At 33.7% G+C, this 72,089-nt stretch overlaps 2 protein-coding genes across 2 annotated transcripts; both read right to left on the reverse strand.

Annotated features, from left to right (window-relative positions):
• Window positions 1-3,270: 3,270 nt before the first annotated feature.
• On the reverse strand, window positions 3,271-13,033 carry LOC141552951 (trichosurin-like). Its single transcript, XM_074284850.1, has 6 exons — window positions 12,902-13,033; window positions 11,289-11,422; window positions 9,332-9,405; window positions 8,647-8,757; window positions 5,807-5,908; window positions 3,271-3,311 (listed from the first exon to the last, which is right to left on the reverse strand). Exons 1-6 carry the CDS (start codon window positions 13,004-13,006, stop codon window positions 3,271-3,273), a joined length of 567 nt encoding a protein of 188 aa, XP_074140951.1. The 5' UTR covers window positions 13,007-13,033.
• An 18,864-nt stretch (window positions 13,034-31,897) lies between these two features.
• On the reverse strand, window positions 31,898-37,168 carry LOC141553658 (major urinary protein 18-like). Its single transcript, XM_074285196.1, has 6 exons — window positions 36,915-37,168; window positions 34,801-34,928; window positions 34,395-34,465; window positions 32,978-33,085; window positions 32,560-32,667; window positions 31,898-32,372 (listed from the first exon to the last, which is right to left on the reverse strand). The coding sequence occupies exons 1-6, from the start codon at window positions 37,005-37,007 to the stop codon at window positions 32,347-32,349; spliced, it is 534 nt and encodes a 177-aa protein (XP_074141297.1). The 5' UTR covers window positions 37,008-37,168; the 3' UTR covers window positions 31,898-32,346.
• Window positions 37,169-72,089: the final 34,921 nt, after the last annotated feature.

The raw sequence follows: 72,089 nt of genomic DNA on the forward strand, positions 1-72,089 counted from the left end.
TATGTATGCCACATATTGGATTTCACATATATTTCTACCATGTTTAACATATATTGAACTACTTGCCATTTAGGGGAAGGCATGGGGAAAGGTGGTGAGGGGGGTTTGAACACAAGGTTTTGCAAGGGCTAATGTTGAATAAATGTCCACACATATGTTTTGAAAAATAAAAATCTTTAATAAAAAAAAAAAAAAGAAATGGGGACCAGCTCATATCTCCCTTTGGGGCTGGAGTTGATTTGCCTTTAGGAACCTCAGGGTTCTCTATGGTGAGAGTTCTTTTTGCTTTTTTGTTCATTTTTTTAAGGGTTGAAGTCTGCTCTTAATTCAAAGGTATGGCAGCTGCTTTAGTTTGCCATGAGGCAGTTCTGCTAACTGACTTCCAGGGCATGATAATTGTGGCCAGGTCCTATTTTTTTTAAACAAATAAACAGTGTATATACAAAAATTTCAGACTGTGGGTTATAGCCACATATGGGATCATGTAATTGAATGTGGGGGTTGCAAAATTATGATTTATTATCAGTAAATTTTGATTTATATACTTATTTTATCTACTTATATTCCTAGGGTTGTGTAAAAATTTTTCAGGTGACTAGGGTCACAAGTGGAAAAAGTTTAAGAAGCCCAGCTATATATTCTTTGGTGACTGTCTGAACAAACTGTGGTATACTATTCTAATGAAATTTTATTGAGGTATAAAAAAATGATAGTATGAGGAGCTCAGAGAACATGAGAAGATGTGTATGAATGATTCTGAAAAATTTAAGCAAAGCCAAGAGAATAATATACACAATGATTATAATGAAAAAAACAAAAAACAAAGAATGCCAAACACTAAACTAAGCTATGTAAAGTAATTAGGAGCAGACATGACCCTTGAGAAGAAATGAGTAAGTGTCCCTACCTTTTTTTCTTTGAAAAATAGGGGTTTGGATATGTGCAAAAATATTTTTGGCAGCCCTTTTTTGTAGTGGTAAGAAACTGGAAACTGAGTGGATGCCCATCAATTGAAGAATGGCTAAATAAATTATGGTATATGAATGTTATGGAATATTATTGTTCGGTAAGAAACAATCAGGAGTATGATTTTTAGAGAGGCCTGAAGAGGCTTACATGAACTGATGCTAAGTGAAATGAGCAGAACCAGGAGATCATTGTACAAAGCAACAACAGGATTATATGATGATCAATTTTCATAAGCATGGCTCTTTCCAACAGTGAGATGATCCAGGCCAATTCCAATGATCTTGGGAATAAGAAAGCCATCTATACTATGGAGATTAAGTATGGACCACAACATAGCATTTTCACTCTTTTTGTTGTTTTTTTTTGTTTGCATTTTGTTTTCTTTCTCGTTTTTTATCTGATTTTTCTTGTGCAGCAAGATAATTGTATAAATATGTATCCATATATTGGATTTAGCATATATTTTAACATTTAATATATATTGGATTACTTGCCATATAGAGAAGAGGGTGAAGGGAAGGAAAGGACGATTTGGAACACAAAGTTTTGCAAGGGTCAATGTTGAAAAATTATCCATGAATATATTTTGAAAATAAAAAGATTTAGTTAAAAAAAAAAAATAGAGGTTTGTATGATGGCTGCAGTGTAGCCTGTGTTAATTTTAATTGTTTTTCTTCATTGTAATGGAAAGTTCGAAGCATAGGAAGAGTAGAATTATATTAGATGTGATATAAATATGATATAAAAATACATTAACATCCATGTATTGTTGGAATCTTCTGACAGATTTTATTTTTAGCATGTCAAATCAATATTCTTTAATTATAATGTTCCATAACAATCTTTATTGGCTTTATGCTTGCCAACTTTAGAGATTTGGACTGTATTTGTTTCATAAAATAGGTTAAATTTTGGGTAAAGTTTTTTTTCCCTCAGCATTTTAGAGTAATTTGTGTAGCATAGATTAATTTCTTCAAAGATTTTATAGGATTTTCCTGTAAATCAACCTTGAACAAGTTTATTGTTCTTGCTTTCCCCTCTATAATTAGTTCAATTTCACTTTCTAAACTGAATCATTTAAGATCTCTAATTGGTGTTCTATTATTTTTGGAATTTTGATATTTTTGTAGACAATACTTTATTTCTTTCAAGTTTTCATTTTTTCTAGCATATAAATATGTATAAAAAGTCCTTTTATTTTTAAATTGTTATCTTCATTGTTACTTCTTCAAGTTCACTTTAAATTTTGTTGACTTGATATTTTCCTCCTTCCTTTTAATTAAATTGGCTAAAGATCTATCAATTTTGTTAGTGTTTTTTTTAAGTAGCAGTTTTAATTTTATTGTATATACTTGTTTTCCAATTTATCTGTTCTTAAGCTTTCTAGATTTTCTGTTTAGTGATATTTGGAGTTTATTTGTAGATTTCTAAATCTTTCATTGTGCACAACATCCCTTATGACAAGACTACCTCTGAAGTCTCTGAGGAGACCTCCTAAATCACTACTATTTCTAAGAATGGTATTTCTTCCAAGCATAAGTAAAGGAAACTCATAAAAGGATCAGAAATGGAGGATAACATTTCACTACCATGGTAGTTTTTGTTTTTTTTTTCTTTTGCTGAGGCAATTGGGGTTAAGTGACTTGCCTAACGTCACACAGTTAGGAAGTATTAAATGTCTGAGGTCAAATTTGAACTCAGGACCTAATGACTTCAGGGCTGGACGTCTATCCACTGTGCCACCTAAATGCCCTTATCATGGTAATTTCAAAAAATCTCTCTGAAGAGAGACACAGAGAGAGTTAGAGAAATCATAGTAACTACAGTCAGTAGTCCTGGAAAAGGCAAAAGCAGATAGATAACTCTCTAAGATAACTTTGTAAGATAACAACCTTTTCCTTCCTCTTGTTTGAAACCTAACATTAAAATAATCCATCAGAATGACTGAATTCTGGATTCTATATATGTCTTTATTTTTTAGATAAATTTATCAGCTTAATAGCAAAAAGTCATTTGAAGTATTTGGATAACTTTCTACACCCTTGAAGATTCCCTCTACTATTTCTCACCTGCTCCCCTACTCCCCAAAACTTCTCAAATAGACTAAGGACATCTGGTGCATAGGATAAATCATTTATTGGACTTTGAAGGAATGATCTCACCCAAGAGTCCAGTCTGTATGGAGACAGAATATTAAGAAAGATGGAAGCCCTTTAAAGGAGAAGAAAATCCCCTTGAGAAAAGCGGCAAAGGGACCTCTAGAACTTGTGGTAACCATGACAATAATTTAGAGAAAGCAGATTAGGAGCCAGCAAGAACAGGAAGCAGTCTCCTGGAAATCCCTAAAGGACAAAGATAAGAATCTGATTAAAAAATATAGTCACAGATTGAATTGAGAATGGAAAAATTCAATTCAGTAAACATCTGTTAAGTTCCTACTATGTGACATGCAGACACTCTTTTAAGTACTAGGAATACAAAAACAAGGCAAAAGGCAATCCCTACATTCAAGAAGCTTACAATTTAAGGAGGGCGGAAAAAAATATATATATATATGCATATGCATATATATATAACAAGTTATATACAAGAAAAATAGAAAATAATTAACATAAATAAAGCACTAGAATTGAGAGGAGTTGTAGAAGTTAGGGTAATTAGCAGTTGTAGTGGAAAAAAGAGAGTATTCCAGCTATACAAGACAGGCAGAAAAAAAAATATCCAGAGCCAAGAGTGTTCTTTCTTGTTTGTGGAACAGCCAGAGTAAAGTATAGGAAAATTGGAAAGATAAAAGGCAGCTATATGATGAAGGGATTTGAATGCCAAATAGAAAATTTTGTATTTGATTCTAGAGGCAATAGTTACTGTATTTCATTGAGTGAGGAGTTGGTGGATAACATGGTCAAATCTGCACTTCATGAAAATCACTTTAGTGGCTGAATGCAGAGTGTAGAGATTTGAGGAAATCAGACTCACCATTAGGCCACTGCAATAATCCAGGTATAAGGTGATGAGGGCCTGAACTAAAGTGGACAGTGTCAGAGGAGAAAAGCGGGATTATTCAAGAGATGTTGCAAAGATAAAATTGACAGGCTTTGACAATAGATTGGATATGAGGGACTAGAGATCATGAGGAATTCAGACAACTCCTAGGTTATAATCCTCAGGATCTGAAGGAATAATATTGCCTTCTACAGTAATAAGGAAGATAGAAAGGGAATAATTTAGGTGAAAAGATAATGAATTCAATTTGAGATATACTGCTTTTAAGATGTCTACTGGGCATCAAGTTCAATATTTCTGTAAAATAATTGGAGATGTGAGATTGGAGACTGGAGAAAGTTTGGAAGGGGCAGATAAGCAGATTTGAAAATCATTAACATAGGAACAGTAACTAGATATATAGGAACTGATGAGATCAGAAAGTGAAGTAGTATAGAAGGAGAAGAGAAGATCTAGGACAGAATCCTGAAGTATACTTATAGTTACAGGACATCATCTAGCGATAGATCCAGCAGAATAGACAGGGAGGGAGCATTCAGATAAATAAGAGGTAAACCAGGAGAGTGTCCTAAAACCCTCTGGGAGAAGAGAATATCAAAGAAGAGAGAGTGATCAACACTACCAAAGGTTGCAGAGTGGTCAAGGAAAATGAGGATTGAGAAAAGGTTATTGGATTTGGTGACCAAGACATCATTAATAATTTTGGAGAAAGCAGTTTCAGTGGAATGAAAAGTGCAGAAGTTATATTGTAAGGGATTAAGAGGAGCATGAAAGGAGAGAATGTGGAATCACCTATTGTAAAGTAAGTGGTTAGCTTGAAAGAGCAGAAGATATATAGGATGATAGTTATCAGGAATGGAAGGAGAGGAGCTTGGAAAGAGAGAAATATATATAGTAAAGATAATTTTGGTTCATAAGAAGGCAAGAGATACACTGTGGTCAATTCAGCAAGTACTATCATGGATTAATAGAAGATCCATCAAAGATGAATTGTGAAAATGAGGTCAGAGGAAAAAACCCACAGGAAAATAAAATTTGTTGTATAACCCTCTCAGGGAAACAGAGATAAATAGCTTTTAAGAGAGTCAAAGTGCAGAATATTTCCCAATCTTGGGGTGTTAATACCACTTCTATACTCACCCCAGTTCCTAGTCCTGATCTCTCTCCAAACTTGCATTTCCCAATCCCCAGCCTTGAGTTCACCCCATACCTTCCAGCACCTATCCCCTTCTATACTCTCTCTTTTCACATCAATTTTGAGAGAAGAAAAAAAGACAACAGAGATAGGACAAAAAAAGGGGGAGGAAAAGTAAAGGAATATTGAACAATGCTTTATGTAAATATAAGATAATTAAAATAATGTAATCAGAAAGGAAAGGTTAATTACTCTCATCTCCCATTTTAAGCACTAGCTTTAAAGGAATATCAGGATGACCAAGGAGAAATTAATATTCAGGAAAAAAAGCAGGGTCCCATCAACCTGATCTATATGGATCCTCCTTTTTGTCACTATCCCCTGAGATACCCTATTCTGATTTTCTAAAGAAACATGATTACCAGAGAATAATATCTAAATTAAATATCACAGACCTGAAGGACAGAGTCAGCTTCCTTATTCATTAAGCTCCTAACAATGATCTGTGGAAAGAAAACAAGATACCAATGATGCTGTTATTCAAAACTACTTAACTTTTGTTTGTCACCACGCCAAAGGGAAGGACTTTGTTGGGTAAGGATAGGGAAGAAAATCTGAGAGAGCTTCCATCCTGTAGAATTTTCTTTAATGTCATCCAGAGAAATGGAGAATAAGAAGACAGCAGTAAGCAGGACTTACCAAGTTCAGAAACATCTAAAATGTTTTCCTTCCTATATCCTCTGCTTAAAAAATCTTCCTCAAATTTCTTCTTGATTTCATTGCTCAGATTTGGAGTCCGGCCTGCAGTCAGGGTGAGAGTGAGAGTGGTCAGTGAGTCTTTGCTCCCTGATAATTTACAATTATCAAGGGGGAAAATAGCCACATGAGAGAGGAGTGAAGAGACTTGGGGAAGGACTTCATATAGTTGACACAACTTTGAATATTAGAACTGCCATGTTGCCTGGTATGAGGTATTCCATTTCATACCTTGAAGAAGGATAGAGAGAGGATCCCCTAAGCACACAGTAAATCAATAAGTATTTAGAAAGCAACTGTTATACTTTATATATAGATTTTGTGCTAGGATTAGGGATAGAAAGAGGAAAGATACAGTCCACAGGTTTTAGAGCCTAAAGAATATGGATGAGTCTAAAGAATAAAGAATGGATATTATATCTTTACAGATAAGTAAATACAAGATAGTTATTTATAAAGACATGACAAATAGAAAAGTAATTTTACTGGGCAGAGCACCAATAACTGGGTATATCAGGGAAGGCTTTTTGAAGGATATGGTACTTGATCCAAACCTTGAGGGAAACTAGGGGATCCCCAAGGGATAGAGATAAAAAGGAGAGCATCTCAGACAAGTGTAACAGGCTGTGTAGTAGCATAAAAGCAAAAAATATCTTCTAAGAGCAACAGCAAGTACTAATCTGGTAGAACATAAAATATTCGTGAAATCAGCCTAGAGAAATAAAATAAGCTAGTTAATTGGCCACCTTAAATGTTCCAAAAAGGAGTTTCTATTTTATGATGATGGCAACAGAGAATCTCTGATGCTTTTTGAGTAGGAAAATACCTTGGTTGGCACTGTGTTTTAGGAGTTATCATTTGGTAGCTCTGCAGAAAACTGGTTGGAAATGAGAAGTGCAAACAGGGAGACCAATTAGGGTGGTAGGCTATTGAAATACTTAGTGCATAAGTAAACAGGACAAAAATTAGGGTAGCTGTATTTTGAAGCAGAAAATGGATGAAAGAGTGACTTGGAAGATTGATTGTATCTATGGGTGAGAGAAAATGAAGAAATAACTTTTTGTTTGTTGACAGTAGATGAATGAAAGAATAATTTCCTAGGGAAAAGAAGGAGTTGGAAAGAAGAGTACTTTTAGAGGAAAAACATAGTGAATAAACTTACAAAGTTTGAAATACTAACGGGAGATCTATAGAGATCCCTGGGACTCAAGGGCAAAATATAATAATTGAGTATATTGATTTGAGAGTAATTTGCAGAGAAACTTGTGACTGCTGAGTGTGCGTGTGTGTGTTTGTGTGTATATTTAACAGAGACAGACAGACAGATACATAGACAGTCCACCACAGAATATATTTGTGCATGAATGGAACAGATAAATTATTTTGCAAAGATGGTGAGAAATGAGCGGGAAGTGAGAAGAAAGTGGAGACAGTAGATGTTTGTCCCCCTCCCCCAGCAGTTTGGTTATGAAAAGAAAGAGATATGTAGAATAATAGTTATAGGAATGCTTGCTGCAGGATGGTTTCTGGATTTCAACCCAAACCTTACATGAGTAGAGCAGTGATTAGAGGGACTATGAAAATCCCTTTTAGACAAATTTTTGTATCTATGTGGGACCTCCTTTACTCTCCTTGGCTCTCAGGGACTCTGTCATTACTTAGAAGATAATTATTACATTTCACTCATTACAACATAGAGCCATAAGGCACAAGAGGGACCATCTAGTCCAATCCCTAATTTCATAGAGGAAGGAAATATGATTCTTTCAGATGATGTAAGGTGTGAAGAAGGAGAACATAAGAAATTACTTGACCAATCCTGTTTAATGGAACCTCAAGCTGTTTTGAAATTTTGGACTAAAGTTAAGGATAGTAAGCTTGTGAGTATGAACTTATAAGTGTGATTTTTCCCAGTATTTTCCACCCTAACCTGATCACTATCATTTGCTTACCTGCTGCTTTTCTCTTGGAATGACCTTCCATCTAGCTCTATCCATTCAATTCCCTGTTCAAGGATCAGCTCAAACATCATCTCTATGAAGTCCTATCTCATCTCCTCGCTATGAAGTATCACCTTGATACTTCATATTTTCCCATTTTACTTTATCACTTTTGTATTCATTTCATTCACTAATGAGTGAATGAACAGATTTTTTTTTCTGATATAAAGCAAGGTATTTAGTAAGTGGCCTCTCTGCTCTATATTCTTTTCTAAGCACTGTAAGTATTTGCTAAAGAAGGCTGGTCATTTATTCATTCATTTATTAAGCATTTATTAGTAACTTTCTATATACCAAATTCTGTGCTAAGTGCCTAGATAAAATTATCTTACTCAAAAAACATCAGAGATTCTCTGTTGCCTCCATCATAAGATAGAAACTCCTTTTTGGAACATTTAAGGTGGCCGATTAACTAGCTTTAGTTTACTTCTCTAGGCTGATTACACTTGGAATATTTTATGTTCCACCAGATTAGTACTTGCTGTTGCTCTTAGAAGATATCTTTTGCTTCTGTGTTACTCTCCAGCCTGTTACACTTGTCTGAAGGCCTCCTGCCCTCAAGAAGGTTACATTTTTAAAAATTCTCACAATGGCTGCTTCCAGGGGTCTCACTGATAATCAATTTGCTGTCCTGGGACATATTTTTCTTGTCTGAGATACTACTGTACATTGTTTTTTGCAGACAATTTTGGTCACTTGCTTCTTTCCTGTCACTGTTCATCAATGAACTGTTCAGGAATGAAGAAGGAAATGAGTGTTGGGAAAGGGTCATAGAATACATACCAAAGAGAATTGCCACAACATTCACTTTCCCATTGTGATGGTTATACAAGATGATTCTAGCATATTCATTTGGCTTAGAGCTTTCATAATAGACATCATTAGTTCCATGATCTGTGAAATCAGGAAAAAATAGGAATTAAAATTTCTGTTGCTACAAGAACTTGATGTCTGTAGTTGCATAGTATGTAAAGGGCACTTCTTGGTAGTCTCTGAAATCCCAGAAAAAATATGGTTTTGTTCACAAATATTTTTCAAGGTATTCTTCCCCTCCATAAGAGTCTCAAAAGTCATACATAGTAGACATAAATGGAATATGATGAGACCGTGTAGTACAGATATATCACTTTACAGATGGGGAAGCTGAGGCTCAGAGAAGGGAAGGAACTGGCAAGTTTATACAATCATTTAGTTCCTATTTTAGTCCAACGAAATATCTGACCTCTATAGTTATGGGAAACAGGGTTGGAGACTGATGTGGGAAAGAAGGGGTGGTTGAAGTATGTCAGAGATAATCAGAGGTCCTGATCTAAGTCATTGCTTACTACAGTCAAATAAGAGCTGTGGCTGATCTAAGGGAAGCTGTAGTTGTCTCTCCCTTGCCATGAAAGGCATTAATTTCTATAATCTGGTTAATCAATGGGTCTATTAATCTTTTCAGCAAATGAGTGAATGAACTTATACTTACAGTTCAACTTAAAATGTCGTGCTTCCTTAGTCTTGAGAGCAATAAGAGATAATTGAATGCATCGGCCATTTTTCCTGAAAAATAAAGATTAGGATTATAACAATACTCTATCTTTTTCTCTCAAAATCTATTCTAGAAACTCCAATTTTGACCACAAAACTTATTAAAAACTATTTTCAGATTTTTTTTGTTGTTATTGTATAATCATTTCAATCATATTTAACTCTTTGTGACCCATTTTGGGGTTTTCTTGGCAAAGATAATGGAGTGGTTTGTTATTTCCTTTACCACCCCATTTTACAGGTAAGAAAACTGAGATAAATGTGGTCACAGAGTCACACAGCTAATGTGTGAGGTCAGATTTGAACTCAGATCCTCCTAACTCCAGGCCTGGAACTGTACCACTGTGCCATTTACCTGCCTTAGAGCATTGTTTTAAGATTATAAGCAATGAAGTCTCCCAAGTGACTTCTGACTCCTCAAATATATGTTTACTATTTTAAAGATTGCTAAGAACAATTTTTCTAAGTTCTTGAGTTTTGTTTTGTTTTGTTTTGTTTTGATTAGTATATGGAATAGATGTGCCAGGTAAATAGAATATTTATGCAGAAAATCTACATAAGCAGACTTTTGAATATTGACTTTATTTGTGAAAGAATAGTGCCTCAGGGGAACACTAACTATCAAAAGTCTGAAGTTCTCAGTTTGAACCTCTCAGTCAGTCAATTAATAAGTATTTATTAAGCACATAATATTCCAAGCACTTCACTAAGCACTTGGAATAAAAAGAAGATTGCCTCTCCCTTCCCTCAAAAATGCCCCTAAGCAAGTAACTTTATTCCTCTGAGATTCAGTGTTTTCACTTATAAAATAGTTGCCTGTGTAGTTATAAAAAGAATTTTCTGTAAACTTGAAAGCACTATATAAATATGAAATGGTATGTTGTTATTATTATTATTATTATCTCATTTTGTTTCCACAAAATTCAGAATATATATATATATATATAGATACATGTATCTATATATATATATATATAAGTAGAGTTATTATATCATTGTTGCCATATATAGATATATATAGATATAGATATAGATATAATTGATATATTATATAATTGAAAACACAGACAGGAAAAGAGTCACTTAAGTGAATGAATAAAGATTAGAATTCAGCCCAGGATTTTCTTTTCCATGATTTTCTTCCTGGCAAGAAGTTTGAAATTAAGAGTCTGGGGACGCAGGGGGGGCAAAGGACAGAGCACCAGCCCTGAATTCAGGAGGACCCGAGTTCAAATCTGGTCTCAGACACTTCCTAGCTGTGTGACCCTGGGCAAGTCACTTAACCCCAGCCTCAGGGGGAAAAAAAAAAAAAAGAAATTAAGAGTCTGAGAGGATTTATGTAATCACACATTCCTTTTTGATTTTAGGCCCTATGGATTGGTGATTCTGTTGATCCTGTCTGGTACAGCATCTAATGACCTTAGCTTCTTTCTCTTTCTCTTCTCTCTATTTTCTTAGCAGATCTATGTCTAACCTATCTGACTTTCAATTGATGACAAATGGTTGAGCAGTGATTTAGGAAGGATTGGGGGAGAAAAGAAAGAATTGACTCCCCCAGCTTGCAGTTAAAGTCTTGAGCCTCAATTGTGATCAATATTGCCCTTTCTTTGCAAACACATGTCGTCTGTATGTGGCCTTGTATCAAACAATTATTCAATATTTACAAGCACTGAGCTAAGAATACAATAAGAATAAAACAATTCCCTCTTGCAAAAAGTTTACTAGTGTTTCTTTTCCCAAGCTGCTCTTGATATTTATAAGACTGACTTTATCGTGGAAGCTTCATCACAGATTGATACCTAGGCCAAATAAGCTCAGTCTGTGTTGGGAGAAAGAATACAGAGCTGTGACCCAGATGTCTGTCACTTCCCCCAGGTAAAATGAGCAGCACTTACCTAGTCAAAAAGAGTCCATTCAGGTTGCCATTCTCTACAGTGATATTTTGGATAAAATTCCTAAAGGGACCTTCCACCTCAATCAGAGATGTGTCACTTGAAGCCAATTCAACAAGGTGCCAGTGACCAGAAAGCTGCAGGGGGAAAAGTTTGGATAAGAATAAGGAAAATACCTTAATCACAGGATCATGGGATTTTAGAACTGGAAGAAACCTTAAACCAAACCCTTCATTTTATAGTTGAATAAATTGAGATTCCCAAGCCCTGTTCTGCCTTAGTATATATATTTTCATCATAGAAAAGTAGAAAGAGTGCTATTCTATTTTCTTTTTTCACTGCCAGTTACTATCTTATCTTCAGATACAATAAATACAACAAAAAGTTTTCTTTTTAAAAAAAATTGGGGGTGTATGGAGAGACATACGAAATTTCTATAAAGAATAGGGAGCATCTTTATTGAGATCTTAACAGATAGTCACTTATGAAAGACTTGCCCAATCTTAGATCCCGTCTCAGATTCTGTTCAGTAGAACTTCCTGAAGGAATCCTCTTCCCTTCTCTGACAAGGTGTGAAATTACTCCCCAAATCTTGACAGAGTCCACATGGCATTCCAAAGCAGATCAAATGCAGAAACAAAGCGCCCAACTACCATTAACATCCTATTGACAAAATCACTTTAAATCTCAACTCACAAAAAGTAAACCTCCAGGCTCCATGCCATGGAAAGTCTTGTTCTGCTATGAGATTATCTGGAATCTATTACCTCCTTTTCAATTACAATAAGAAGCTAAGAGGCTAGATTTCAATCATAGTCCCTGGGATTAGGTTTGCCTTTTGAAAAAATGGCATGATAGAATTTTAGAACTATAAGGTTCTTAAAGGTTACCTGGTCCATTCCTTCATTTGATAAGTACTGAGAGCTCTCCTATGGAATTATGTAGTCAGGAATGAGAGTTTGAGATATTTTTCTTATTCTTTTTTGAAAGATATGCAGGTCATAGGCAAATATATATATATGTACATACACATATGTACATATATATAATCATGCATTATTTCAGATTCTCACTATTTACAGACAATGCAACTATTGTTTGAGGCAAAAGATCTTGCAGGACTATTCTGAGAATCAAACGAGATAATATCTATGAAATCTTTTGTAAATCTTAAAATGCCATATTTGGTGTTGTTATAAAGTCATTTCACTCATGCTCAACTCTTTGTAATCTCATTTGGGATTTTTTTGGCCAAAATACTAGAGTGGTTTGTCATTTCCTTCTCCGGTTCATTGTATAGATGAAGAACTGAAACAGAGTTAAGTGACCTGCCCAGGATCACATAGTTAATGTTTGAAGACAGATTTCAACTCAGGAAGATCAGCCTTCCTGATACCATGTCCAAAGCTCTATCCCTTTTCCCACCTAACTGCCCCTAAAATGCCATGTAATTGCTAGTTATTAGACAACACAATTCAAATATCTTTTCCATCTTGTCCTAAGTCTGGCTTCTACCAGTCCTGTTAGGCAAAGACAAGTTCTGTTCTCTTTATCTATTATTCTCAACTCTGCTTCCCCTGCCAACCCATTCCCCTCCCAGCCCATTCCATCTGTACCCATTTTTGTTCCTTTTCATCTGACAGGTCTTCCTGTGATCTGCTATAATCAAGTTGGAAGCCACAGACTAGGGCCACACCCATACTCAGCAACAAAAACTTCATCTTCCTAGAGAGTCTCTGTTCCTTCAGTAGCAGTTGAGAATGTGAGAACGGGTCTAGTGAATGCTCTGAGTTCCTAGGTCACCTGCTTTTATTCTTCCTGGGCCTTAGATCCTATACTTCAGTGTCATTGTAGTGACTCCTCCTACTGCCTTAAATAATACTTCATTCACAGTTTTTAGCCAATAATTACCACTATCCAATTACTTCAAGAACATCCCAGAAATTTTTATATTTCTGAAATGTGAATTTCTAAGAACAATCAGTGTTACATAGGGCTAATTTCCTGGAATCAGTTCTATAGCTCTTGTTAGCCCAGAGAGTACATTTTCTGTGATTTGCCCCTATGAAGTTCAGTGACTTAATCCTTTACTAAATTGTCATATTAAGTATATGAGGGACTTAACACAGGGCCTAAACATAATAAGCCTTAATAATTGTTGATTGACTACAAAACCCTATTCTAGGCAATTTGAAAAGACTTCTCAAAAAAGGCAAGAGTTCTCTTTATGAGGGAGCTGATTTATTTGTATGGTTTCATCAAACATGTATAAAATGACTACTATGTACACAGTATTTGATAACAAACAAATTTTAGACAAACCTTGATTCATGTCCACATTGTATTTACAGTCTAGTATACAATAACATATTCTAAACCAATTTTGGGAGGTCTGGATCTGTGATTTCAGTCGTAGAAAATAATCAGAGATAAAACTTTCTTTAGCAACACAACTTTTTTATTTTTTTTCATCAGTTACATGTAAAACAATTTTTTACATTTGTTTTTGAAACTTTAATTTTCAGGTTTTCTAGCTTCCTCCCTCTCTAACCTCCCCCCGTCCCTGAGAAGACACATGTGAAGTTATGTAAAACATTCCCTGGGCAGCTAATTGATATAGTGTATAAAGCACCAGCCCTGAAGTCAAGAGGACCTGAGTTTAAATATGACCTCAAACACATAACACTTCCTGGCTGTGTGACCCTGAGCAAGTCACTTAACCCCAATTGCCTCAGCAAAAAAAAAAAAATTCCCACAAAAGTCATATTGTAAAAGAATAAATTCCCCTTCCCCAAAAAAAGCCCTCAAGAAAATTAAGCAAAAAAAAGTATGCTTCAATCTGGATTCAGAACCAACTAGTTCTTTCTCTGGGTATAGATAGCATTTTTCATTGTAATACCTTCAGAATCGTGGATCATTGTATTGCTGAGAATAACAAAATCATTCACAGCTAATCATCCCACAACATTGTTTTGTACACTGTATGTTTCACTTTGCATATATACACACACATACATATAAATACCTATCTGTGTTTAATGGTGGTAGAGGGGCTTTGTGGAGGAAGAAACAAAGGAAAAAAATGTATATGATAATTTTGTATGTTTGAAAAAAGAGCAAGTTGTGTGCATAGAAAATTTGCAGTTTATGTACAATTGTCTTTTTATTGCACTATATTGTGAATATATTTATTTTATTGCACAAGTTAAAATAAAATTTGAAAATAAAAAACCATTTTTTCATTAGTAAAAAACAAAGTTTTTTAAACTGTGGGCCATAGTTTCACTGACTCATGAAAAAAGTAAGGGAAACTGAGAGGTAGAAATGAAGTGTCAGAAGTGAAGAGGGTCAGAAAGATAAGGAGAAAGATGAATTGTTCTGCTGGGAGGCAAATAAGTTAATGTAGTTAGATTATAGAGTCTGTGGTAAGGGGTGAAGGGTGTGTAAATTAGAAAGCTAGGAAAGGAGCCAGGTTATAAAGAGTTTAAAGATCAGGGGACTTGAATATGTAAGGAACAGGGAGCCGCTGGAGCTCAATGTTCAGAAGGGATGACATTATTCCTTTAAAAAAAATCACTTTGTTAGATGAGTGAGGGTAATTTTGAATGAAGAGAAACTTGAAGCAAAGACAATAGTTAGAAAGCTACTGTAGTAGTCTAGAACTGAATGTGAGGGTTGTGAAAATTTTGCCAATGGTAAAAGGTATCAAATATTCTACCAAGACTTAATTCTTTATGTAAAAATAAAACAAGCATGTTCATCTCATTAGAATGAAAATTAGCTTTTGCTTTTAATAAACAGTGAAATTATTTATATACCAAAGAGTTGTTTTAAAATAAATTTCTTTGTGATTTGTCATCAGTATATGTTGGATTTGCATACCTATTTTATATGTCAATATATTTGGGATTGCATAAAAACTTGACTATATAAAGGATAAAGTTTTGAGAGCCTGGAGGAACTTTCAGCTTTGAAAGAACACAGTGCAGTTCCAGATTCTTTTTCAGAAAAAGAGTCCTGAATATAGAGAAAGAATTTGAGAAGAAGCAGAAGAGATTCTGGTGTTTTGATATATTTCTGATTTCTAGCTTGCCACATTAGAGAATCTGGAGAATTTCTCCTTGGGTTTTCTTCCTCAGCTAAGATGAGAAATCTTGCTTTCATTTGAAGAACTATTCTTTCTGTTGTATTGTCATCTATATAACTTCTCTGATTTTTTTAATATTAGCTTGGATAAATGGATTTATCTGCTATTAAGTATTTTTGATGACCTTTGTGTAACTAGATTTGGTGGGATATAGCCCTCAGATATAGCTTTTAGCATTCTCTCCCTACTGAGACATAGAAACCAGGAAAGTGGCTTAAACCTAAAGAAATCATAGCCACTAGTCCAGAAATAGTAGGGGAATAGATATACATAATTCTAGTCCAGTATCTATCTACTCTTTAAAGAAAACAGAGTACATCAATCTTATGATCCCAATCTGCTTCCCTCCAATAAGGAATAAAAATCTTTCTTTGAGAAGAGTAAGATTGTAGGGATGTCTATTCCCTGTGTTCTACATTTAGAGAAACCCATACAGGCATATTTTAAAGCTTTTTTTCCCAAACATATGCACGAATAATTTTTCAACATTGATCCTTGCATAGCCTTGTGTTTCAGAGTTGCCCCTCCTTCTTCCAACCCCTACCCCTAGATGGCAAGCAATCCAATATTTGTTATACATGTTAAATCCAATATGTGTAAACATATTTATACAATTCTCTTGCTGCAAAAGAAAAATCAGATCAAAAAGGAAAGAAAATGAGTAAGAAAACAGAATACAAATGACCAACAATAAAAAGAGTGAGAATGCTATGTCATGGTCCACACTCAGTTCCCACAGTCCTCTCTTCATGATAGCTTCATCACAAGATCACTGGAATTGGCTTCAGTCATTGTTGGAAAGTCACATCCATCAGAACTGATCATTGTTTAGTCTTGTTGTTGCCAGGTATAATGACCTCCTGGTTCTGCTCATTTCACACAGCATCAGTTCATGTAAGTCTCTCCAGACCTTTCTGAAATCATCCTGATGATTGCTTCTTACAGAAAAATAATATTTTATAACATTCATATACGACAATTTAATCATCCATTCTCCAACTGATGTGCATCCACTCACTCTCCAGTTTCTGGCCATTACAAAGAGGGCTGCCACAAACATTTTTGCACATATGGGTCCCTTTCCCTCCTTTAAGATCTCTTTGGGATATAAGCCCAATAGAAACACTGCTGGAACAAAAGGTATGCACAGTTTGATAACTTTTTGAGCATAGTTCCAAATTGCTCTCTAGAATGGTTGGACCTGTTCATAATTCCACCAACAATGCATCAGTGTCCCAGTTTTCCCATATCCCCTTCAACGTTCATCAGTATCTTTTCCTATCACCTTAGCCAATCTCAGAGGTATGGAGTGGTATCTCAGAATTGTCTTAATTTACATTTCTCTGATAAATAGTGATTTAGAGCACCTTTTCATATGATTAGAAATGGTTTTAATTTCTTTATCTGAAAATTATCTGTTCATATGCTTTGACCATTTATCAAATAGAAAATGGCTTGAATTCTTATAAATTTGAGTCAATTCTCTATATATTTTAGAAATGAGATCGTTGTCAGAATCCTTAAATGTGAACATGTTTTCCCAATTTATTGCTTCCCTTCTAATCTTGTCCCATGCAGACATATACATAACCTACATGGGCAACACACATATATACATACCCCACACAAAGTCATGGTAGTTGGAGAATATTTTGTATAGGGAACAGCTAATAAGCCAATTTGACTGAAATGGAGACTGTGTGGTGGTAGGTTTTATGAAATGAAATTTTCTAGAGCCAGAAGTGTATGTTTTAAATGCCAATCTATGCAGGAATCTATGTTTTATATTTCTCCTTGCCACTAAAGGTTCAGGGAATGGGTTAGGGAAGGTGGTGTGGTCAGAGTATATGCTGAGCAGGTATATAAAATAGAAAAAGTAGAAAAAGGGTAGAGGTAGAGAGGTCAATTGGGAAGCTATTGAAATCATTTAAGCAGGAGGTGATAAGATCCTGTACTAAGGTAGATGATGTTTAGTGGAGCTAATGAATCTTCTCTACTATATTCTCACTATACTCTCTCCCTTGGTGATCTCATTAGTTTCCTTTACTTCAAATATTATCTTGAAATGATGCCTAAATCTATATTTCCAGCTGTAATTTTTCTCTTTAACTGCCTTAAGTCAGACTCCTGCTGGATATCATCAACCAAATGCCTATTTTTCATTTAGTCAATTCCTCTTTTTAAGGAGGTTTGGGGTTTTTTCCCCAAGAATTTTTTGTACTGCCATTCCAATTGATCTATTCTGCTTTTTTAGTTCTTTTTTATGTTGTAATTTAGTTCTAAAGGTCTGCAAGTTCTTGGTCCTTCCAAGGTATTATCCTGGGAGAGGTGTGATCCCTAGTCTGCTCTCTGGTATATACTAAGAAAGGGCCCCTGGTTTCTTGTACCTGCATGCAATATTGCTCCTCTCTGCATTACTGTGACCAAGACCCTTGCTCCATTTTGATAAACCCTGAGTACTACTCTGTGGCCTGGAATATCAACCCAGAATTATATATGGATAATGAAGCTGCCAATCAGAACCAGCTGTACACAGTACCTGCAAAGGGTCCTCTGAAATCTCTTTCTGAGGAGTCTGACTTCCTTACCATCTCCTGGCTAAGAGCTCCTGAAGCTATTGCTACTATTGTGGCCACTGCTGTCACCTCTACATTGGAGGGAACTAAGGAGGGATGCTCCTCACAGTCCTCAAGTAGATCTCCATCCCAATGTTAGACTTCTGTCTATCTCTTTTCTTAGGCCAGGAAAATACTATTTCAAATTTTGATTTAGGGTATTATTTTAAAGTTGTTTGGAGAGGGATATTGAGAACTTCTAGTCTCTTTCCAAGTTCTATTCTGGAAAAATATCTTCTAGTGTCCTTGTGTCCTTAAACTTTTAATAGAATACAGATGCCCCAAAGTGAAACTCTCCTTGATAAACTCTCCTTGATATTTACCTTTAGTGTCATCAGTACTGGATTATCCTCATTGATTAATAGAAGCAATGCTGGAAAGATTTCAAAGACCATAGATCAATCACAGGATGGTCCAAAGGTCTTACTATGGTTTAAACTATGAAAGTGTGTACTTGTGATATCATGTACTTATGTCTAATGATTCAAGTGAATCAAAATGTGGAAAAAACTAGAATCTTATTTAGAAAGTCTGTCTTCCTTTTACCTGCATTGCATCCCTTTTAATTTGCCTGTGTGTATTGGTTGCTGTTTTGCAGGAAGTAGATGCAGATTCCTAGGGCCTAGAATTCACCTTTAAAATAATTCTATGCTTGAAGTTCACTATTATGAACTTCAAAGTGATGGCTAATCAAGTGAGTTTGTTACAGAGAGATTTCAATGGATAGAGAAAAGATACTTGATACAACTAACTAAAATTTAGAGTTTCACAGTTTACAAAATGCTTTTACCACAATAGCTTTGTGAGATAAGTAGTTTAAGTTTTTATTATCCTCATTTTATGGATATGGATATTCCATATGCAATGTTCATCCCCACAATAATTAATCTGTAAGTATAGCTATAGGCTATAAGTTTTGCAAAATATTTTTGGCAAATCAATGAGTTATAGCAAGTGTATTTTTTAAAGTAATATAAATTATAGAAGCACATCAGCAATTCCTCTTCTTCAGAGACTACTGGAAAGATTAATTTGCTAGTTGTCATTTAACTAGTACATATCATAAAAAATATTTGAGTTCAATCTTTGAAACTTAAAAGCCAACTTTCTCCCTATAGCAGAACACTGCTTTCCATGGGGATGGACAATATTTTCATTATATGATAAAAGTGATGTAGATCTTAAAGAAATATAGAAGTGGAAATTATCAACAGAGATCTTGATCTTAAGAGATTTTTATATCTTCAGTCATACTAATAAGGAGAAAATAGAGATCCTGACTTGGGGAAAAATGACAGAATTGTATATATATATTATTCTGTATGTATGTATGTATGTATGTATATATATATATATATATATATATATATATATATATATATAACTGACAGCAACATTATATAGAATAATAAAGGAGAATAGAATGTAGAATACATATAGAATATTAGAATAATATAAAGGAAATTAGAATATAGAATATATTCTAATATATTAAAAAGAGATTCAGCAATTTCTGCCTTTAGTTTCAATTTTCCTTTTTTTTTCCCTGAGGCAATTGGGGTTAAGTGACTTAAGGGTCACACAGGTAGGAAGTGTTAAGTATCTGAGATCAGATTTGAACTCAGGTCTTCCTGACTTCAGGACTGGTGCTCTATCCACTTCACCACCTAGCTGCCCCTTAATTTTTCTATTTTTAAAATAGGAAGAATAATGTGTGATCTACAGTTATGATAAAGAAAATGCTTTGCAAATTTTATCTAATTAATTGATTATACATTATTATGTTCAGGGTTGAGGTTCAACTCATCAGAACAACATAGTAAATATGCTAATGATCATATGTGTACAAAACAAATCATAAATAGTGGAAGGCAAAAGAAATTGCCTGAGCTTATCTTTTGGTGCTCTGATTTCTGCACCCCTCTCCCCACCTCGTATTTATGAGGGACCAGAAATATTATTGGGTTGAAAACACCATGAAGTCTCATACCCAGAAAGTCCATTATATGATGAAGAAATACACTCTTAAATGCTGCTGAATGATTACAAAATAGACCTTTATCTTGGATCAGACAGAACTGAAGCAGTTCTTGTTCCAGCATGTTTATGAGAAAATAGTCTGTAATTTTCAAATTCTATCCAGAAGGAATATGTTTTGTATTGTTATAATTTCCTACTTCCTTTCATGCCTTGTAATAAAATCTTCTAATTATTGTAGGAAAAATAACCCAAAGATTTATGATTATTCTTACTAGTACTAATTACTTTTAGATCCATGATGATAACAATCAATGGGTAGAGAAACTTTATGAGTTAGTCATTTCCCTCAATTTTTGTACATTCAAATATTTAAGTAATTCTTTGTGTTTACATTTGTTGATACAAAGCAAAGAAGACATCCACAGGTTTGGGGCTCTAAAATATGTGAAAAACATAAAAAGCCCATCTATAAAGTTTGCTACTTTCTCATAATCTCTAGTAACAGTAGTCTCAGTGCATATTCTTCCCCTCATATCCAATGAACACCAAGTTTAACATTGTATAAGAGTAACTAGGCGTCACAGCGGTAGAATTTTGATCCTGGAGTCAGAAAGACTATCTTTCTGAATTCAAATCTGGGTTCAGACATTTACTATTTGTGTGAATCTGAGTGTGTCACTTAACCCTGTTTGCCTCAGTTTTCTCACATGTAAAATGGACTAAAGAAGGAAATGGTAAACCCTCCCAATATCCATTCCAAGAAAACCCCCAACAAGGTCATAAATAGTCAGACATGAGTGAAAAACAAATCAGTAAGACATTGTAGGGAGTGAGTTGGGACAAGGTCAATAGAATTTTAGCTTCTGAAACATTTTTATACAATATATCACTTTTCCATTCTTCATCCTTCAGTCTCCTAAAATTAGAGATGCATATATAGGGATATGGTTGTGATTTAGATATTTTGTAACTTCATATTCTGACTTGCTTCCAAGAGTATCAAGTAAATCAATATTGCTTTCTAGAGAACATTGGTATGCATACAAAACTACATTGAGGAATAGGGACAGAAAGGAAGATACCTTTTTCTCAGCAATACATGGCTCTAATACAAAAACTGATCATATAACAGGACATAAAAATCTCACAGTAAAATGGAGAAAGGCAGAAATAGTAAATGCTTCTTTTTCAGATCATGATGAAACAATATTTTTTTTTCCAATAAAGGGCCAGGGAAAGAGAGACTAAAAACCAACTGGAAATTAAATAATCTAATTCTAAAGAATGAATGAGTCAAATAGCAAATCATAGAAACAATCAATAATTTCATCCAAGAGAATGACAGTAATGAAACAACATAACATAACACAACATAACATAACATAACAAGACTTATGGGATGCAGCTAAAGCTGTTCTTAGGGCAAATGTTATATCTCTAAATAGTTATATAAATATCATAGAGAAAGAGATCAATGATTAGACATGCAATGTAAAAAGCAGGAAAAAAATAAGTGAAAAAATCAAATATCAAATTAGAAATTCTGAAACTCAAAGGTCAAGTTAATAAAATTGAAATGAAGAAAACTATTGAACAAATTAATAAAACTGAATTGATTTTATTTTAAAAACAATAAAATAGATAAATCTTTAATTAATTTGATTAGAAAAAAAGAAAGGAAAAAAAGAACAAATTACCAGCATTCAAAATTAAGTGAACTTACCATCAATGAAAAGGAAATTAAAGCAATAAATATGAGCTATTTTGCTATCTAATTTTTCAATCTAGTTGAAATGAATGAATATTTACAAAAATATAAATTGTCCAGATAAACAGAAGAGGAAAAAAATTAATTAAGTAGTCCCATATTAGAAAAAGAAAATGAATTAATCCATCAAGAAACTCCCTAAGAAAAAATTTCAGGTTCAGATGGAGTGAATTACAAGTAAATTTTACTAAACATTTAAAGAATAATTAATTCCAATACTATGCAAACTATTTGGAAAAAATAGGGAAAGAAGGGGTCCTGCCAAATTCCTTCTATGACATAAATATGGTACTAATATGTGAACCAGGAAGAACCAAAACAAAGAAAGAAAATTATAGACCAATCTCCTCAATGAATATTGATGCAAAAAATTTAAATAAAATGTTAACAAAGAGATTACAACAACTTATCAGCAAGATAATACACTATGATCAAGTGGGATTTATACCAGGAATGCAGGGTTGGTTCAATATCAGGAAAACTATTGCCATAATTGACCACATCAATAACAAAACTGACAACAATCATATGATAATCTCAATATGCAGGAAAATCTTTTGACAAAACACAGTACCCATCTCTATTACAAATGCTAGAGAGCACAGAAATAAGGTTTTCCATAAAATGATAAGCAGCATCTATTTAAAACCTTCAGCAAGCATGATTTGTAATGGAGAGAAGCTGGATGCATTCCCAATAACATCAGGAATGAAACAAAGATGTCCATCATCACTACTACTATTCAATATTGTCCTAGAAATTTTGACTTTAGCAGTAAGAAAAGAAAAAGAAATTAAAGAAATTAGAATAGATAATGAGGAGATAAAACTATTATTCTTTGCAGATTATATGATAATATACTTAGATAATCCTAGAGAATAATCCAAAAACCTAGTGAGAACAATTAACAGCTTTCACAAAACTGCAAGATATAAAATAAACCCACACTAATCATCACCATTTCTATATTACAGATAAAGCCTAGCAGCAAGAGGTAGAAAGAAAAATTTTTTTAAAAAATAATTGCAGACAAAATAAAAAATTTGCCAAAACAAATCTAGGAACTATATGAAGACAATTACAAAACACTTCTCACACTAATAAAGTCAGATCTAAACAACTGGAAAAATATCATTTGCTCATGAGTAGGCAGAGCTAATATATTAAAAATGACAATTCCAGCTAAATTGATCAGTGCTATACCAATTAAACTGCCAAAAATTATGTTATAGAACTAGAAAAAATAACAACAAAATTCATCTGAAAAAACAAAAGGTCAAGAATATTAAAGGAGTTAATGAAAAAAAAAAATACAAAGGATGGTGGCCTGGTATTCCAGACTTAAAACTATATTATAAAGCAACAGTCATCAAAATTATTTGGTACTAAGAAGTAGAGTGGTATATCAGGGGAACAGGTTAGATACATATGACACAATAATCTAGTATTTCATAAACCCCCAACTTCAACTTCTGGGATAAGAACTCACTATTTCACAAAAATTGCAGGGAAAAATAGAAAATAATTTGTCAGAAACTTGGCATAGACCTACATCTCACACTCCATACTAAAATAAGGTCAAAATGGTTACATGATTTGGGCATAAAGGATGATACCATAAACAAATCAAGAGAGCAAGAGATAGTTTATTTATCAGATCTTTGGAGAAGGGAGGAATTTGTGACCAAAAAGATGAGAGAAATTATGAAATACAAAATGGAAAATTTGATTACATTAAATTAAAAAGTTTCTGTACAAACAAAACAAGATTTAAAGCAAAGTATAAATTTGGGGAGAAAAATGTATAGCTAGTGTTTCTGATAAAGATCTTATTTCTAAAATTTATAAAGAACTCTCTCAAATTGATAAAAGTACAAGTCATTCTCTAATTGATAAATGGTCAAAGGATATAAACAGACAAATTTCAGATGATTAAATTAAAGCCATTTGTAGTCATATGAAAAGTTGCTCTAAATCACTATTGATTAGAGAATTGCAAATTAAAACAATACTAAGATACTACCTCATACATCTCTGATTAACCACAATGACAGAAAAAAAAATGATGTTAAGTTGTAAGAGGAGATGAGGGGAAACTGGGACACTAATACATTGTTGGTGGAGTTGTGAACTGGAAAGCAATTTGAAACTATATCAAGAGGGTTATAAAACTGTGTATATCAAAGGACCAGCAATGTTTCTACTGAGTCTATATCCCAAAGAGATCATAAAAAAGGGAAAATAACCCATATGTGCAAAAATATGGATATCAGACCTTTTTTTAGTGGCAAGGAACTAGAAACTGAGTGGATGCTCATCAGTTGGGGAATGGTTGAATAAGTTATGGTATACGAATGTTATGGAATATTATTGTTTTGTAAGAAATGATCAACAGAATGATTTCAGAAAGGCCTGGAGAGATTTATGTGAATTGATATTAAGTAACATGAGTAGATCCAAGAGAGCATTGTACACAGCAATAACAAGATTATGTGACAATCAACTTTGATGGACTTGGCTCTTTCAATAATGATGTGATTTAAGCCAATTCCAATAGACTTATGATAGAGAGCATTTCCCTACAGAAAGAAAATGAAGATTGAATATGGATTACAACATATTTTCACCTTTTTTGCTGCTGCTTGCTTTTTTTTCCTTTATCATTTTTCCCTCTTTGATCTGATTTTTATTGTGCAGCATGATAAATGTATAAAAATAATTAGTAGAATTGCACATGTTTAATCTATACTGGATTGCTTGCTCTCTAAGGGAGAGGAGTAGTGGGAAGAGAGGAGGAAAACATTGGAACACAAGGCTTTGCAGGAATGCTGAAAACGATCTTTGCATGTAGTTTGAAAATAAAAAGCTCTTGTAAAGTAAGGGAAAAGATCCAAAGGTGTAAAAATGTTTGCAGTGGCTCTTTTTGTGGTGTCAAAGAATTGGAAAGTGAGTAGTTGCAAATTGCGTGGGACAATAGCAAACACTAAAACAATCAAAAATCCTAGTATGAGTGTAAGAAAAAGTTTATTTCCTTCTCATGAGGAAGAGTGTCTCTGACACAAGAAGCATGGTTTTAGAGAGAGAGCTACACCCAAACAAAAGAAGCATCCTGTAATGTTCTGTTGTCTCCAGAGATTGCCTATTGCTCTGGTCCAGAGTAGTGACTTTCCTTCCTGCAGAGAGCTGCCTCAACTCTGACCTAGAGCAGAGACTCTTCTTTCCTCCAGAGAGCTGCCTCAAGTCTGGTTCAGACAAAACTCTCTCTATCTCTCAATGTGTCACCCTTTTTTATCCTCCCAGAGAATGGGCGTGGGATAACACAAGGGCTTCTGGGGAAAATTACTTCAACCAATGAACTTGCTCCTCCTAAGCATGCAAGCTCCTCCCCAGGAGGTCACAGAAGTAAAACTCCCAGTAAAGGCCGGAACTAGAGAATTGTCAAGTACCGGCTTAGCCCTTAGTAAGAACTTATCATCTCACTTTCTCATTAGCACTTAGTAAGAACCTAAAAGCATCCCTTTTTTTATTTCCCAATGGGAGCTTCCCCTTCCCAATCTCCTAGCTCCTTTCTGAATTGCCTGAGGTTTCTAGGTTCAGTTTTTTTAAAATGAGGTAAGAAAGCCTGAAGCTATCAAATGCTTAAAAGAGTAAGGTGTTTCCCACTCAATACAGTCCCTATCCCCCCAAAAGCGTCTATTTTAGAAAAGGAAGATAACTTTGGAAAGTGAAGGGGCAAAAAAACTAAAGATTCTTCTCAAATCTTAGGTCAATATCCCTCATTACCCCAATCCCTGCCCCTACATTCTTACATTCTTTGAGGGGAGATAACCCCACTCAAGCACCCTGTATATTTCAATTTAATTTAAGTTTCATTTATCCAATTTTTATACTATGGAAACCTAATAAATCCATTCCTCCCACATGAAAGTAATGGAATATTATTGTTCTACAAAAAATGGCTCAAATGACTCAAGGCAATCCCAATAAACTGGATTGAAAACACCATCTGCATCCAGAGACGGAACTATAGAAAATGGATATAAATCAACACATGCTATGTACACTTGATGAGGGGAGCCCCAAAACTCTTTCTCTTTTTCTCTCTCTGACTTTGGGAATGAGCCATAAGGTAAAGCATTTGAAGCTCCTTGAAGGAGAAAATCTCCTTCAACCTTGCCTCAGAGAAAGACCACCCCAGGGAATCAGATAAAGTGGTTCATCTAGATGGGGCTGGTTCAGTTCTGAGCTAAAGAATTCCAACCCTATTCAAGTGAAGATTTTCTATTCCATTCTAGCTCAAGCTAAAATACAGCTTGTAGATAAAAAGAGCCAACTTGGAACTCTACCCACTAGCCCTCTTGGCTTGTAACCAAAGACTACTATTATAAAAAGAGCCAACTTGGGACTCAATCCTTGCAGAGGAGATAAAATTCCAAGGAAACTCTTTCTTCCTGGCATAGCAAGCCTCTGCCCACTGGCATGATATTCTCTTTCAGTGTTTCTCTTTTCCCCTACTCACCTATTTCCCTAACAAGACTTTATGCCTCTCTTGTCAGGATTTCTGTGTACTAGAAACTTTACTTCCCAATGCCTATAATAAAGTTATTTTATCAATCTAGGTTTTCAGGTCTGTAAATTCCTTTACAGAGAATCACTGCACTGCCAGAAGGGAGTCCCCCAAACTCCCTACCCTTGCACCGAATTCCATGGGGTGTAGGGGAGCCAAATATCTTCTTTTGGTTCTCTGAACCCCAAACCTGCCACTAGACCTTATCATTTAACTCCCTGATCACCAGGAACCCTAATCTCATTTTGATTTCCTAAATCCAGACCTCATCATTTGGTTCCCTACTAAAGGGAACCCCAAAACCTAAACCTCATCACACTTTTTTTTCCTTTTTCTTCTTTTTTTTTCTCTCATGGTTTTTCCCTTTTGTTCTGATCTTTCTATTCCAACATGATTCATAAAGAAATGTGTATTTTAAAAGAAATATATATATGTGTGTGTGTGTGTGTGTGTGTGTGTGTGTGTAAAATCAGAAAAAAAAACAATTAAAAAGTAAGAAAAAGAAAGAGAAAGAAAGGAAAAAAGAAAGAAAAAGAAAGAAAAAAGAATTACCTATTTTAACTGAAGAATCTCCTAAAAGTGTTCTCCCTCCACCTTCCTAACTACCCCCCTTCAGTTTAGGTCAGCATTCATATGCAATATCCAGGACAAAATAGCACTTTTTAAAAAAATTTTATTTTATTTTTTTTTATTTTATAATTATAACTTTTTTTTGACAGTACATATGCATGGGTAATTTTTTACAACATTATCCCTTGCACTTACTTCTATTCAGATTTTTTCCCTTCTTCCCCAACCCCCTCCCCCAGATGGCAAGCAGTCTTATACATGTTAAATATATTACAGTATATTCTAGATACAATATATGTGTGTAGAACTGAATTTCTTGTTGCACAGGAAGAATTGGATTCAGAAGGTAAAAATAACAGTTTACACTCATTTCCCAGTGTTCCTTTTCTGGATGTAGCTGATTTAGTCCATCATTAATCAATTGGAATTGGATTAGCTCCTCTCTATGTTGAAGATATCCACTTCCATCAGCATACATCCTCATACAGTATCATTGTTGAAGTGTATAATGATCTTCTGGTTCTGCTTGTTTCACTTAGCATCAGTTGATGTAAGTCTCTCCAAGCCTCTCTGTATTTCTCCTGTTGGTCATTTCTTACAGAACAATAATATTCCATAACATTCATATACCACAATTTACCCAACCATTCTCCAATTGATGGGCATCCATTCAACTTCCAGCTTCTATCCACTACAAAAAGGGCTGCCACAAACATTTTGGCACATACATGTCCCTTTCCCTTCTTTAGTATTTCCTTGGGATATAAGCCCAGTAGTAGTATGGCTGGGTCAAAGGGTATGCACATTTTGATAACTTTTTGGGCATAATTCCAGATTGCTCTCCAGAATGGTTGGATTCTTTCACAACTCCACCAACAATGCATCAGTGTCCCAGTTTTCCCACAGCCCCTCCAACATTCATCGTTATTTGTTCCTGTCATCTTAGCCAATCTGACAGGTGTGTAATGATATCTCAGAGTTGTCTTAATTTGCATTTCTCTGATCAATAGTGATTTGGAACACTCTTTCATATGAGTGGAAATAGTTTTAATTTCATCATCTGAAAATTGTCTGTTCATATCCTTTGACCATTTATCAATTGGAGAATGGCTTGATTTCTTATAAATTAAAGTCAATTCTCTGTATATTTTGGAGATGAGGCCTTTATCAGAACCTTTAACTGTAAAAATGTTTTCCCATTTGTTACTTCCCTTCTAATCTTGTTTGCATTAGTTTTGTTTGTGCAGAAACTTTTTAATTTGGTATAATCAAAATTTTCTATTTTGTAATCAATAATGGTCTCTAGTTCTCCCTTGGACACAAACTCCTTCCTCCTCCACAAGTCTGAGAGGTAAACCATCCCATGTTCCTCCAATTTATTTATGATTTCGTTCTTTATGCCTAAATCTTGGACCCATTTTGATGTGGTGTTAAATGTGGGTCCATGCCTAGTTTCTGCCATACTAATTTCCAGTTTTCCCAGCAGTTTTTGTCAAATAATGAATTCTTATCCCAAAAGTTGGGATCTTTGGGTTTGTCAAACACTAGATTATTTTTATTTACTATCTTGCTCTGTGAACCTGACCTATGCCACTGATCAACTAGTCTATTTCTTAGCCAATACCAAATGGTTTTGGTGACTGTTGCTTTATAATATAGTTCTAGATCAGGTACAGCTAGACCACCTTCACTTAATTTTTTTTTCATTACTTCCCTTGAGATTCTCGACCTTTTGTTGTTCCATATGAATTCTGTTGTTATTTTTTCTAGGTTATTTAAATAGTTTCTTGGAAGTCTGATTGGTATAGCACTAAATAGATTAGTTTAGGGAGTATTGTCATCTTAATTATATTCGCTCGGCCTATCCAAGAGCACTGAATGTCTTTCCAATTATTTAAATCTGACTTTATTTTTGTGGCAAGTGTTTTGTAATTTCAAAATAGCACTTTCTTAAAATGAAGACTATTTTGTTCTCGGATAAGTAGCAAGCCCTCAGCCAAGCCCTCGGCCTCAATGAAACTAGTTAAAGCTAGAGACCAAAAAAAAAAAAAAAAAAAAAAAAAAAAAAAATCTCCTTAGGGTACTTTGCTTGTTCTTTTTCCTCCTCTAGAGAATAGTGTTTCCTGTTTTTAAAATTCAGACAGGTCAGCTCAACTCAAGTAAAATTTTTAGCAACCTAGTTCTTACAGATGACATACTTTTCATTTTAACAACAACAAAAAAACCCAAAAACCAGACTTTCCAATCATTTTTTGCTAACCAATTCAGTCATTCTTTGCCCTAGTCTCTTTGGGAAGAAGAAAACAAATAAAAATCTTTTTAATGCAAGTCAATGACAGAAACTTTAAAAAAATATTCCCAATCCAACCATTCCCAGCCCAATTACTCCTCTGAATCTATAGCCAATGGAAAACCATCTCTGGAGCTGCACTCTTCTCTGACATTCCAGAGAGCTACCATCTCTACCGCTTCCCTTCTTGGGGAGCTAATTACTGCTCCCATTCTCTCTTCCTCTAGTAGATCTGGGATCTCAAAAAGGAAATCTCATAAAGTTTGTGGATACTCAACATACAGACCTCAGGAAAATCTAATCTAATTTCTAATCATCTTGACATCTTTATTATCTACAAAGAATATTCTTCAATAAACCTCTTAGATTTATAGGTTTAAAGTAGACAAAGGCAGCAAGGTAGAACAGTAGATAGAATGCTGGGAGTAGAATAAGGAAACTGAATTCAAATAGGTCCTCAGCATCTGCTGGTTCTGTACCTCAGTAAGGTCACTTCTATCTGACTCAGTTTCCTCAACTATAATTCTCCCTGGATTATTTTGCGGGTCAATTGAGATTATGTCTATAAGGCTAACATATTGTAAGCAATAGTAAAAATGCTTGCTCCTTTCCATTCATTTTGACCAGGGGAGCCCCAAAACTTTTTCTCTTTCTCTCTTTCTGACTTTGGGAATAAGCCATGAAGTAGAGCACTTGAGAAGCTTCTTGAAGGAGAAATTCTCCTTGAATTCTACCTCTGTGAGACCCACCCCAGGGAATCAAGATAAAAGTGGTTTATATAGGTGGGGCTAGTTGAGTCTGGAGCTGGAGAATTCCAAGCTCATTGAATTAAAGATCAAACCTAGAGACACTCATTCAAAGTCCAGCTCAAGCTGACCAGCCCCCAGCTTGTGGCCAATGCTTCTATTATAAAAAGAGCCAATTTTAAGCTCACTCCTTGCAGAGGACCTAATATGCCATGGCAAGAAAACTTTCTCTCTTCCTGGTATAGCAGCTAGCCTCTGCCCACTGGAAGATTCTTTACAAAGAACCTTTGCACTACCAGAAAGAGGTTCCCACAACTCCCTGCGCTGAATCCTAAGGGGATTGCAAGGAGCTAAATCAAATTTAAGGTTCCCTGAACCCCAAACTTGCCACTAACCTCATCATTTAACTCCCTGACCACCAATAACCTTAATATCATCACTTTCATGGTTTCTTCCTTCTTTGCAAATGGAAGTTTTTCAAGAGAGCAATCATTGTTAAATGAAGAAAATAATGGGAATAGGAAAATTTGACCAATCCTTCTGATATAATATAGCTTCTAGTGGAGGCAATAAAAATTTTAAGGTCTCCTGGCCTTAGGGGGCTTCTATTCTAACAATCTGTTATTGATTTTAAAGTCCTCTGGCTTTGGAATCTATGACCCTAAGGTCCCCTACCTCCAATCTAAGAATACTATTATTGTAACAATCTGTCAACAAATATTACTTGTCTGTTGGTCAGTATTAACCAAATTCCAGAGACCACTCCTTGGATTCTATCTCTTGGGCTATAAAATTAGCATATAAATAACATGGAGAACTAAATAAATATATCTCCTTGCTTCTGTTTCTTACTAAATTCTCTTGAAATTTAAACCACTTCAATTCATGTTACAATTACAATAAACTTTTCCCCTTGACTTGGAAATGGGTTCAAGCCTGCTAATTATTTTGAGACACCTCTCAACACTGGTCTGTGATTCCAATCTTTTGAGGTTCCTTCCCAACCTCAAAACTTCTCTTCCATTACTTATAAATGTAACTTTGACTCATTCAGAAAAAAATAAATAAGATACTGAGACAGGAAGCAGGGCATTAATATTACCAGAGAACAAAAGAACCTTGTCATAGCAGAGAAATGACTTATTCCTCACAAGTGTACCCTAGTTACATGAATTCCTTATAAGTATATACTTCCATAGATATATCCTGTTTGATTGTTTGATTGCGGTGAAACTGGCTTGAACAAAATATAGCCTTGGATTGACTAGAAGAAGTAAACAGTTTGAGAGGAAAAGAGAAAATATAACTTGGTCTTATAAATTATGGTTTTTTTAATTGCTGTAGGTCAACAGAGTGACCTTGAACCAGAGTGTGTTTTTTGTTTGTTTGATCTAATCTGATCTGGTTTGAGGGGTATCCAGAAGCAAAGAAAGTAAAGAAATGTTTATGTATATATTTTATATTGCTACTGGACTATAAGCTCCTTGTATCTATTTACTCTTAGTAGTTCCTGGTAATGGGGAGAGAAACATTGGGATTAAGTATAAGTTCTGTACACTGTAGATACTTAATATATATTTGTTCAATTAAAATTATGTGTATATACTATTTATGGTGATTTGAAGCTCACATTTGAGAATAAACTATTGTGTTGGCATGGTATTTTGGACTGTATCAAACATCACCTATTGCTCTTTTCTGGTTGCCTTTTTGTCTGGATCATTGATTCTAGAGAACAGTCTCCAGTAACTCTCAAATCTTTTTCCTAGGTCACAAACTTACAAAAATCAAAATTCAAAAGATCTCAAAAGGCTGAAATGTTGAAATAAAAGTAAATAATGTGAAATTCAACAGGTACAAATGCAAAGTTTATTATTGAGATTTAAATAATCAATTATATAAGTATAAAATAGTATTGATTTGGTGGTGATATAAATGGTAAATTAGTATATAGACTCTAAAACACAATGTGATATGACATGAAAGAAAACAGCATGACATGACAGTCAAATATATGAACACAAATTTACTTTGAATTAATAAAATTGCAATTTACAAATCATAGCAATTGCTAATTATATTTTGTTACACTGTGGTCATACAATACTTAGGTATGTCTGTTTCTGAGCACCTCATTTTAAGAAGTTTGTCAATTAAAGTGGTTAAATAACTTATTCAACATCACACAGCTAATAAGAAAGGGGGAGTACAAGATGTAAAGCTAGAACAACAATGCTCTTGGAACCAAATGCAGCCTTTCCTTCTTGAATCAAAGAATCTTCCAATTATACAGATGGATTTCAGAACAAAAGGACATCTTGATGTTAAGACATAATCCAAAGTTAGACGTCACAGGCTATGGGCTGATGCTAATTTTCCTACTTTTTATTGAGGAAGCATTGATCTATGGAGAAAAAAGTAACACATGATTGGCTCTTAGACTCCAGCCCATATCAAAAATTAAGGATGTCCCCATTCTGTATCAAAGAAAACTAGAACATTATGTGAAGATATGAGTTGAACAATGACTATTTTACATTGAATCCTCTTTCTTGTCACAATAATCAGAGACAAATTCTAGAAAAACTTACCAGTAGTGGAGAGGTCAATGACATGTTCATTTGTAAGCCCATATAATTGACATATTTGCTCAAATCTATCTTTTATCATTTCATTCAAGATCCCATCTTTATGCCGGCCTGCAATTGGAGAGGATTAACTGTTACTCATGAAAACATAGTTATAACCTCAACAGAAATTATCATTGAGATGTCTTTTTTTGTTTGTTTGTTTGTTTGTTTTTGCCCTGGATTTCAGGAAAACAGTGTTAAATACAGAGTCTCTCCCTGGATGGCCTTAATATTCTCAGTGGTGCAAGAGAAAAGATCATCCATTCATTGAGAAGAAGGGTAAAATGTAAGTAGTAGGATTGAGAATTGAAATACACACACACACACACACACACACACACACACACACACACACACACACACACACACACACACTTACTGTAGAGCTGCACCCCTAAGATCATTTCATCAAACTGATTAGTTGTAGAAATCAGGAGGTAATCTTCTGGATCAATATCTTCTACATGGAATTCATGTCTACCAGGGTCTGTAAAGGAGTAAGATAAGAATTCACTTGGTAATCCAAGAGATGAGGAGAGACAAACCCTTTCTAATAATATTCAGTGACTGGTTTTTCTCTAAGGAATCCTCTCTAGACTGATACTCTTCATCAACAGGAGTGATAGTCCAGTTTCTTCTGCCCCCTGATCAGTTTTACATCTGGAGCTCTGCAGTCATATCTGGTCTTAGTGTTAAGTGTCTGAGACCCTGGGCAAGTCACTTAACCCCAGCCTCAGGGGGGGGGGCGGAGTAGAAGGTGAGAAGCAGAGGAAATATATTTTTGTTAACTGAGAACAAATTTTTTTTAAAGGAAAGCTACAGAAAAGGTCAAAAGAGGAAAAATGGGGGAAAGTTGCAGAAGGATGTTTAAGGAAGAAACAATGATAAATTTAAGAAAAGATTGACTAGAATCATTAGAGAACTTAAATCAATGCCATACAAGGATTAATAAATGGAACTAGGGCTGTTTAGATTAGAGTTAGGGTTAGGAAATAGCATATAAAGTCTTTTGCTGTTTCAGACTACTAGAAGAAGGTCCCATGGAAAGGATATTTAGAAAGGATACTGAAATGATTCAGTTGGGCATAGTTTCCCTGACTCTTCCTTTGCCTTAATGGTATGGTGGCCAGAAGTATTATTCCAGCCTGAGGAAGATTATAGTTTTTATACTCTAGTATTCAGGAAGTAAACTCAACATCTCAAATCTTTAGTTCACTGGAATAACTAAACATAAAGGGTGGTTTCAGTACTTTAAAAGGAAAAACTAGCCTAGACTGGTGAGAGTGGTAGTCTGGGATAGAGGAGGAGTTGCTCCTGACATAGTCAAAGGGAATTAGTTTTGCTTGAATGTACATATTTATAAAATTTACAATTTTCTTCTTTTTTTCCCAATTGAAAGTAGAAGGTAGGGGCAGCTAGATGGCGCAGTGGATAGAGCACCAGCCCTGAATTCAGGAGGACCCGAGTTCAAATCTGGTCTTAGTGTTAAGTGTCTGAGACCCTGGGCAAGTCACTTAACCCCAGCCTCAGGGGGGGGGGGGGGGCGGAAGTAGAAGGTGAGAAGCAGAGGAAATATATTTTTGTTAACTGAGAACAAATTTTTTTAAAGGAAAGCTACAGAAAAGGTCAAAAGAGGAAAAATGGGGGAAAGTTGCAGAAGGATAGACATGTAAAGAAACACTTTTTTCACAAGTAGAACTATCCAAAAAATGGAAAGGTCTTCTATATCATTTGCAAGTTTCAAGTAGACAATAGATGGCCATTTCCTATTGGATTGTGTTCTTATTGATACTTACAATTGAACTTGTATGTATTAGTTTTCACTCTGTAAGCAATCATTTCACTTGTGTAACATTCCTTTCTTTCCCTAGAAAGAAAGAAAAAAAAAAAAAAACCCTGGAACTTAGAAATATGTAGAAGACATTTCTTGAATTTTATTTTCAATAAAAATGAAATCTAAAAAGTCCTGCCATGACTTGCTTAGGGGATTATGGGTAGGAAAATATTATTGATTCCAATGGTTCTCCTCCACTTCTTATAATGTTTAAGTTCTACCAATACAAGTCTTCATAGCATCCTAGGGTCTCCTTATTCTAGTCCCATTACTGTCCTACAGCATTGAAAAGCAATTTTCACACCTGAATCCTATACTAGTCTATTCCCCCACAGTGACCATGAGCTTCTCCCTCCTCTCTCACTTACCTGATAGAGAAGTTTATTATCAAATAATGTATAGTCACTTTAATTTCATAGAGTATAGCTCCAAAGTCTTTTTTTTCCCAACCCTTATATGTGGAAGCCAAGAGAAAAGGATACCAGCGTCCTGAAAGCTGTGGAGAAATAATTCAGTAAATAGAAAGGAAAGAAAGAATGGGGAAAAGGACAAGCTGGGAAAAACACAACAAAGTAGAAAATGCTTGGTGTGTCCTAGACCTACTAATACTATATAAATATGAAGAGAGGAGACAAAGCTTTTAGCTAAGTATAAAAAATTCTATCCTTTATGGTCTCCAATACAAGAGTATTCATATGCTCTCTGGTCCAAGGGTCAACTTGGGTAAAGAGGAATGAAGGGAGAAAATGGTATTTGCTGGAGAGATGCTATGTTAAAAAGAACATTGGTTCAAATATCAAATATCAAACTCTTCCCACTACTTTTTTTCTTTCTTTTTTTGTTTTGTTTTTTTTCTCTCTTCCTTTTTTTGTTGCAATTTTTTGGAGGGCTGTGTTAGTCAACCAACAAGTTTTTATTTATTAAGTACTTAATATACACAAGGCACTATAACTCTTTACAAATCATTTTAAATTGTCACTTGTAAAATGAAGAGCTCTGTCCTCTAAAGTCTAAATTATTTTTGAAAAACTGGGATTAGTAAAAGAACAGATGGCAACAGGAGATTTGGGTACAAATCCTAATTCCCCTATATAAATAATTGTACAAGTCACTTTCTTTCTCCAGGTTTCAGTTATTTCAACTACAAAATGAAGGAGTTGGCATAAATGCTTCATGAATTGCACAACAGACTCAAATCTAGTTTTTGTATGGCTTTCTATCAAGCTGAAATCTCCATGAAACTGTTTCTTTCAAAGGTCAATCAACAATAACTATTTGAAAAGTATCATGCTTTGTGGAAAAGGCAGAGAAATATATATTTTGTGGATAAGCTTACTAGTATTTAATGAAAGTTGATGTTCATAAGGATGCCTCTGTGATTCCTTAAGTTCCTGATCACATTAGCCTACATGTCAACTTTCCATCAACCAGAGAATCAGACCTATTGATTCAATGGCATGCTTAGTAGCAGGTACCTCAAGGTGGTTTTTCATAGTCATAAGCAAAGATTTATTGAGCCCTTTCATCAGACTCTACCCACCTTTTGATTATCCCTGAAAAGGGTAGAATGGTGAGGAAGACCATTTGCAATGGATACTATTACAAAAATATCTTCCATTTTAAGTTTTAAAAAACTCTTAAAAACCAAAACTCCTCCACTAATAACAGGGGAAATGGAGGCCTATAGAAGGAAAGTGAATTGGTTAGTCATGAACCTCAGTAGGTGTAGCTAAGACTAGAGTGAAAATAAAGAAATGTCTCCAAAATTGAGGTGCTCTTTCCTCTTAGAGGAAACTGCTGAGTCATATAGAATCTGATTTGATTTATTACTATTTCCTAAGTAGGCACTGATAGAACTATCTAGAATAATTTCCTAAAGTTTTAAAATTTACCACAAATAATCCGATCAGAAGCCTTAGCACTGAGCCACTTTGCTCTCTTTTCTATTTTCTTCCAATCCCCTGAACTGGAAGATTTATGCAACTATTATCCTCTGGCAACACAAAATACAAGGATTTAGACTGTTGGTGTTAGAAATCATTTCAAAAGATTGGAAACATGCTGTTATATCACAATATAAACCTACCTCAAACACACACACACACACACACACACACACACACACACACACACACACACACACATGAAAACTCAAGGTCCAAAACACTTGAAGTTCAGTTCATCAGGGTGATTGAATGGAAAATTAGATTTGGATTTATTGCTAATAAACTATGTTATGTAGTATTGCAAGTAAACTCTTTCCAATGAGGAAAAAAAAACTCATTTGAATACCCAGTTAATAAAATAATATACACATGCACAAATACTTGCAGACATGTTCATACCTTCAATTAGTAATTTATGCTTTGTAATGCTAGTAAAAACTCATATACTTCACACTATTACATACTAGTTTGCCTCATTTCAATTTGGTAAATTTCCAATCTCACATTCCCACCCTCAATCATGTGTCCTAGATTACCTTGCTCATATCAAATTCTTCCTCGGTATCAGTGGTCTCAACCTTAAAAGTACAAGACAGGAACAAACTCAAAATAAACAACAGAAGTCTCATCTTTACAGTACTTATCTCTCTTCTTCTAGCAGCCAACAAAGATGGAAGATTATTCTTATGAATGTCCCCCAGTTCTCATTCAATTGAGTTTTTAAAATAAATACATCACTCTCTAAAATTGGGTTTTTCCACTAAAACCATTAAGCAAGATGTTTCATGCCCATAGAGGCTTTAAATTGGTTAATAATTGCCTAGCTACTCAAAGTTTCCCAGTGACAGCCATACTCCTTCAAGGCTCATTTCCAAGAGCAACAGATCATGCTGTAATGGGCTGGCTTCCAAGTCACTGTGTTGGGACTATTTGCCACAGTTTGGGAGGTTGAATTAAGCTCTGATTCATGGACTGATCCCTGATCCCAATTACTTCTGAAAGCACATTTTGAGCTTAAGGAAGAACAAATATTAAAATCTTTCTTTAATTCCCCTGATCCTGATCACTTTTCTCTTATACTCCTTCAGATATATGAGTTCAATTTGCAATGTCTTAATTAGTTCTTAATGATATATTGTGGCAATGAATTTAGAAATTGTAATTATATGTATGTGTACATGTGTGTGCATGTCAGGCTAATCAAACAATATCAACCAATGGGGAGTCTTAAGTAGGTGGAATGCTACTCTTTTCTTCTCAACTAATGGTTCACTTATCTCTGGAGCTATGCAAACATATGGGCAGGTTCATTTATGGAAAAGTCAGACCACCTAAAATAAGGTTCAAATTTTTTTCTCATAATCTTTGGAGCTTTATACTACTACCATAGAGCCTTGAGGAAAATTGCTGAAAGCTTAGGTTTGGCTTTCATCTAGAGTCTCCCTAAGAAGAAAATAGAACTATAAGATTTAAATCACATATGAGGTAACTATTTGTAATGTGCTGTTGTCTCCAGAAGCTGCCCATTGCTCTCTGGGAGGAGATCTGCTGTGTCAACTCAAATCTCTCTGACAGATTCTTCTTCCTGTAGAGAACCGTTGTCTCCAGACAGTTGCCATTAACTCTGGTCCAGAGAAGTGATTTCCCTTCCTGCAGAGAGCTGCCTCAAGTTTGGTCTAGAGCAGAGACTCCCTTTTCCTCCAGAGCTGCCCTCTTTTATCCTCCCAGAGAATGGGCGTGGGATAATGCAAGGGCTTCTGGGAAAAATTACTTCAACCAATGAACTTGCTCCTCCTAAGCATGCAAGTTCTTCCCCAGGAATTCACAAGTCAAACTCCCAGGAAAGGCCAGAACTAGAAAATTGTTAAGTTAGTAAAAACCTAATATCTCATTATCTCATTAGCACTTAGTAAGAACCTAACAACTATTTATTACTTTTACATTAAAGAATTTCTTAATACATATAAGACTAACACATGGACAGAAAAACTTAAACCAGCAGCACATGTAACAAAATTACTGTTATAGTCTCCTAGGAGTTTGAGACTTAAACCATGAAAATATGAAAAGTTTATGAGAATACTAAACCAATTTTTCATGTTTCACCCTGACACTGCATTGACCATTTTCTTTAGGGTCCAAATCTTCCAGAATACTAAGCTAGGAATTGGTCTCATTTTTCAAGTGACATTTTTACTCTAAGAATAAATCATATCAACTGATAAGAGGTGATACATGCCTGTAATCTCTGCCACTAAGGGCATGGTTAATACCATGATTCTACCTAATGGTGACTGAGGAGGGTGGATTACTTAAATTTGGGGAAACTGAGTTATAATTAGATAAAAGCCAATCAGATTTCCATATTAATTCTGGCACCAAAATGATGCATTCCAGAATCAAGGGGCCCTCAGGATTCCTAAGAAGGAACAAACTAGCCAAAGTAAGAAACCAAAAGAATCAAAGCTTCTTTATTGATTAGCAATCTTAAGGGTAGATGAGTAGATGCTAAACTTCCAATCTGAGAGAGATATGGAGACATAACTTATTTAAAAAGAAAACTAACAAAGCAATAAATCTAGTCCTTTAGTTCATTTGCATGCCATTCAATAAAGATTTTAAGATTAAGGGGAAATCTCTTCATCTGAGCCAAACACAATATCCATTACAGGATAAGATATTTAAAATAAGTTTTAAATGGAGTTAAAGGAATTTTCTAAGTTCAAGTCCCAAGTTGTCTTGAACGCAGAATTTAAGTTGGTAACAGGAGAAAAGCAGTTAAAAATTAGTCTGATACATATTAAAAGCAGGCAAAATCATAAATTTAAACTTAATCTGAGATAAGTACCCATTTTAGTTAAGTGATTGGCTAGGGTTGTTAACTGATCTCTTAAGTGTTAAAGGGGCTGTAACTTGACCTTACAATTCAAGAGATGGTAGCAGAGATCAATATGGCTCTAAAAAGCTGAAATGACTAAAACTCAGTAGATGATAGCAGAGATAAATGACCAGAGAAAATGGTCAATAGAGATAAATTCACAGAGAATGGAGATATAATACCTAGAAGAGACAAGGTGATGATATCATATTGTTAAGTTATATTAAAGGCACTGATTATCTTGGCAATGAATTCACATTGGCTGTATATGTCTACAAAAAGTGTGCAAACTTTCACTTAAATTCCTTTGTCATAAGCTTCTTTGTTTATGAGCCCTTCACCACTGGTAATGCAGTAACATGTGGGAAAGTATAGTTTCTGCATATGTTGTAAATAATACTATGGGAAATCTTTTCTTGTCATCTTATTAACTATGGAATTTGATCAAATACTTTTTTGTTTCAAAACAATAAGGGTTTAGGAACTAGACTTTGTGTGGATACTACCGCACATGGTATCTGAAACTTGGATTAGATTTTGAAGGACTCATTTATGAACAGGACTTTGATTGATAAAAGTGGATAAAATCATTTAGACAAGTGCAGGCAGATGATTGGTATCTGATTAATCTCTTTGAAAAACATAACAATAAAGGAAGAATAAGGACAGCATCTCTGTAGTATAAAGTTGATAACAATGAAAAAATTAAAGTTAAAGTTGATAGACTGAGATAGAGATTGAAAAGTTTAGGAGAGAAATAGGAACCACAATCATTTAAGGACATTTTAATATAGTAACAATACAGAAATTCACTGCCACATAATATTCTAATATTAAAATGTTCCTAACTTCCTTACAAGGACCCAGTAAAAAAGATATTTTTCATCCACTGTTGTAACAACCATTTACTGTCCTTTGATAAGAGACCCTGAAGCTTTATCTAAAAAGGTCTTTCACAATTGTAAAAGTATTTGGCCTTTTCTTCCCCTTTCCTGATTTGAACAGAAATTTTTGTTATGTATACATATATATATATATATATATATATATATATATATATATATATATATATAAAATCCTGCTACTTGCATTCCAAACACTCCTCTTTTCTCCCTTGGTTGATATTCCTTTTACTCCACCCCTCCCTGTCATATGATTTTTTTTAACTATCCTAAGTTGCCACAAAATGCTGCTGATTAGCTATGTTCCCCAAGAGGATCTGAAAGGAAATAAAAACCTAAGTTTTACTCTAAGAATAAGAATTTGCTATCAATGAGAGTATATTCCTTAACATGCCAATATATTTCTTTATTTCTTTCTAAAGAAGCAAAAGACTGCTAACCTTAGACTTTAGTTCTTTGGGGATCTTATGGAACTCTCTGCTCCCTTCTATTAAAGTGTAATAACTAAACATTCTCTCTGATAAAGGTAGACTAGTGGTGTTTTGGTATATAATTAAGACAAGAGACACCACACCCAGGTAGAGACTGAAAAAAGTCAGTGAGCAGAATTTTTTCACTTCTCCTTTTTCTTGTTGTAGAATAAGAGATCTTCGTCCTTATATATAGTTATATGACTTAGACTTAGAAAATTAAAGCCAAGATGATAGATTATAGTTTTCTTTCTCAGTTTTCGATCTACCTGGTTTAGGTATCAGTACCATGTCTGTGTCATAAAAGGAATTTGGTAGGACTCTTTCAATCCCTATTTTTCCAAATAGTTTATATAGCATTGGAGTTAGTTGTTCTTTAAATGTTTGGTAGAATTCACATGTAAATCCATCTGGTCCTGGGGATTTTTTCTTAGGGAGTTGGTTAATAGCTTGTTCTATTTCTTTTTCTGAAATGAGACTGTTTAGACTACTTCTTTCTCTGTTAATCTGGGCAAGCTATATTTTTGAAGGTATTCTTCCATTTCATTTAAGTTATAGAATTTATTGGCATAAAGTTGAGCAAAGTAGCTCCTAACTATTGTTTTAATTTCCTCTTGATTAGTGGTGAGTTCTCCCTTTTCATTTTCAAGACTAACAATTTGCTTTTTCTCTTTCCTTTTTTTAATCAGGTTTACTAAGGCTTTGTCTATTTTGTTGGTTTTTTCATAGAACCAAGTCTTAGTTTTATTAATTAATTCAATAGTTTTTTTACTTTCAATTTTATTAATCTCACCTTTTATTTTTTGAATTTCAAGTTTTGTGTTTGTCTGGGGGTTTTTAATTTGTTCCTTTTCTAGCAATTTTAGTTGTAAGCCCAATTTGTTGGCCCTCTCTTTCTCTATTTTATGCAAGTAGGCCTGTAGAGATATAAAACTTTCCCTTATTACTGCTTTGGCTGTATCCCACACATTTTGGTATGATGTCTCATTATTGTCATTTTCTTGGGTGAAGTTATTAATTATGTCTATGATTTGCTGTTTTACCCAATCATTCTTTAGTATAAAATTATTTAGTTTCCAATTATTTTTTAGTCTATTTTCCCCTGGCTTTTTATTAAATGTAATTTTAATTGCATTGTGGTCTGAAAAAGATGCATTTACTATTTCTGCCTTACTGCATTTGATTTTGAGGTTTTTATGCCCTAGTATATGATCAATTTTTGTATAGGTCCCATGAACTGCTGAGAAGAAAGCATACTCCTTTCTGTCTCCATTTAGCTTTCACCAAAGATCTATTATATCAAACTTTTCTAGTATTCTATTTACCTCTTTGACTTCTTTCTTATTTCTTTTGTGGTTTGATTTATCTAATTCTGAGAGTGCAAGATTGAGATCTCCCACTATTATAGTTTTGCTGTCTATTTCTTCTTGCAGATCTCTTAATTTCTCTTTTAAGAATTTAGATGCTGCACCACTTGGTGCATATATGTTTAATATTGATGCTGCTTCATTATTGATGCTACCCTTTAGCAGGATATAATGCCCTTCCTTATCTCTTTTAATTAGATCAATTTTTTTTTGCTTGATCTGAGATGAGGATGGCTATCCCTGCTTTTTTGTCTTTGTCTGAAGCATAGTAGATTCTGCTCCACCTTTTACTTTTAGTTTGAATGTATCACCCAGTTTCAGGTGTGTTTCCTGTAAACACATATAGTAGGATTCTGACTTTTAATCCAGTCTGCTAACTGCTTCCTCTTTATGAGGGGGTTTACTCCATTCACATTTATGGTTAGAATGACTAATTCTATATTGCTTGCCATCCTGTTAACCCCTGCTTATGCTTTTCTCCTTTCCTTCCCTCTTATCCCCCAACCCAGTATTAAACTTGTGAACACCACTTGCTTTTCACAGCCCTCCCTTTTTAGTATCCCTCCCCCACCTTAAAGTTCTTCCCCTTATTTTACCCCTTTTTCTCACAATTTCTGTATTGCCTTCCCCTTAGCTTACTCCTTCCCTCTCACTTTTCAATGAAGTGGAAGAAGTTTCACCATAAATCGAATATGTCTATTGATACACACTATGTTCATCTCTCTCCTTTCTTTCTCTCAGATATAATAGGTTACCTTTGCCTCTTCATGAGATGTAGTACCACCACTTTACCCTTTTTTATGATATCATTTCCTTTCCACCTCTAGTTTCTAGGACAAATTATACATGTGTTCTTTACATATTTTTTATGGCAGAAATATAGTTCTCAAGATTTCTTTTTACCTTTTTAGAAATCTCTTGAGTTCTGTATTTGAAGATCAAACATTTTGTGTAGATCTGGTTTTTTCATCAAGAATAGATGGAATTTATTTATTTAATTAAATGTCCATCTTCTTCCCTGGAAAACGATGCTCATTTTTGCTGGGTAAGTTATTCTTGGCTGCATACCAAGTTCCTTAGCCTTTTGGAATATCATGTTCCAGGCCCTTCGTTCTTTTAATGTGGACGCTGCTAGATTCTGGGTTATCCTTATTTTGGCTCCTCCATATCTGAATTGCTTTTTTCTAAGCAGCTTCCAATATCTTTTCCTTTGTCTGATGGTTCTTGAACTTGGCCACTATATTTCTTGGCGTTTTGATTTTAGGGTCCCTTTCAGTAGGTGATTGATGAATTTTTTCAATGTCTATTTTACCCTCTGTTTCCAAAACGTCTGGGCAGTTCGCTTTGATAATTTCCTTGAAAATAGTGTCCAACCTCTTTTTTTCCTCACATTTTTCAGGGAGCCCAATTATTCTCAAATTGTCTCTCCTGGATCTGTTTTCCAGGTCTGTTGTCTTTCTAATAAGGTACTTGACATTCTTTTCAATTGTTTCATTTCTCTGTTTTTACTTGACTACTTCTTGGTTTCTCCTTGAGTCATTCATTTCTACTTGTTCGAGTCTAATTTTCAATGATGTATTTTCTTCACTCACTTTTTTTATATCTTTTTGTAATTGTCCAATTGTGTTTTTAAGTGAGTTTTTTTCTTCTATGGAATTTTTTTCCATTTTATCCATTTTACTTTTTAGAGAGCTGTTTTCTTTATCCAGCTCACTAATCCTGTTTTCCTTGGAGTTGTTTACCTTTTCCAATTCACTAATTTTGTTTCTCAATGATTTGATCTCTTTATCCACTCTGGATAACTTCTCCAGGCTCTCTTGCCAAGCTTCCCTTTCTTTTTTCCATTTCTCTTCTAGCTCTCTTGTGAGAGCCTTTTTGATTTCCTCTCTGAGATTCTTTTGTATTGAGGAGCAGATCATATCCCCCTTAGGGGATTCCTCTGGGGACAGTCTGTTTTTAGTTTCCTCAGTATTTGAAGTCTGCTCTCTCTTCATACAGAAGCTGTCAATGGTTAGAGGCCTTTTGAATTTTTTGTTCATTTTGTCAGAGCGGAATGGAAGAAAACAAATTGACAAGAGAAACAATTGGTCTGTTTTGGGGGGGCTGGGGCTGGATGGATAATGGGCTTCCTCCACAGACTGGGGGGGAGGGCAGCATCAAGCCACTAACATGACAGTGATGGCTGTGCTGCGTCTGTGCTCTGAGGCTCTGAGAACGGGCTGAGTCACTCCAGGTGAGGGTTGGAGGTGGCCGGGTTCAGAGAGACGCTAGCTTTCCAGGGTTTTATTCTTCACCTCTGGTGTTTACACCCTCTCTGCTGCTCCTGGCTTGCTGCCAAGATGGAATATCCACACTGGGGTAAAAGTCTTTTTGCAGAAATGGCAGAGATCGTACCCCTCCCCCCTCTGGTCTGAGCTGTGTGAGCTGTTTGTCTCGCTCTGGCTTGCCTGCCCTCAATCTGCGCCCAGTCTGTTTGACCCTCCCCTGAGCAAACACAGACCTTCTCTGGTGAATTTTAAGGATGTCAGTCTGTTGGTGATTATTTGTGGGTTTCTTTTCCGGTCAAGCATTAACTCCGAGGCTTGTCATGAAGTAAGTCCTGAGAGAAAACACAGAGCTCAAGCAGCTGTCTGCCTCCATGCCACCATCTTGGCCGGAAGCTCCAAGATGATAGACTAGAGCTTACTCCAGCTGAATTTTCCCAATATTTTCCTCCAAATAACTTTCAAATAATTTCTCAAATTGAATTTTGTAGTGGTAGAACCAATGAAATATCAGGATAAGCCATTTTCCCCCTCTAAGATAACGTATATGGTCAGCATTGGAGATCTATTACATTAGGGTGGGCACCTAGTGGGTAACCTGTGGGCCTTGAAGGTGACTCTAGTCATAGATCTCAGTCCAAAGTCAATAAAGGGATCAAACAATTGCTCAGAAAGAAATTGTAGGGAATCGTTTATAGACACTGGGTTCAATGGGCCCTGAATGGCAACTCTACTCCCTAAATGCAATTCTCGATTGCAGTTCCAATTGCACAAGAGAAGTGGTTATGGTCAGTCAACAGAGGCCCAGGTCACAGTTCCAAGGTGGAGAGGAGTACTAGTTCTTGTAGCTACAAATGAACAGGAGCCCTTCCTGGAGAAAGATCAAATTGTAAAACAGAAGAGCAGAGAACATACCTCTCTTTGAATTATACCATCTTGAAAAGATTGAAAACTTTTTTTTGCAAATAAATATTCACTTATTTTTCAGGGAAAAACTATTGAGTGTTTTGTATGAATAAGGCAAAATATTAGATCTGTCAGAACAATAATAGAACATAAGTGGAATTTGAATTCTTAACAATGCATCAACATTAATTTACCCTTTTTCTCTTTTTCTCTCTTCATCCTGATCTTACTCCATTTGTCTTGAAATGTAGCTGTATATTTCTGATGAGTTAAGTTAGAAAAAATGAATGACAGAACTAACATAAAATCATCCAGATGACTGAAAACAACCAGAACCCATCCTTAATTTTTAACTAGCCAGACATGCAAAAAATTCAATGGATCTGCTGCTATTTATAAACAATCAATGATTCCAGCCCGAGGCCAATTATGGTTCTATTCATGTGATAGTGACACCAATACATACAATCCAACAAGTTTCTCAAAAATATTTTTATATAATAACTCTCTTTCTTTTAAGTATGATATTGTATAAGCAGGAATGTTATAGTCATCATATCTTAACAATGTTCTCTCTCTCTCTCTCTCTCTCTCTCTCTCTCTCTCTCTCTCTCTCTCTCTCTCTTCTCTGTCTCTTTCTCACTGTGTATGTGTGTGAAGCACTGAAAACTTACAGACATCCAGACCTAAATCTGAGAATAACATCAGGAAAAAGTCTAAAGCTTGTGACAGTGCCTTCCTACCCCTAGCTGAGTAGGGCCAACTTCAACATAAAGTTCAAAGACAAAAAATAGGCTGGGAAAATGATTAAATAATAACAATCAAGGATTTGACCAAAAAAGCTACTATGGTAGCAAGATAGACCAAGATATGAACTCAGAAGAAGATAACAAGGTGAAAATAGCTACAACCAAAGCCTCAAAGAAAAGAAAAAAGAAAAGAAAAGAAAAGGACCCAATCAGATAAAAATTCTTGGAAGAGTTAATGAAATTAGATGATAAAAACTGAGGAAAAAGAAATGATGCAAGAAAATTATGAAAAGAAAATAACAACTTGGTAAAAGAGGCACAAAAATACTGAATTAAAATCTTAAAAAAATAAATTTAGCCTAATGGTCAAAGAAATACAAAAATTCAGTGAAGAATAAAACAACTTAAAAGGCAGAACTGGAGGAGTTTTCACCTGAGCTTTTTCCAAACCCCTCTAAAAATCTTGAAATAATGACTCTAAATAAATTTTAGAGCAGAAGAACCCATTAAAAAGACAGAGTGAAACAAGTTCCCAGCCCAAGACAACTTAGAAGGTCTGTTGCACTGATTGAGAGTGAAGCATAGAACAGTGCAGACTACATCAGCACAGACCCAGTACCAGGAAAAGAGTAGGTCTTGTGAGCAACTCAATTAGCAACTGCAGTTGCTGCTTTTCTAGCTCTCAACCCACTAGAAAATGAAGAGGTCAAGGAACTGGTCAGAAGAAGATTACAAGGATCTTTTCAATAGCACCGAGGCAAGGCTCTGTTGCTTTTTTCCATGCTCAGATCTGGGTCAGTCATAGGTGGTAATCCAAGGGCAAGAAAAGTACACCAGAGTTTGTGGTCACTGTGAGGCAGGGTCCCTTCTCCCAGAATATTGAGAACAGTCCAGCAAAACAGTAAATACTTCTCCTCAAAGGATATCATTTTTGGAACAAGTGAAAACTTCCATGTCCCTAAAAGTAGCCCTGAAAAACAAATGCACAAAATCCCTGAAGCTTGGGACATGGCATCCTGGAAGCAGAACCCTATGTACAGTGTTAAAAGTCAAGAAATAGACTGGAAAAATTAACAAACAATAGAAAAAAAAATCTGACCATAGAAAGTTACAGTTTTGACAAAGAAGATTGAAATACACTCAGAAGAAGAGAACAAAGTCCAAGCTGCTACATCCAAAGCTTCTAAGAAAAATATGAATTGGTTTCAGACCATGGAAAAGCTCAAAATGAATTTTGAAAATCAAATAAGAGATAGAGAAGAAAAATGGGAATGGCAATGAGAGTGATTCAAGAAAATCATGAAAAAAAGAGTCAACAACTTGATAAAAGGGGCACGGAAAATGTTAGAATAAATAACTCCTACATACAGAGAACTGAGGCAAATTTATAAAGACAAGAGTTATTCCCTAATTAATAAATCATCAAAACATATGAACAGTTTTCAAAGTTACCTATATCTATATGAAAAAATGTTCTAATTCACTATTGATTAAAGAAATGCAAATTAAAACAATTGTGAGGGACTAGTTAATATCTACTAGATTGGCTAATAGTACAGAAAAAGAAAGTGACAAATTGTGGAGAGGATGTGGGAGAAAATGAGATAGCAGTGCACTGTTAGTGGAGTTTTGAACTAATTCCACCATTCTGTGTAGCTATTTGGAATTATGCCCAAAGGGCTGTAAAACCATGCAAACCTAGACCTAGAAATACTACCACTACCAAAAGAATTATAAAACAAAGAAAGATCTTTATAGTAACTCTTTTCTAATGGTAAAGAATTGGAAATTGAGATAATGCTCATCAATTAGAATAAAGAAATTGTGGTATGTGATTATGATGGAATACTGTTGTGCTATAAGAAATAATGAGCAGGATGCTTTCAGAAAAAGAAGAAAGACTTAAGCTAGTTGATGAAAAGCAAAATGTACTATATACAAAGTAATAGCAATGTTATGTAATGATCACTTGTAAAGGATTTAACAATTCTCAATAATTCAATGATTCAAGACAATTCTAAAAGACTTATAATGAAAAATGCTATTACCAAAGAAAGAAGTGATGGTGTCTGAATACAGATTGAAGCATATTTTTTACATTATTTTTCTTGGAGTTATTTTGTATATGTTTTCTTTTATATGACTATTTTGGAAAGATTTTGTATAGCTACACATATATAACTGATCTATATATGTGTGTAACCTAATTTCTCACCTTCTTAATTAGGGGGTTTGGGGAAGGAGGAAGGAAGAAAATTTTTTTCTTTTTTTTTTCCTGAGGCAATTGTGGTTAAGTGACTTGCCCAGAATTACACAGCTTGTAAGTCTTAAGTGTCTGAGATCAGATTTGAACTCAGGTCCTCCTGACTTCAGGGCTGGTGCTCTATCCACTGCATCATCTAGCTGCCCCAGGAAGAGAATTCTTAACTCAAAGTTTTAAAAATGAATTCTAAATTTGTTTTTTACATGTAATGGGAAAAAATAAAATATTAAGTAATTAAAAAACAAAAACAGAATTGGCCAAATGGAAAAAGGGATATAAGAACTCACTGAAGAAAATAATTCCTTAAAACTTAAAATTGTGACTATGCAAAACTATTTGGAAAAAATAAGGAAAGGAGACCAAATTCCTTTTGTGACACAGATATGGTTCTGATACCTAAACAGGTAGTTTCAAAACAGGGACCAATTTTTTAATGAATATTGATACCAAAATCTTAAATAAAATATTAGCAAAAAGATTACAGCAAGTTGTCCCCAGGATAATACACTATGACAAAGTAATGTCTATACCAGGAATGCAGGGCTGGTTTAACATTAGGGAAAATATTAGCATAATAGGCTATATCAATAACCAAACTAATAAAAATCAAATGATTATCTCAATAGATGTAGAAAAAGCATTTGACAAAATCCAACACCCATTCCTATTAAAAAACACTAGAGAGTATAGGAATAAATGGAGTTTTCCTTAAAATGATCAATAGTATCTATGTAAAACCATCAAGATGCATCATAGATAATGGGGATAAACTAGAAGCATTCCCAATAAGATCAGGGGTGAAACAAGGCTGCCCACTATCACCATTACTATTCAATATTGTATTGTGTTCAATTTGGCTATAAGAAAATAAAAAAGATATTAAAGGAATTAGAGTATGTAAAGAAGAAATCAAATTATCACTCTTTGCAGATAGTACATTTATAGAATCCTAGAGAATAAACTAAATAACCACTAGAAACAATGAACTACTTTAGCAAAGTTTCAGGATACAAAATAAATCCACATAAATCATCAGTATTTTTATATATTACCAACAAAGTCCAGCAGCAAAAGATAAAAGAGAAATTCCATTTAAAATAACTATAGATATATGAAATATTTAAGAGGCAAACTCAGGAACTATATGAATACAATTATACAACACTCTCCTCACAAATAAAGCCAGATCCAACAAATTGTAAAAATAGCAAGTGCTCATGTGAATATGGTAAAAATGACAATACTACCTAAATTAATCTACTTATTTAGTGCCATACTAATCAAACTCCAAAGAACTTATTTTACAGATCTAGAAAAAATAATAACAAAATTCATCTGTATGAAGTCTGGCTGAGAATCAGTAGGAGTCAGGATAAGCAAAAGTCCTTGGTCTTTAGGGGGAGAAGTGAAGGGAATTGACAAAACTGCCACATACTCTCTACTGACCGACCAACCTCTCTTCTCCTCATCCTCCTCCAAAGTGACTCTGACTTGTCTTAGTCCACCCCCTAATCCTTCCTATGATGATACACCAAAAGATTAAGCCAGCACAGAATAGTGAGAAGGGTCATTTTCCCAAGCATTTGCTAATAAATTATTGTCCAATAGATAATTATTCTTAAGTGCTCAGTTGTCTGATTGCAGTGCATGTATTCAGTTTCAGCCCTTTACACATCTGGAAGAACAAAAGGTCAAGAATTTCAAGGGAATTAATGAAAATATACAAATGAGGATGTCCTAGCTGTATCTAGAAATTAGTATGGCAGAAACTAGGCATTAATCCATACTTAACACTCTATACCAAGATAAGGTCAAAATGGTCTCCTGATTTAGACATAAAGAGTGATATTATAAGCAGATTAGAAGAACAAAGAATTGTCTACCTTTCAGATCTGTGGAGAAAGAAGGAATTTGTGGCCAAAGAAAAACTGGAGTTATTATAGAATATAAAATGGATAATTGTGATTATTTTAAGTTTTTCAACAAACAAAACCAATGCAGACAAGATTAGAAGGGAAGCAATAAGAAATCAAATTATCACTCTTTGCAGATAGTACATTTATAGAATCCTAGAGAATAAACTAAATAACCACTAGAAACAATGAACTACTTTAGCAAAGTTTCAGGATACAAAATAAATCCACATAAATCATCAATTGGGTAGAGAAATCTATTTTAGCTAGTAGGGGAAAAAGAGCTATAGAGATAAGAAATAGAGGGTGGAAAAATAAAAGAGTGGGCAGATGAAAAGAAGCAATGGTCAAAAGCAAAAGAGACTTTTAAGGAGGAACAGGATAAATTCGGAAAATGGAGATTATGTGAGGAAAATTTTACTCACATATATGTGGTTCACAAGGAATAACTTTTACAATTAAAAAAAGAGAAAGAAGAATAAACAAAAGAAAATGAATTAAAGAAAAACACGCATTAATCAAAACTATGAATAAGAACTCACTCATAAAATAGTATGTAGTAAAATAAATGAGCAACTAGAATCCAACAATATGTTGTTTACAAGAAACACTTGAAACAGAAAGACATGTAGTTAAAATAAGGACCTGGAGCAGAATATAATGTTTTAGCTGAACTAAAAAAAAAAGCAGGAATAGCAGTCATTATATCAGACGAATCAATGCCAAAAAAAAAAAAAAAAGACCTAATTAAAAGAAAAACCAGGGAAATAACATTTTGTTTAAAGGAATCATACTTTTGCAGATAATATAAACATTTATCTAATGAGGATTTCAATTCTCAAATATAAATAATTGAACCCAATTTATAAAAAAATAAGATCTATAACTCAATTAATAAATGATCAAGGAACGTGTAAAGGTAGTTTTCAGAAGAAGAAATGAAAGTTGTCTATCATCATATGGAAAAATATTCTAAATCATTATACAGTGAGAAATGCAAATTAAAACAAATCTGAGATACTACCTTATACCTATTAGATTGTTTAACATGACAGAAAAGGAAAATGACAAATGTTGGAGGGGATTTGAGGGGGAAATGAGGCAATAATGTCATCTAGATGCTGGAAGGGAGAGAGTAGGATGTGAAATGAAACTTGTCTGGAACTAAGCCTTTATGTGCATATTTATACAATTTTATACATACCTATACAATTGTACATTAAGACTTTTCTTTGTTAGATTTTTCTATGTTAAAAGTTTATTTTCAGATAACTGGAAATAGCCTTTATATTGAATAGTTAGGGAATAACTGAACAAATTGTAGTATATCAATACAGGATGGCAGAATTCAGAGTTGAAAGGAAACTGAGATAATACTAGCTAGTCCAATTCCAATTACTTGACAAATGATGAAACTTTGATCTACAGCAGATATAGGACACATTTTTCACAAGTAACAGAAAAAGAATTTGTACTCAGTCCAATAGTGTAATATTATTGTGTCATATAGTTATATGAATATTTCAAAGAAGTGTGGAAAAAATGTCAGTCAATACCTCAAAAAACATTTTAAGGGCATAAATGTTCTCAGATCTAGAGATATGAAGACAAAAGCTAAATATTCCCTGTCCTCAAGGAGCTTATATTCATTTTATCAAGGCAGAAGACTCATTATATACATAATATATACAAGTTACATCAAAAAGAAATACAAAATGGGGAGGAAATTGGGACAATTCTAACAATGGGGAAAACCAGGAAAAACCTTAAGTAAATAGATTAACAGCATCTATCTTCCAGAGTTGTGTGAATCTTAAATGGGAAAACACATTGCCATCTTAAAGTGCTACATAATGTTATCTGTTATTGGTTCTAGATGTCATGCTGCGTCCTATAAGGTCTTCATATCTACTACCTTTCTCTTTCTAGTTACTATCAAATATTCTGTGTGTGTGTGTGTGTGTGTGTGTGTGTGTGTGTCTATGAAATCCTTATCAGAATAATGCTTTTAAATGCAGAAAATAAAAAATATAAGATTACAAAGGAAGCAAAAGCATTAAAATATAGTTATCAAAATATTTGAAAACTTAATTAAACTTAGATTAAAAGCCCTTACATATATCATTAAGAAAATCCAGGAAGAGATAATAGAAATGGAAATCCAGAAAGAATTAAAATGGATATCTCATTCAAAATAACTACAAAATAAATAAAATATCTGAGTCAATTTTTTAAGGCATGCATAAGACATACAAATTGTTTTTCTTTTTTTGTCATATAGTTTTTAATTTACATGATATATGCATGAGTAATTTTTCAGCATTGATAGTTGCAAAACCTTTTGTTCCACCTTTTCCCCTCCTCCTCACTCCCTCCCCCAGATGGCAGGTTGACCAATACATGTTAAATATGTTAAAGTATAAATTATAAATATAAATATATTTATATATTTATAAATATAAATATATAAATATAAAGTATAAAGTATAAATATGTTAAAGTATAAATATGTAAAAGTATAAATTGGGCTTATATCCCAAGGAACTACTAAAGAAGAGAAAGGGACCTGTATGTGCCAAAATGTTTGTGGCAGCCCTTTTTATAGTGGCTAGAACCTGGAAGATGAATGGATGTCCATCAATTGGAGAATGGTTGGGTAAATTATGGTATATGAATGTTATGGAATATTATTGTTCTGTAAGAAATGACCAACAGGAGAAATACAGAGAGGCTTGGAGAGACTTACATCAACTGATGCTAAGTGAAACAAGCAGAACCAGAAGATCATTATACACTTCAACAATGATACTGTACGAGGATGTATGCTGATGGAAGTGGATATCTTCAACATAGAGAAGAGCTAATCCAATTCCAATTGATTAATGATGGACAGAATCAGCTACATCAAGAAAAGGAACACTGGGAAATGAGTGTAAATTGTTATTTTTACCTTCTGTTCAATTTTTCCTATGCAAAAAGAAATTCGTTCTACACACATATTGTATCTAGAATATACTATAATATAATTAACATGTATAAGACTGCCTGCCATCTGGGGGAGGGGGTCGGGGGAGGAAGGGAAAAAATCTGAAAAGAAGTAAGTTCAAGGGATAATGTTGTAAAAAATTACCCATGCATATGTACTGTCAAAAAAAAAGTTATAAGTATAAAATAAAATAAAAATTAAATTTAAAAAAAGTATAAATCAAATACAATATATGTATACAAAAACATACAAATACGAAGAAGTATATTTAAGAAGGAATCATAGAAATAAGTTTATGAGTAAAAATGTGGTAGGGCCCTAAGTTTTGGAAGGAAATGTTTCATAAGAGGAAAACTGAGAGGAAAATTGTGAATGCTAAATATGAGTGAGAAAATATAATCCCAAACACATGAGAAGAGGCACACAAGAAGAAAGGTGAGGAGGAAAGTGTGAAGAAAAATAGAGGGATAGTCTGGTAAGAATGTATGACCATAAAAGAAAATGTATGAATTCACCTTTAAGATTGGCTAAGATAGGGGGCAGCTAAGGGGCAGCTAGGAGCTCAGTGGATAGAGCACCAGCCCTGAATTCAGGAGGACCCGAGTTCAAATCTGATCTCAGACACTTAACACTTCCTAGCTGTGTGACCCTGGGCAAGTCACTTAACCCCAGCCTAAGGGGGGGGGGGGGAAGATTGGCTAAGATGACAGGAAAAGATAATGATAAAGGTTGAGGAGTGTGTGGGAAGACTGTGATATTAATGCATTGTTGGTGAAGTTGTGAAATGATCCAAACATTCTGGAGAGCAATTTGGAACTATGCTCAGAAAGTCATAAAACTATGCAAAATCTAGCAGTGTCTGTATTGAATCTGAATCCCAAAGAAATCATAAAAGAGATTAAAAGGATCCACCTCTGCAAAAATGTTTGTAGATGTCCTTTTTTATAGTGGCAAGGAACCTAGAAATTAAGTGGATGTCCATCAGTTGGAAAATAGTTGAATAAAATGTGATATATAAATGAAATGAATATTATTGTTCTATAAGAAATGATGAGCATGCTGATTTCAGAAAAATCTCAAAAACTTACATAAACTGATGCTAAGTGAAGTGAGCAGAACCAAGTGAACATTGTACAAAGTAACAATAAGATTGCATGATGATCAACTGTGATGTACTTGACTCTTTTTAATAATGTGGAGATTCAAGGCTATTCCAAAAGAGTTGGGTGGAAAATACCATGTGCATCCAGAGAGAGAACTATGGAGCCTGAATGTATATCAAAGCATAATATTTTCACTTTTTTGTAGAATTTGTTTGCTTGTGGATTTTTCCTTGTGATTTTTTCCCCTTTTGATCTGATTTTCCTTATATACATGAAAAATATGGAAATATATTTAAAAGAATTGCTCATATTTAGCTTTTGTCAGATTTCTTGCTGTCTTGGGGATGGGAGAGGTAAAAAAGAAAGAAAGAAAAGTTTGAAACACAAAGTTTTACAAAAATGAATGTTGGAAGCTATCTTTACATGTATTTGGGAAAAGAAAATACTATTAAAAAAAGAAAGTGTGTGAATTAAATATTAGAAGAAATATGGTTTTCCCCTTTTTCTAATTTTTCTTTCACAAATGACTAATATGGAAATATGTTTAAAATGATTGTACATGTATAATCTATATCAGATTGTTTGTTTCTTGGGAAGGGAGAGGAAATAAAAGGAGGAAGAAAAAATTGTAACTCATAATATAAAAATGGCTGTTGAAATCTATCTTTATATATCATTCAAAAAATAAAATAAGACTGAAATGTATATATGTATACATAATGTATAAAAATTTAAAAAATAAATTAATCTAAATTTTTCAAAAAAATTAACATTAAAACAAAATATATGAGTGATGAGGAGTAGGTAGTATTTCAGTTAATGACAAAGACTATGTATCTTGACTGACCTGTAATTCTTGCTACCAGAGAAGTCTGAGGCTGATATATTGCTTGAATTTCTGGACTATGAATTGTAGTAGGGCTAATGTCAACCTAATGTTTATACTAAATCCAGCATTAATGTGGCAAACATGAAGTCACTAGGCTTCCTAAGGAAGGCTGAACTCATCTAAACTGAAAAGGGAGTAGTTCAAATCTTCTATGTCAGAGCTTCTTACATTTTTTTCACTCGCAACACTTTTTTAAACCAAGAAATTTTTATGTAAACCCAAATATATAAGCATATAAAATAGGTTTGCAAATCAAACATTTACTAATCATAATTTAATAACTCTTCAATTCAGTTATAAGACCCATATGGAGTCACAAACCAAAGTTTATGAAACTGGGTTCTATGCCAATCAGTAGTAGAGCTGATCTGTGAATGACCTCGAAGCTTCCAACCTGGATAAATTAAGGAGATGTAACCTCAAGGTACCCCTCCAAAAACACTTGATAGCTGTCAAAATAGAAACTTAATTATATTAATTATGCCCACAGTTAAAGAACTGGGCACAGAACAGAAGACATGTGTGTTGAACTTCATACAGTAGATATCTTTCTGAAAATCTATATATACATTTGACTATATTTTCCATTTGGTTTGTGTCAATATGTCAGCATCTTGATTTTCTGTGATATTTATGTATTTATACTTATTCCTGTGTGTATATAGGAATATATGTTACACAGTACTTACCATATATGCTGGTTGTTCCTAAAATAAGATCCAACGGGATCAGAAGCAAAAAACATAGCCTGCTCTAACCCAGTGCCTTACTTCAAAGGAGTACCACTTTGTATTATAAGATCAAATGTTACTCAGCCAACCAGTGAAAGTACATTAAGTACCTTTCTCCCTTTGAGGAATATTAAGAAATCTTTTTTTCCCCTCAATATGCCAATCTGAATTCCTTTTTAGTTCTACCTGAATTAAAAAAAAAAAAAAACTTATCTGCAATTAATCAAACTCCTAGGAAAAAAATGTCCTGCACTAAAAATACCTTTAAACTCCTTACCAAAGATCTAACTATATTTAGAAGAGAAAACTGAGGAAACTTAAGGAGAAACTCTAAACTCTTAGAAAATGAATTTTATTGGTAATTAGACATAATGATTCCATTTTAATCTAAAGTCATTGCTTATCTCCACCCTTGTCCTTTACTTCCTTTCTCTAGGATTGTGCCAAGATTTTAAGTTTCTATTATGCTGTTTGGTGAATCAAAACTGACATGGAATTATCAGCCCAAATTTATAATTATGTTTTATTCCAATGTACAATATCATTTTTTGTTTGATAATACTAAAAATTGGCTCTTAGAAGAATTTTCAAAGGCAGAATTCATTTTTGTTCCTTTTTTTTTTTTTTTGAATGTCATCTCTAAGAAGAAATTCATAGAATTAAATTTAATTATTAAATTCTTCTTTGGCAGATTTCTACCTAAAACATAAAGTTCAGTGTTTTTTCTTTACATTCTTCTCCTCACCTCATTTTCTCATTTCCTGCAAATCTTTACATCATGGTAAGTCCCTTATAAATGAAATCGCTTCACCTTAGTTCACCACTTTCCTCTGCTGGTTTTGTGGTAATCCAACTCCACCTAATGGCCTGCTGCATCATGCCATAAACTCCCACCAGCCTTTTTTCATGACAGAAAAGGTCTATCACATTGGGATGAAAGATAACAGCAGATACTTAGGTCAACTGAATCATCAGCAATGGCTTCTAGAGCTCTCATCCTATAGATAATAAAGGAGTTAAACAATTAGCCAGAAGGACATTACAAGAAACACTTTCATGAATAGGGTGCAGGACTTTATTGCATTGCCCTTGTATGGATTAAATCACAGTTCTAGTTCACAATCATAGAGTGAGTAACAGCATTAGGACACTGGAGTTTGGGGTCTCAGGAGAGTAGGATTTCTGGTCACAATTCCAGGATTGAAAAAAGTGTTTATGGTCACTCACCAATCTGTGAAAAGGCTAAGAGAGTGTAACATATTGAAAGAATTAAAAACTTACAGATATTTGAAAATAGCTGTCCAAGAAAGCTAAAGTTTAGGGCAATGCACCCTGCTTCTTAGCAGCAGAGCCCAAATTTAACATAAAATTAAAAGTCAAGGAATTGACTAGGTAAATGAGCAAATAACCAAAAAAGAACATGACCACAGAAAGTTACTGTGGTGACAGGGAAGATAAAACACAAACTCAGCAGAAGACAACAAAGTTAAAACTGTTACATTGAAAACCTTAAACAAAAATGTAAACTGGTATCAGTTTAAAAAAATCCTGGAAAAGATCAAAAATGATTTTAAAAATCAATTAAGAAAAATAAATGGAAAACTGAGGAAAGAAATGAGTGATGAAAGAAAAATCATTTTAAAAGAATAACATAAAAGAAGGCTAAAGAAAGCACACATAAAAATACTAAAGAAAATAAAACTTTACAAAAACATAATAGGCCAAATAAAAAAAAAAGGCACAAAAATCCACTGAAGAAAATTCTTTGAAAAACAGAATTGCCCAAGTTATAAATTCCCAATTGAGCACCAAATTATAAATCCTGAAAATCAAAGATGAGATTAACTAAAAGTTAAAAAAAAAAAAAAAATCCTACACTATTGAGCTAATAAATAAATCTAGGCATTGTTTTTTTTGTTTTGTTTTGTTTTTTTTTTTTTTTTGAAAAAACCAATAAGATACATAAGCCGTTGGTTAATTTGATTTAAAAAGAGAAAGAAGAAAAACAACTATCTAGCGCACACACACACACACACACACACACACACACACACACACACAAATCACCACCACTAATGAAGAAAAAAGTAAAGCAATCATTAGGAAATATTTTGCCAAATTTATATGCTAATAAATCTGATAATCTGAATGCAATCAATAAATACAAAATAAATAATTTACCTAGTTTAACACATTAAGAAATAGAAATGCTAAAAAAAATCCCATTTTAGAAAAAAAATTTAAAAGACCATTAATTAACTCCTTCAGAAAAAATTCCCAGAGCCAGGAGTTAAAGAGTAAATTCTATCAAAAATGTAAAGAACAATTCTAAAACTATATAAAGCATTTGGAAAAATATACCAAGCTCCTTTTATGACAAAAATATGGTGCATACCTAAACCAAGAAGAGCTAAAATAGAGAAAGGACTTTATAAAACAATCACCCTGATGAATATTTATGCAAAAATCTTGAACAAAATATGAGCAAGGTGATTATAGCAATTTAGCACAAGATTATATGATCAGATGAGATTTATACAAGCCAGGTTGATTCAATATTAGGAAGATCATCAACATAATTGACTATATCAATGACAACATGAAAAGAAATCATATGATTATCTCAACTGCTTTTGACAAAATATAGCACCCATTTCTATTAAAAACATTACAGAGCATAGGAATTAAGAGAGCATTCTTTAAACTGATTTGCAGTATTTATCCAAAACCATCAACAAGCTTTTACTATAATGAGACTAAGCTAGATGTCTTCCCAATAAGCTCAGGGGGGAAGCAAGGATACCCCTAAAAGAAACTGAAGGCATTGGAATAGAATAGCTATCATTATTTGCTAATAATATGATGGTAACATCAACTAAAAAGTTAATTGAAATAGCAACTTTTGCAGAGTTGCAGGATATAAAATAAATCCACATAAATCATCAGTATTTCTTTATATGACCAACAAACCCAGCAGCAAGAGACAGAAAGACAAATTTCATTTAAAATAACAGTAGAAAATACAAAACCTTTGGAAAGCTACCTGCCAAGGCAAGCCTAGGCATTATATGAACACAAATACAAATGCTTTTTGTACACAGACAATGTCATATCTAAACAATAGGAAAATATCAATTGCTCACAGGCAGGCTGAACCAATATAATAAATATGACATTTCTGCCTAAATTATTTCACTTGTTTGGTGCAATACCAATCACACTACCAAAAAACTATCTAATAAAACTAAACAAATTAACAACAGAATTTATCTGGAAAAATAAATAGATCAAAAATATCAAGGGAATTAATGAAAAATTATAAAGAAGGTGGCTTAACAATAGCAGATCTTAAATTATACTACAAAGCAGTAATCATCAAAACTAATTGGTACTGGCTAAGAAATAGAGTGGGATGAGTGGGAAATACTGAGTATACCAGAAACAATAGTAAATGACCATAATAATTTAGTGCTTGATAAACCAAAGACCCCAGCTTTGAGGATAAGAACTCACTATTTGAGAAAAATTTCTGGGGAAAATGGTAAACAATAGGGTACAAATCAGATATAGACCAACATCTTAGACCACATAGCAAAATAAAACCAAAATGGGTACATAATTTAGACATAAAGAATGATAACATAAGCAAATTAACAGAACAAGAAGTAGTCTACCTGTCAAATCTACAGAAAGGAGAAAATTTCATAACCAAATAAGAGATAGAGATCACGATGAAATGCAAAAGAGATAATTTTGGTTAAATTAAATTAAAAAGCTTTTGTACAAACAAAATCAATGCAACCAACATTAAGAAGAAAACAGAAATCTGGGAAACAGTCTTTACAAGTGTCTCTGTAAAAGGCTTCATTTGTCAAATATATAGAGAACTGAGTTGAAAATATAAGAATATTATCCATCCTTCATTGATAAATGGTCAAAAGATATGAACATGCAGTTTTCATAGGCATATGAAAAAAGTATTCTAAATCACTTTTGATTAGAAAAATGCAAATTAATTAGATTAGATTAAACAACTATCAGATTTGCCAATATGACAAAAAAAAAAAAAAAAGGAAAGCAATAAATGTTGGAGAAGATATGAGAAAACTGGAACACTAATGCCCTGTTAGTGGAGTTGTGAACTGTTCTAACTATTCTAGGAAGTGATTTGGAAATATGTCCAAAGGGAAAACAACCTGTGTATACCCATTGATCTCTCAATATCAGTACTAGGTCTGTATCCCAAACACTTCATCAAAAAGGGAAAAGGACCCACATGTACAAAATCCTTTGTAGCAGCCCTTTTTGTGGTGGCAAAGAATTGAAAAATAAGTGGATGCCCATCAATTGGGGAATGGCTGAATAAGTTATCCTATATGAAAGTGAGGGAATACTATTGTTTTATGAAAACGATGAATAAGCTGATTCCAGAAAAGCCTGGAAAGATTTACACAAACTGATAAAGTAGAACAAGCTATATAGCGTACATAATAACAGCAAGATTTTACAGTGATAAACTAGGAAAGACTTAGTTCTCAGTTGTTCAGTGATTCAAGACAATCCCAATAAAGTTTGGATAGAAAATCCACCTGCATCCAGAGAAAGAACTAAGAAAAATAAATATAAATCAACATGTGTCATGTTCATTTTTTTTTTTTTTTGGTTTTACCTCTTTTAGTTTTTCCCTTTTGTTCTGATTTTTCTTTCAACATGATGTATAAAGAAGTCTGAAAATGACTCAGTATGACTTTTTCATGGCTTTACCACTCAGAATTCAGTTTTGCACATTTTTAGGATTATTGTGGAAATGATTTTAGGAAAGCTGAGACAAAGCTGACAAATTCTCACCCTGCCAGCCGGACTCCATATACTTAATTGTTAATGCAACTTGGAGTGTGAATTGCTAATATTTATGCAATTAGTATTTGAATAAAGAAATAGAACAATGAGGAGGTACCTCTAAATTAAGTACAGACATACCTGGTCTTCGGATACCCACAGGAAGTAATATTTAAATCGCATTTTTATAAGGCAGAGAAAGTATAGAGGAAAATGGCATAGTGGTATAGATGGTGTAGGGACAAGGATGGGGTAGATAGAAGGATGCCCACAGTGTGAGGAAGAGAATTGGGAGGGGACAGGCACAAAGCAACACTTATATAATCTTGGATGGATTAGGTGCATTCAAGCAATATGCACCCAGATGGAGATGGAAAATATCTTGGGGGCAGAATTTGGGCATTTTGATAGATTTTGTTGGGAGATAGCTTAATTCTTGTTCATACTATCATGAAGTTAGTTCATTAACATATTCACATAACCTCAAAATTATGAATGTATCTGTCTTATTGTGGATATCTAAAATTTATCTGAGGCTTACAAATCACAGACAATTACTAGTATCAAAGGGCCCTTACAATAAGGCCTAGTTAGCTTTTTTTGATTTAACACATAGTCTCAGGATGTAACTTTTAATTAATTTATGAAATATAAAAAACTGTTCAGTTTTCTTTATCTATAGGACAGTCTGCAAGTTTTCCCTTCTCAAATTAACATTCTGCTATTGTTTCTTTATGCTAGTTAATTATAGACTTAATATACTAACTAGAAGGGGATGTTCAGTGAGCCAGAAAAAAAGACAAATTTCACCATCTCTCTATTAATCAAATATGCTTACCACTCCTTTCACTTCAAAAATTATTATTGAATTTTTTAGTATTTAAGATTATATTACTGAATATGGAAATGAATCAAGTAGAAAAGCAATAAAAAAATTTTTTTAAAAATCTTGTTAGATGTACATGTATAGAAACACCCCTGAGGTTTGAGGCTTTTCCAAATACAGTGCAAAAAATCAAAAGGCAATATTTCAGGCAGATATTCATCAAAAGTACTACTACTATTCTTATGTGGACATTTTAGTTTCTGAAAGGAACGAAAAAAGAACATTTGGGTAATGGAACAGATAAAATCAACTCGTGGAGATCAAATAAAATGCTGAGGAGAGATACAGGCTGTTCTGAAGATCTGAGAAAGAACTACCTTTCATTAAATGCCCTAAAGATTTATTTTAAGACAAGGCTTTCAATAAATTAATTGCCCGCTACAGGACATTGTGGTCCATCAGTTCATTTGTATGCAACTATTTTCAGAGTTTCAAAAAACATAGTTAATAAATTATAAATCAGATAAATATTAGAGACTATTACAAATAATATAAGATCTTTTCAGATTATATTCAAGAAAAATGGGAGTTTTGAGTTTCACATAAGTTAAATATAAGAAGGCCCTAGCCCCTGATTCAGACCAGCTTCAGGTCCTACAACCCTAGATCAGTCTAGTGGTGAGGTATCGGCATAGGTTAGTAGTCAGGTCATATACCTACATTCCTGAAACTTGGGAAAATGCCCCCTCCAACAAAGTAGCAGAGTCCAAATTAAACACAAAATAGGCTGAAAAATAAAGCATAAACTAAAAAAATCTGATGTGTGGTTTTTTTGTTGTTTGCTTTTTTTTGTGATGTAGGGGGGGGAGAGAATCTACATTTTCTTTCACTTATGGAAATATTTTGCATATCTTTACATGTCACTTTTCAGTGGGGAAGAAGAGAGTGGATGGAAGGGAGGAAAAAAGAATTTATAACTGAAAAGTTTTAAAAACAAATGTAAAAATTGTTTTACATGTAACTGGGTAAAATAGGACTTTAAATTAAAAAATTAAAACAGTTAAAAATGGAAAAGAACCTGACTTGTCACTATGGTGACAGGAAAACCAAAACACAAAGTCAAAAGAACTAACTGTGAAGCCTCAAAGATGTGAATTGGTCTCAGGCTATCCCAAAAAAAGGACTTCTGGAAGAGCACAAAAAATATTTTTAAGATCAAATAGAAGAGGTAAAAAAAAATTGGGGAGGGGGGAATGAAACACAAAAATAGAAAAGGATATGCAAAAATACACAACACAATTCCTTAAAAAGTAGAATTAGACAAATGGAAAAGGAGGAGCAAAAGATCAATAAAGAAATAATTCATTTAAAAATAGAATTGAGCAAATGGAAGCCAATGACTCTTGGACATCAATAAAACAAAATTAAAAGAACGAAAAAAGTAGAAGAAAATTTGAAATCTCTCATTGGAAAAGCTGACTTGAAAAGTGGATCTGGGAGAGATATTTTTTTTAAATTATTGGACTACCTGAATGGCATGATTTAAAAAAAAAAAAGTCTAAATATCATCCTTCAAGAAATTACCAAGGAAAATTCCTCTAATATTCTAGAATTGGCAAAATAGACATTGAAAGGATGTACCAATCAACTCCTGAAAAGGACCTCAAAATGAAAACTCCCAGGAATACTGTACCCAAATTCCTGACTTCTCAGGTCAAGGAGAAAATACTGCAGGAAGGTAGAAAGAAACAATTCCACAAGACAAAGTAGTTTGAATAATAAGCAAAAATCAACTACTGAGCAAAACTGAATGTAATCCTTTGAGGGGAAAAGGGATATTCAGTAAATTAGGGAATTTTCAAACATTCCTAATGAAAAGATCAGAGCTAAAAAAATTGATTTTTAAATACAAAACTCAAAAGAAACATAAAATAGAAAGAAAAACATGTTATTCAATAAGATTAAACTGTTTCCATCCCTACCCCAAAAAAGGTAAAACTTGTAATTCTCAAGAACTGTATTTTTATTAAGATAATCAGAAGTAGTTTACATAGATTAGAAAATGTGGATATGAGTTGATTTTGATGATTTTTTTTTAAATCAAGGGATGAGAAAGGATATCTCTGAGAGAAAAGGGAAGGGTGACATAGAAATGTTTAAACTATATCACATTGAGGCACATAAGATTATTTCAGTGGAGGGAAAGAGGCTGGGTTGAATTTGTGCAGCATTGAGGAAATGACCTGCTGGAGTATGTATTTGATTAATGGGACCTACAGTAAACTCCAGAGTGCAAGAAGTTAGGAATGGAGACTAGCTTTGTTGAATATAATTGTTATTTTAGAGATAGAAGGGATGGTTCTTCACATTGATGATTTTTTCCTGCTTCTATATATCTTTCAATTAACATTTCTAATCTTATGATCTGAAATTTTAATGACATATATAAATTTCTAGGATCCTGTAATCTATATCTAAGTGCTGATCACTAACTCCATCTTAATACAGATCATCAACTACAAAATGAAGATTGAAGTTCAGGAATGTTTCTCTTTTATATCTGGTGTAATAGGTGCTTAATAAATGTTTGTTGATTTGCATTTGCTGAATTCATACTGAAGGTATTTGATACAAACATATTTTCATTTTGAAAAGTCCTCAGGAACCCTTTAACTCATTTGGGTTAAGATGGTATATAATATGTATATATTTATATAAAGGTACATGTGCATTTAAGTATATAGTCTTGAAAATCAGTTAATTATTATCAATTCTGAAAATGATATAAACACTTACAATGGAAGAACAAAAGTCATCTAGTTTCTAAGATATTTAAAGCTTCTTTTTTTTTTCTTTTTTCCTGAGGCTGGGGTTAAGTGACTTGCCCAGGGTCACACAGCTAGGAAGTGTTAAGTGTCTGAGATCACATTTGAACTCCGGTCTTCCTGAATTCAAGGCTGGTGCTCTATCCACTGTACCACCTAGCTGCCCCTATTTAAGGTTTCTTTACAACATCTCTTCTCCAGACTCAGCTTCTTTCTTGTTTAATGTCCTCCTCCTTCCACTTTCTAGAATCTTTGGCAATTGAAAAATGCCCTACATATATTTCCTATTTTTCAAATGTGGAAATCCAACTGATCAATAATATCTGTCTGCCTATGACATAAGAAATGAAAAACAAATTAGATGTACCTGAGTAAGAAACTATCTTTTTATAAAATTCCTGGTCTTGAGCTGCTCAAGAATAAAAAGACAAAAATCTATTCATCAAACTAAGACGAATGAATTGAATTGCCAAGTCCTGAGAGTGGGTTCTCACAAGATCCATCTTGATTCCTTTGCTCTTATTTTTGACAATTCAGTCAAATCCTTCATCCTTTGTCTGTGTTCCAACATATCATAGCCCCTTGATTTTGTAAATATAGCTTTCTGCATTCTCTTCTAAGAGCTATATGTTGTCATAGAAATCTATTACTTTTGGCATTACTTTGTGTCTAAGTCCCAGATTTGCTGCAACAGACTAAGATACTGCAAATTGAGGTAGCCGTTCTTTAAGGCTGACTATGACATTAAATAATAAAGATCTATCTATCCTTGCATCAAAATATGAATACGGAGCTAAATTTGTTTACAGTCTACATGTGAGTAGAATAGTTTCTTTGGATTATGGAAAATAGAGCAATTTTCCAAAATGTTTTGTAGACTGACCCCCACAATTATCTCTAATGTTCAACAAATATAAAATTGATGTCCCACTTTGTAAAAAAAAAAAAAAAAAAAAAAGTGGTCTTTCTGGCATTGCAATTAATTTTCTGCCTTTTTCACTTTATTCCATAATAATTTAAGAGAATAAAAGGCACACAGCTCTGTTTTTTTTTTTCACAATTTATTAGTTAACAATTGCTCAAAACCTTGAAGTCTGAATCAAAACCACACATGAGATAAGGTAGAATGGGAGAAGCTTGACTAGGTTTGAGTGAATCAAAGATCTTGAAATCAAGCTGGAGGGAATCCACTGAACTGTTAGTTCTTAGAGCCCCTGTAAAATATGAATCACAAAATTAGAACTTAGAAATGGGGTAATCAAACAAGGATTAGGAAATAGAAGTCCAGGCAATAGATATTCTCCTACTTTTCTTGGAATTATTTGTGCTTTGATTCTATTTCATTATCTCCATGTTTTTTCTCCAACTAGATTGAAAATTTCTAAAAGGCAGGGATTTTTTTCCCTATTGTTTCTGAATCACATCTGGTGCATAATATGGGCCCTAGATAGAGGGGGAATTAATCCAAGCTGCTTAACATCTCAAGAGAGTGAAATTGACAAGTGATTCCTTTTCCTCCCTCCTCCAGCATTAGAATAAAGAATTTTTAGATCTAAAAAAGATCATAGAGGAAATCTAATCTGTAAAAACCTTCATTTTACAAATGTAAACAAGAAGGCCTAAGAGGAAATAACTTACCCACATTTACATAGTGATCGAGTTAGCAGAAATAGGACTAGAATCAAAGTGTTCTGATTAGATTTGTATTGTGTTTTTTGTGTTGTTATTTTATGTTTTACCTCAACTTTACCACACTGCTTCTATAAACAAATAACTTAAATCATATTATTGTAGAGGGGAGAACTTTAGAAATAATTTTAGTTATATGATACTAAGCAAATTACTTCACCTCTATTTACCTCAATTTCATCAAATGTAAAGTGGGAATAATAATAACTCATACCTACAAAGGTGGTTGTTAGGCTTAAATGAGATAATGTTTGTAAAATGCTTGGCAAGTAGCAACTGCTATATAAATCTTAGTTATTATTGTTATTGTTTATTATTATTACTTGTTTAAGTTGGTTAAACAGATTAAAATTTAGATCTGCATATTCTAAATCTTAATGTCTTTCTACTATATTACTGCTGCCCTATAATAACTAAATTATTAATACAAATTTGTAAGCTTTGTATTCATGGAATAACTGTGAATTTATGTGCTTTATCCCAGGAGAGAACATCCAAACTAGTCACACCAAATTTTGACATGCCTGATGAAATTTTAATACTCCCCATTCTTCAGCAATGTTAGATAAAATGCATAAATAACAATGTGTTCACTCACCTTATGATTTCTTTGGGACATCTCTCTAAGGAGAGATAGAAAAAGACTTTGGTTAATCCAATTAGTCCAAAAAAGAAGTGGAGTTAAGTATGGGGATTTGGAAGCCCATTTTTTCATGAGAAATAATTTTCAATTTTGGTGGTGGGGAGTCATCAGGAAGTAATTTTTAAAAATTTTAAAAATAAATTAACTAAAGTTAACTTCATTTTAATGTCAAGGAGAAAATTTGAACTGCAGGAAAATTAAAGTCTTACCTGTTTCACAGAAATAATAAATATCACTTCTTTGCAAACCATAAGCCATGATTTTAGACTCAAATTTCATTTTATATATTCTAGGTATAAATTTACTTCTTCCTGAAACCAAGAAGATAGACAAATGAATGAGTTGGCTGGGAATCCATGAAACTTTATCATTCTCCATGTTTGGTTCATTGCCTTAGACTGACTCATAACTTCTGAGAAGAGATTCGAACTCTGGTCCTCCTGAATTCAGGGCTGGTGCTCTATCCACTGTGCCACCTAGCTGCCCTTGACTCGTGACTTCTAATTATAGGTTCCTAGGAATTAAGAGCTAGAACACAGATTAGAGATTATCTGATTCAATGTTACTCTCTATCTCCACCATTTACAAATAAGGAAATTGATACACACATACCCCAGAGAATTAAAATGATTTATTCAAGGTCACATGGGAATTAAGTAAGACTTTGAGTGTTTAGACGTATGTTTTCTAGTTCCAAATCCAGTATTTTGTTGAGAGTAAAGAAAATTAATAATACTCTTTGTGGTGGACATGACAGTTATCTTAGATGAGTATCAGTGAGACTGAATAACTACTAAGGATAGGTAAAATTCTTATATGTGTCTTGGATCAGTCTTGATCCTATTTGTATCCATGCCCTGGGTAATAGTGTAAAGATCATGTTCACTGAATACAGTGAGTTTAATAGGAAGAAGAAAAATTCCATACAAGCAAATGTAGGCTAAAGGTCTTAAAGACGAAAACAATATTATAAAGATAGCATTTGAAGTAAAATTAGGAATTTAAGGTTATATACCTTATAACAAGATAAGGTCAAAATAGGTACATGATTAGACATAAAGGGCAATACCATAAGCAAGTTAGAAGAACAAGGAATAATTTACTTCTCAGATCTTCTCAGAGAAGGGAAGAATTTATGACCAAATAAGAGATAAAGAACATTAGAAAATGCAAGATATCTCTTCAACAATGAGATTATTCAAACCAATTCCAGTTGTTTAGTGATGAAGAGAGTCAGCTACACCCAGAGAGAGGACTATGGGAACTGAGTGTGGTTCACAACATAGCATTTTCACTTTTTTTGTTATTGTTTGCTTGCATTTTATTTTGCTTCTCTTTTTTTCTGGTTTGCTTTGATTTCTCTTATGCAGAAAAATGATTCTATAAATATGTATGCATATATAGATTTAACATATATATTTTACCATGTTTAACATATATTGGAGTTCTTGCCATCTAGGGAAGGGCATGAGGGAAGGAGGGAAAAATTGGAACACAAGTTTTGCAAGAGCTGATGTTGAAGAGTTGTCCATGCATATGTTTTGAAAAATAAAAAGGTTTAATAAAATTTAAAAAAGAAAATTAAATATAAGCAATTTTGATTACATTAAATTAAAAAGGGTTTGCACAACCAAAGCTATTGCAGTGAAGATTAGAAAGGAAGCAGAAATCTGGGGAAAAAATTTTACAGCCAGTGTTTCTTATAAAGGCCTTATTTTTAAAATATATGAAGAAATGAGTCATATTTATAAGAATACAAGTCATTCCCTAAATGATCAAAAGATATGAACAGGCAGTTTTCAAATGAAGAAATTAAAGCCACTTATAGTTTTATGAAAAAAATTCTAAGAAATTATTGACAAAAGAAATATAAATAAAAATAACTATGAAGTACCATCTCTCACATATCAGATTAGCTAACAAAACAGAAAAGAAAAATGATAAAAGTTTAAGAGGATGCAGAAAAATTGGAACACTAATGCATTGTTGGTGGAGTTGTGAATTTATCCAACCATTCTGGACAATAATTTGAAACTATGTTCAAAAGGCTATACAATTGTGCATACCCTTTGGGTCTAGATCTCAAAGAGATTAAAATGGAAGTTAAAATGGAAATGAAAAGAATTAAAAATGAAAAAGAACCTACATGTACAAAAATGTTTATAACAACTCTCTGGTGACAAAGAATTAGAAATTAAGGGAATACCCATCAATTGGGAAATGACTAAACAAATTGTGGTATATGAATGTAATGGAATACTATTATTCTGTGAGAATGATGAGCAGGTATATTTCAAGAAAAAAATTGAAAAGACTTATATGAATCATTATTGAATGAAGTGAGCAGAACCAAGAGAACATTGTATACAGTATCAACATTGCGCAGATGACCAATTTGGATAAACTTAGCTCTTTTCAGAAATATGATTATTGGACACAATTCTAAAAGATCCACATCCAGAGAAATAAATATGGAAATTAAATATAGAATGAAGTTTTCACTTCTTTTGGTTATTTTTTTTCTTTCTCATGAGTTTTCTATTCTAATTCTTTTTTTGCAACATGAATAATGTGGAAATATGTTTAATATGATTGTACATGTATTACCTATATTAGATTGATTGTCTTATTGGGGAGGCAGGAAGGGAGGGAGGGAAGGAGAAAAACTGGAAATCAAAATAATAATAATTTAATACTACACTATATAAAAATAGATGTTAAAAACAAATATTTTTGTTTAAAAGTAATCATATATAGAAAGTAATTAAGAGAGTAGCAAGTGTTGTTTTTAAGGTTTACAGAAGACTTGCCAAGTAGTTTCCATTCTCCAATATTCTTCCCAACTTGACAATATACAATTAAGAAGTTCTGATAGTCAGTATCGTCCATAACAAAATAGTTATTTTCAAGATCTATAAAAGGAAAAGTGGCAATGCGGAGCTTCTGCTTTCTATTCAAAGGTAAAAGAAATGACTGTGTATCTATTAGTCTTTTGTATGCCGTGGATAATTAGGACATGTTTGTTGAATTAATATTAATATCTTAGTCAAGAGCATAAGCACTGGTCATCGTTTTAATAATAATAGTAAAAGCATGCTATCACAGGAACTCTGAAGAGTTATATTTCATTCATCCTCTATCTTCTTCCTCTTGAACAAGTGTTGAAATCACTCAACAGAAAGTGATTTTTTTCTTTTCTTTTTTCATTTCTCCCTAAAGTAGCCTCTATTTGAACAGTAATGAAGAGCAACAAGCTGATAGCCCATTGAAAATTGAATTCCCATATTTGAATTGGCCCTTGCATTTAGCTGTTAAAAGATGAACCTGCTTAGGAGAGATAGGAACAGACACATCTCTGGGTAAAGAACTGGGTAAAGAACCAGGTTTCCATGTGAATTCTATAGGCAACCACTTGTATTTAATAATTGGTTCCAAAAGAAGATTTTTTTTTAAAAAAGTTGAACCTCAGTTAAAGAAAATGGAAGATACTGAATTGTTCAGATTCACTCAAATCTTGAGAGAGGATCCCATCAACGTTATCTTCATGACTCCAAAGAAAAGAGATATTAGAACATCAAGAAATAATGTTCACTGAAGATATCCCAGACTTATCCCTTCTCTGTTATACTTCCCTTAACCTATGAAAATGGTTCTGAGAGCAGAAATTCAATTTCTAGTAGATGGATTGACTCATTTGTATACATAACTTAAGGGATTCTTGCTGTATCAATGCATGTAAGCACTTAAGAATAAATGAATGAATGAATGGTTAGCTTGTTAACAAGGATTCTTTCATATATGTACAGGTGATGCCATGTTCTCTGCATTTTCTCCTTAGTTATTCCATTACTTAGATAGAAAGAGTTTAGATATATGATTGCTGTGTCCATATATGCTAATCTGGCATTACAAAGTACATAAGTAGGTGACTCACAGTAATCTCTACTATCACCAGTATGAAGTTTAATTTATACAGGTCATTATAGGCACTTAATGTTCACATCATGGAAAAACAGAAAAAATACTGCACTAGTGGCCAAGAAACAGTTTTGAGTTCCAGCTTTTATATTAACTGGAAATCATCTGATCTCTCTGGATCATACTTTATACATGAAGAAAAGTAAGAATAAAATAAAACAACTGGACTTATTAATTTTTTGCATTCTTTCCAGCTGTAAATTATATCAGCTTGATTCTCTTTTGTCTATTTCAAAATCCCACATATGACCAACTCTTGACATTGCTGTGCAATTTTTTTCATTTATCAGCATCTAAAAATATATTTTTGAACAATTTAAAATTACACTATCTATGCTTCTGCATTGTATACCAGGGACAGGTTCCTACAACTTTTCCAGCCTATGAAGGTTGATAGGATATGAATCTTCTTCCTCAAATAATGGAGTAGCAAGAACAAGAAATCCAAAGTGGGAGGTGCTGAAAGGCCATTTCTATGTCTTATTCATTCCTTGATATGATAAGACTTTTGTCTTACTTTATTTCAACACCAGACCCCAGTATGGGAAAAAAAAAATCCAAATTTTTAGCTATGGCTACTTGATACTCCCAAAGGAAACTGGTGATTTTGAAGGACACCTTTAGAACTATGAGCTCAGGAAAAAAGAATCAGCCTCTACATCAGATGATTGGTGAATAAATAAATTATGGCATATCACTGAAGGACTCTGGCACTTATAAATGAAAGGGATCTGAGAAAGCAACTATTCTAATCTCCACATTTGACAATTAAAGAAATTAAGGCCCAAAGAGATGTATTTCCTTAAGAAATACGGGTAATAAGGAATAAAAACAAGACCTCCAATCTTTCATTGAAATATTATTGTCTTTTAAAGAAACATGTGCAGAATGTAAAAAAGTGAGATTTACAAGAAAAGGTATAAAGTGAAGAAATCTGAACTGGAAAAATTATGCATATAATGAGTATATAAATGCAATTACTATAGTTTTCTAAAGAAAACGAGAACAAAAGTATATGGTAAGCACATTAAGATGATATTAGAAAAAGATATAGAAATAAAATGTTATTGTTATTTTGTTAGATTTTCCTGTTAGCTAATTTTTAAGTTTGGAGTATAGACTATGCATGCTTTGATTCCTTATTTTGTCTACTTATTTAAATATTTATATAGTTTATAACTGACTACATATATACATATATGTATATATACACATATATGTGTATATGTATGTAAAAGACAGATAGCTTTCATTATTGCTATTAAAATCTTGTAAGGCAAGAGCCATTCAATATATTTGATTTGTTTATATTCTGTGGGGAAAAACATATACCTAAGAGTTGGGAAACCATTCTGGAGAGCAATCTGGAATTATGCCCAAAAAGTTATCAAATTGTGCATACCCTTTGATCCAGCAGTGCTACTATTGGGTTTATAAACCAAAGAAATACTAAAGAAGGGAAAGGGACCTGTATGTGCCAAAATGTTTGT

This window comes from Sminthopsis crassicaudata, chromosome 2, assembly GCF_048593235.1.
Source record: "Sminthopsis crassicaudata isolate SCR6 chromosome 2, ASM4859323v1, whole genome shotgun sequence".
Classification (NCBI taxonomy): Eukaryota; Metazoa; Chordata; class Mammalia; order Dasyuromorphia; family Dasyuridae; genus Sminthopsis; species Sminthopsis crassicaudata.

Excerpts from the sequence above, each read along its gene's own strand:
- LOC141553658 (XM_074285196.1), bottom strand. The coding sequence starts at position 37,007 with ATGAGACTTCTGTTGTTTATTTTGAGTTTGTTCCTGTCTTGTACTTTT. Across the intron at positions 33,086-34,394 it reads TAATACATACAAGTTCAATT|ACCCTGGTAGACATGAATTC; the intron begins GTAAGTATCAAT and ends ACTCCTTTACAG. Across the intron at positions 32,668-32,977 it reads CTTAGGGGTGCAGCTCTACA|GCCGGCATAAAGATGGGATC; the intron begins GTAAGTGTGTGT and ends CTCCAATTGCAG.
- LOC141552951 (XM_074284850.1), bottom strand. The coding sequence starts at position 13,006 with ATGAAGTTTTTGTTGCTGAGTATGGGTGTGGCCCTAGTCTGTGGCTTC. Across the intron at positions 8,758-9,331 it reads ACGACATTTTAAGTTGAACT|ATCATGGAACTAATGATGTC; the intron begins GTAAGTATAAGT and ends CTGATTTCACAG. Across the intron at positions 5,909-8,646 it reads TGTTGTGGCAATTCTCTTTG|GCCGGACTCCAAATCTGAGC; the intron begins GTATGTATTCTA and ends CCCTGACTGCAG.